Source organism: Protomyctophum parallelum (assembly GCF_964188405.1).
Source record: "Protomyctophum parallelum genome assembly, chromosome: 8".
In the NCBI taxonomy this organism is placed as follows: domain Eukaryota; kingdom Metazoa; phylum Chordata; class Actinopteri; order Myctophiformes; family Myctophidae; genus Protomyctophum; species Protomyctophum parallelum.
This window is the reverse complement of record NC_139703.1, coordinates 37,922,433-37,983,380: the sequence shown is the minus strand read 5'-3', so window position 1 is coordinate 37,983,380 and position 60,948 is coordinate 37,922,433. Positions and strand designations below refer to the sequence as shown.

Genomic DNA, 60,948 nt, shown 5'->3' with positions numbered 1-60,948 from the left:
CGAGAAATCATATATAGAAAGTAAAAAAGCAACAACATGTACAGTATGGGGGAAAAATGGGTGGCGGGGAGTCGATTTATTTCGTTATTGGCCAGGTCCGATAGCTTATTGTGGGTTGGTTATTGTAGGTTAAATAAATGACACTCGTGTGAAGTGAGCGGCGCCCACTGTATTTGTATTGGTCACATCATGACGTCTTACGTTGTTTTAGTGCCCTTCACAAACCGGCTTTGGCTGGCAAACGATTTACGTCATACGTGCTCTAAAACAAACTCTAAAGTCCATATAGACTTGGCTGGCTCTAAAGTGCTCTAAACATTGTAATATCCTCAAAGTCCATAGACTTAGTTGGCAAATGATTTACGTCATAAGTGCTCTGAACAAACCTCATATTTGGCTGCCGTATAATGTAACCTTTCAAAAGCCATGCATTGGAGGGGCTATAAGTGCCCCTCAAAAATCGGACAGATCTGTCTTGATCACAGAATTCAGGAGGATACCTACAGCGGCCCGAACTGTAGTCGTAAGTTGCGTGTATATATATATATATATAGGCTAGGTCTATGATTAAACGATTAAGTCCAAGGGGCTTGGATGGGGCTTAAACCCTGCTCATGTATACAGTCATACGCACTAGATATCGTCACTGTCGGGCGGAAACCTTGTATATCGTTCCATTGTTGAGGGGCGCTTTCCCCAGCTATGTCCAGCTTTGAGGGTTTGTATAAACACAAACATTGAATGCCATAGACAGTGAATGGCCAGTTTTGAGTGTTTGTGTAAACGCACAGATTGAAGACGAATGTGAGCACGCAAATTGTGATTAGCCGGAATGAGATGATGTATGATGATAAGAGCGCTCCTCACGTCACACGGGTGTGATATTTATTTTATAGTTGAACTTAAATATATTAAAGTGTATTATTTACCATCTACAAGCATCACAGCGCATTGTGAGCTTTTATATGTCTGGCATTTTCACAAATTCTGTGCAACACTCTTGTATGAAGTATTAATTGAATTAATTTATGAAAAACTAACGGTTTAAATATGGAGATACAATGTTTCTGCGATGACACAAATTATTTGATTTTTCAATATTTTTTCTTTCATTTTCTATTATCTCCATTACGCAGTTGAATAAAAGCAAAAGAGTATAGAAAGTTGTAACAAGTATATGAACCAATATTGGAATTGCCTCAAAATGTGTTATATGTTCCTCTTTGCTCATCATTACTCATTTCAAAACATAAGAGAGAGTAATGTAACAACAAAGCAAGCAATATACTTTAGGCTACTTTGGGTTAAAAAAAACCACATTCTAAGGAAAAAAAGAACATGCGACAAAAGTCATTGCTGAACAGCAAGGATTAGTGTATGTATGTGCAAAGCTTCATCTGAACACAAACCAGGCCTCTCTCTGTCAGTTAGAACTGTTACTGGGGCTAGATCGATGCGATAGGCCATCGACTAGTCATATAACCGGATGTATCATTGAACTTGACATTGAACCTGTGAATGGAATGTTTGGCACGGGCCACAATACAATACATACTGAACGCCCATACTGTGTCTGTCCTTATTCAAAGTCCATCAGAGTCCATCAAAGAGGACTCTGAACATTCTGTCGAGAAGTGGTCACGAGGCATGCAGTGACCCCAGGAAGCCAAAAGAGGACAGTCTAGTCCAGACAATCCGTCACGGAAAGGAAAAGACTTTTGACCGCCTCCATAAACCAGTCAATCAGTCGTCGGACCCGTTCCCCTCGGCGCTGCTGTCCTCTTGGGTTCCCACCAGTATCTGACTGTACAGCTTCTGCTGTTCCTCTTTAAACGTGTGCTTCACCTTCGCCCGCTTCAGACCGCCGTCCCACAGCAGATCCACCAGTCCTCCTTGCCTGGCGATGGCGGCCTTCACGCGGTTGGAGAACTGCACGGCGTCCTCCCCTTCCTCCTTGCGCATGGGCGGGAGGTACCACACGCTGCAGACGATGGCCCAGCTGCTCATCATGCGCAGCAGGTAGCTGACCATGCCGAACTTGCTGCTGTTCCAGAAGGCGTCTCCGAAGCGCGGGTCGTACTTGATGGCCACGGGGTAGACGGTGGCGCTGATCTCGAAGCTGCCCTTCTTGAACATCATGACGGACGTGTTGTTGATGCAGGTGCCTTCCGGGAAGATGAGGATGGGCAGCTTGGACTTGTCCTCCACGTGTTCGCTCAGCCTCTTGGCGACCAGGTGGCGGTCCTTGGCCTCCGAGCGCTCGAACCAGATGTGCGGCGAGGCCTTGACCATGGACCTCTGCATGACGCCCATCAGCCCGCCCTGGATCTGGCCCACCATGGCGTAGCAGCGGTCGCTAGCCAGGATGATGACGTCGATGGGCGACGTGTGGTTGGCCACGCAGATCCCGCCGTTCCGGGGCATGTTCTCCACGTCGTGGAAGGTGATGATGGCGGTGAGCGCCCGCACGCAGATCCGGCAGCAGCGCAGGTGGACCTGCTCGCTCAGCCAGCTCTTCCACGGGCCGCCGGGCAGCAGGCCCACGAGGAGCGTGAGCACCACGAGCAGGGCCACGCCGGCGAAGGCCAGCGTGACGCGGAGCCCCAGCAGGAGGACGTAGCGGATGAACACGCCGAGGCCCCAGAGCACGCGCAGCCTCAGCGGCACGTTGTGCACGTAGTGGTTGCTGCGCGTCAGCAGGTTCCAGGACTCCAGCTCCTCGGCGTAGAAGCACTTGGTCACCTCGTCGTCCACGATGCTCTCCATGCCTCGCCGGGCGAAGTAGAAGATGTCGGAGAGCTCGAAGTCGGAGGCCGAGTCCTGCAGGTCACGGTCGCCGCCGCCGTTGTTGCCGCCGCGGCGGATCTCCTTGATCTGCTCCTCCAGGGAGGAGGGCTCGCGGGCTATGAGGGCGTTGGCGTAGGGCTTGCACACGCTTCGGTTCTTCTCCTGGACCACCACGCCCTGCGCGTGCTTGGGCGTCGCCCACTCGAAGACCTTCAGCAGCGACTTCATGTAGAGGCGTCGGAAGCCGAAGGAGATCCCGCAGATGGCGGGGATGATGATGAAGAAGACGAGCATGGTGAACCAGGCTGTGAAGGAGACGCCCAGCATTAATGCCACCAACTCCATCTTGGAACGTATTCGTGACCGATGCCGCGAGCAATCACACACACTTACACAACCTACAAGCTGAACACAGCCGGCAAAATCACCATATTTCATACTTTCCTCCACCCAACTCTTTTTAAGACCATGTATGTTCTATGACACCAGTCGTATGAGGCCAGTCAGTGCCATATTTGGTAGTCATCTCCATATATGGCAAAGAAAATGAGTACTTGAGGCCGATCTATTGTATAGTATATCTACAGTTATTTGACCCCCTGCGGATTTTGTAAATTTGCCCTAATACAAAGAAATGAGCTGTCTATAATTTTTATGGTACTTTTATTGTAACAGATAGAGACAGAATATCAACAAAAAAGTCCAGAAAAAAACATTATATAAAGGTTATAAATTAAATTCCATTTTATCAGGTGAAATAAGTATTTGATCCCCAAGCACATCATGACTTAATACTTGGTGGAGAAACCCTTGTTGGCAAGCACAGAAGTCAGACGTTTCTTGTAGTTGGTCACCAGGTTTGCACACACCTCAGGAAGAATTTTGGTCCACTCCTTTTTCCAAATACTGAAGGTTTCGAGGCTGTCACTTGGCAACTCGAAGCTTCAATTCCCTCCACAGATTTTCTATGGAATTAAGGTCTGGAGACTGGCTAGGCCACTCCTTGACCTTAATGTGCTTCTTCTTGAGCCACTCCTTTGTTGCCTTGGCCGTATGTTTTGGGTCGTTGTCATGCTGGAAGACCCATCCATGACCCATCTTCAGTGCTCTGGTTGAGGGAAGGAGGTTCTTGTCCAAGATCTTACGGTACATGGCCCCGTCCATCAACCCCACAACGCGGTGAAGTTGTCCTGTACCCTTAGCAGAGAAACACCCCCAAAGCATAATATTCCCACCTATGCTTGACGGTGGGGATGGTGTTCTGGGGTTTGTATTCAGCATTCCTCTCCCTCCAAACATGACGAATCGAGTTGATGCCAAAGAGTTACATTTTGGTCTCATCTGACCACATCACCTTCTCCCAAGCCTTCTCAGAATCATTTAGGTGTTCATTGGCAAACTTCAGACGGGCCTGTACATGTGTCTTCTTGATCAGGGGGACCTTGTGGGCACTGCAGGACTACAATCCATTACGGGGTAATGTGTTTCCAATGGTTTTCATCCACACCGTCAAGCATGGAGGTGGTAATATTATGCTTTGGGGGTGTTTCTCTGCTAAGGGTACAGGACAACTTGACCGCGTTGTGGGGTTGATGGACGGGGCCATGTACCGTAAGATCTTGGACAAGAACCTCCTTCCCTCAACCAGAGCACTGAAGATGGGTCATGGATGGGTCTTCCAGCATGACAACGACCCAAAACATACGGCCAAGGCAACAAAGGAGTGGCTCAAGAAGAAGCACATTAAGGTCAAGGAGTGGCCTAGCCAGTCTCCAGACCTTAATCCCATAAAAATCTGTGGAGGGAGCTGAAGCTTCGAGTTGCCAAGCGACAGCCTCGAAACCTTCAGGATTTGGAGAGGATCTGTAAAAAGGAGTGGACCAAAATTCCTCCTGAGGTGTGTGCAAACCTGGTGACCAACTACAAGAAACGTCTGACTTCTGTGCTTGCCAACAAGGGTTTAAGTCAAGTATTAAGTCATGATGTGCTTGGGGATCAAATACTTATTTCACCTGATAAAATGGAATTTAATTTATAACCTTTATATAATGTTTTTTTTCTGGACTTTTTTGTTGATATTGTGTCTCTATCTGTTAAAATACAAGTACCATCAAAATTATAGACAGCTCATTTCTTTGTATTAGGGCAAATTTACAAAATCAGCAGGGGGTCAAATAATTTTTTTCTTCACTCTATAATATCTCCATGTTTGGGGGAAAAAACGCGTTGACCAAATTAGTCCATGAAATCAGACTGGTCGTCCGAGTACCCTGATCGGCATCGACTGGTAACCACGGCAACCCGATATCAACAAACCTGGGGGCCGTGCAATGCCTTTTTAGCAGTCTGCCCCCCAGATTTGGGAATCTGTGCAATATTACAAAGGCTACATTACAAAGTACTGTCCTATAGCGGAAGCAAGGATGACCTACCAAACAGATGGAGGCTGCGGCGGGGGGGATCTCAAAGGACTGCAGGGAACCGTCTGGGGGGAGTCCGAAAGGACGGTCCTCCAAATCCGGGCTCCATGGAGAAGTGTCGCCACTGGCCCACGTGCCACCGAGAATCATGGGCCTAAGTAGGTAAAGAAATATAGCACAAAGTAGTTGGAGGGCAGTCTAATTAGATAAGGTCCCTTGACGCCCCTCACTTCACACGGGTGTGATTTTTGAGGGGCGCACCAATCACATGAATTCAGTTGTTCATGAGATGATGTACAGTATGATGATGTATAATGATAAGAGCGCCCCTCACTTCACACAGGTGTGATTTTTATAATCACACCCGTGTACATCTTTAAGTATATATCAATAGTGCCATGCAGAAACACTGTCTGGTCTGGTAATCAAAATTCACTTGAGTGAAAGTACAAATGTGTTGACATCAAAATATACTATAAAGTGCCAAAGGTGAAAGTACAGTAACTCATAAACTCATTATGTTTCACAAGTTATGTCTAAAATGTATTAAAAGTAAATCTTTAGAAAAGAGCAGATACAAGTTGTGTGACGCACTGTGAGCTTTGTATTGTAGATTCAATATAGGGCTGAAGTGGTACAGAATCCAAATCTAGGAATAATTGTAGTGGAGTAAAAATAACAACAATTGAAATCTGGACGACATACTCCAGCAAACTGAAACCACTCCACGAATGTACTTGAGTAAATGTACTTTAGTTAGGCCTACCTTATAGGTATACCGCTGTGGTGTTGCAGCGGTTAGTCCTCGCAGAGTGCAGGGAAAAGAATGTGGGACTCAGGCGTGTATAGCTTTTCTGGAGTAGCTTAAACGTGTGTGTGTGTGTGTGTGTGTGTGTGTGTGTGTGTGTGTGTGTGTGTGTGTGTGTGTGTGTGTGTGTGTGTGTGTGTGTGTGTGTGTGTGTGTGTGTGTGTGTGTGTGTCACACATGCAGTGATGGTCCATTGTGTGTCACATGCTGTCACTTTATTATAGTCCATTATTGGGAGCTGTCTCGTGCCTCGTCCCATTGTGCCACATATTAGGCCTGCTATGTTATCCTGTCTAAAATGTATACAAAATAGCAGATCTACAAGCTCACGACGTGTGTGTGTGTGTGTCTGTCTGTCATGATGGGCAAAATGAGCACTTGTGCTCAGCTATAGGTTATACTGGGTAAATAACAAACAAAAACATATCTATATGTCACAAAAGCGGAGGAAATGGTGATGGTTGCTTATATGAAACATGTTATTAGTTATTCTGAAAATATTAAAGATGATAAACACATGAACAAATGTATATGTGTAGATCTGATCATAAAGCCTCATCAACCTCCAGAAAGTATTCAATATGCTGAATGTCCCTTTTCACAAGTTTTCAAAATGTCTAGATACAAATCTATAATTTTTTTTTTTTAGAAAATAGCAGATCTGCTATCACATATCTGAAGGGCTGAAATGGTTAATGTAAAATCAACTAGTAGCCTATAACTAATGTTTTCAAAAAATTGTTTGAAGTTGGCCATAATATTTGCCCCTGAGATGTAGTGGAGTATAAGTACCTTCTACAAGTTGTGCCGAGTCAAATGTAGGCCTACTTGTACTTTCCATCACTGCCAGAACTAGAGATCAGTTCAGTTCAGTGATAACTGCAACTAACATCTAGCCTGGCTAAAGCCACATCCACTGTGCTCTTCACTTCCCTCATATCTCCACTAGGGGGCCGCCAACGACCATTCAAAAACATTTTCCTATATTAAAACGCAACCTTCAATTAAATGCAATTGTTCTCGCCAGAGATGTTTCAACACATTTCAAAAGCAGCTATAAATATCATAGAGCACACAAACGGGAATTCACTATTGGATTTTGTTATTTTTTTTAAAAGGCTGTTTGGTCCACTTTTCCATGTTTTAATGCTCACTCAGCTCAGTCTGTTGCATAAAACAGTGGTTCTCATGAATTGGGGTCCGGGGACCCCCAGGGGTCCTTGAGGGAGTTCCAGGGGGTCCTCAGCTAAATTGATAGTTTAATTGGAACCAAATGGACCCCTATTGGTCTGTTTGAGAGTGTACAATAACGGGTCCATTTGGTTTCATTTGTACACACTCAGAGTTAAATTAACATTGATTTTACAATAAACCCAGAGATAGAAATGCCATTAAATGGCGTAAACTAATGCATGTCAAACTGGGGGTCCTTGAAATTAAACAGGTTGAGAATCACTTCTATATAGAGCTGTAAAAATCTTCTTTTATGGGGGGTCCTTGGCATACCTTTTCAAATACAATACAATACAAAAAAGTTTGGGAAAACCATGGTTTACATTTACAAGATGCGAGGGTAACGCTTTGCAAAGGAGGGATGCTGCAGCAAAAAGTGCATGACCATATAATGAGACGTTACAGATGATCCCACACACCACACACACACACACACACACACACACACACACGCACACACGCACACACGCACACACGCACACACGCACACACGCACACATGCAGGCGGGGGCAAAAAGAAACAGGACAACTTCTTTAAAGCCTTCTTGACTTCAACACTTTGAGTTCGAGGTAAACTCTTGAACAGAACAGATATAGTGTGTGAACATGCATGTCTAGTCTTATCAGCGGTCTGTCAGGAGGCATAGTATTATAGACTATGGTATATCCATACAGTTAAAGTGAAGGTCTACTAAGTGTGCAGCCTGTAGTCAGTGTATTTAGGCTACCTTGCTTATCCTTCACTTAAAAAAACAATCCTTTTGTCTGTCTGTCTGTCTGTCTGTCAGTCAGTCAGTCAGTGTTTCTTATTGCTGCAGGAGGAGGCGATCGCTTTAAAAAAAAAATCATTGAATCGGAATATATCATGTGCTTTTCCCTGGCGGCGTTGATGTTGGCAGCGGCGACCCTTGGCATGCTCGGCAGCCTGGGGGGTGGCGGTGGCACCGGCACGGTGGGCACGGGCATGGGCACCGCCTCGGCGTGCCAGCTGCCCCACGACTGGAGACCGCAGACGGAAGCGTGTCGCGCCGAGCTGGCCGAGATCATCGTGTTCGCGCGGGTGCTGGCGCTGCACCGGGACTCGTACAGCGTGTACAACTACCTGCCGTGGCAGTACCACGACGCCGACCCGGAGCTGTTCTTCTCCGCGGAGATCGAGCTGCTGTGCGACCAGGCGTGGGGCAGCATGCTGGAGGTGCCCGCCGGCTCCCGGTTCAACGTCACCGGCCTGGGATACTTCCCCTGCTTCTCATACAGCGCCCTGGAGAACAACTCCTATTACTTCTTTCTAAGGTAGCTTCTCAGCTCTTCTCAGCCCTTCTCTTCTCTTCTCTTCTCTTCTCAGCCCTTCTCTTCTCTTCTCTTCTCTTCTCTCTCTGTGTCTCTCAAAGTTTAGATATTTTCAGCCTACTGTAGCCTACCTGACCTGTCCTGTGTAAAAGTTGTAAGGTTAAAGGGACATTTAATCGCTGGGAGAAACTGTAAGTCACTATTTGTAGTAGATAACAGTAGCACAATTTGAAATTTGAATTATGCAAGGCCAGAAAAAATAATGAAGTCTGTGTGTTTGACTGGGGTCGACTGTGGCTCAGGAGGTAGAGCAGGTCGTCCAATGATCCATGGGTCGGCGGTTCGAATCCCGGCTCCTCCTGTCTACATGTCGAAGTGTCCTTGGGCAAGACACTGAACCCCAAAATTGCTCCCGATGTGCTGGTTGGTACCTTGCATGGCTTCCGCCGCAATCGGTGTATGAATGGGTGAATGTAATGCACAATCTATGTAAAAGCGCCTTGGATAAAGGCGCTATATAAATGCACCATTTACCATTTAGTTTGCTGAATTCCTACAATGCCCATAATGCTTTGGTGCACTTCCCCTCCTTGTAGAGATGGGGGGAGGTTGCGTGGAGGTGTGACTTTGTAAAGGGTAAATGGTGCATTTATCTAGCGCCTTTATCCAAGGCGCTTTACATAGAATTGTGCATTACATTCACCCATTCACACACACACACACACACACACACACACACACACACACACACACACACACACACACACACACACACACACACACACACACACACACACACACACACACACACATACACCGATGGCAGCAGAAACCATGCAAGGCACCAACCAGCACATCAGGAGCAATTAGGGGTTCAGAGTCTTGCTCAAGGACACTTCGACACTAACTCTGAGCCCACAGGGTTCGAACTGGGAACCTTGTGGTTACCATCCAGCCACTCTGAGTCTACCCCTGAGCCACCTAGGGTGACCAGATGTCCCTCTTTGGTGGGACAGTCCCTCATTTCCAAGACTTTTCAGGCGTCCCACAAATTGAGACCCTGTCTGTCCCACATTGTGACTGGCAGGCAATTGCATTAGTGTTCAAATGCCCTAATAGTTAGGACCCTAATAGTTGACCTTCTGTTGTAAAGCTCTCTCATTGTCTCTTCCTGCAAGATGTGTTTTTAAGCCTGTTAAAATAGCATACAAATAAAAATAAAGCATGCTTTTAAAACAAGAAGTGAGACACCAAAGGATAGCCAATAGGCCTATGGTCGAATATGACATCAAGGCATTTAATAGCAACTCAAGCAGTAAGTTGCTAACCCGGTATATATACTCCCACACAAGCGATATTTCCATCCCTCAAATGAACAGTTTGGATCTGGTCACCGTACTGAGCCACCGTCGCCCCTCTGGAGTCCAGGAAGGATTAAGTGAGAGCACATTTTCATGACAGGTCTTTGGTCGATGCTCCCTCCCTGTATGCAGTCTCTGTAGGCTATAAAGGCTGTACATCATATTAAGGTACATACTGTATAAGGTTGTACATCATAAGGTACATCACAAGGTACATCTATAAGGCTGTACATCAAGTGTATTTATCAGTCTCTATAGGCTATGGACCAGAGATACCTCCCTGCATGCAGTCTCTGTACATCAAGTGTATTTATCAGTCTCTATAGGCTATGGACCAGAGCTACCTCCCTGCATGCAGTCTCTGTACATCAAGTGTATTTATCAGGGGGTGAAAAGCATATCCATGATGGATGGTTTCAGGAAAGCATGCAGCCTGAAAATCTGGAAAACATGATTTGTTTTTCTTTTGGAGATGTCTGGAAGATTATTGGAGATTTAGGTGTGTGTGTGTGTGTGTGTGTGTGTGTGTGTGTGTGTGTGTGTGTGTGTGTGTGTGTGTGTGTGTGTGTGTGTGTGTGTGTGTAAGATAGAGAGACAGCCCACTAACTGTATATTCTGTTTATGGGACAGACTGATGAAGAGTGATGCTTACTGTATGTGTGCAACGATGAATTTGAAGTAAAAGTGGGAGGTCGAAATCAATTGTAGGGACCACTGCAGTGGTTCTCAAAGGGGGGTCCTTGAATGATTGACAGTTATAGGAACCAAATGGACCCATATGGGTCCGAGTGTATGTAAGTGTGCATTTGTACACTCTCAGAGTTAAATGAAATGACACTACAGTGTATAGTGTAGTGCCAGAGATAGATAAAAAATCACACCTGTGTGAAGTGAGGGGCGCTCCAATCACCGTATACATCATCGTATACAATCATCAAGAATGGTGGTCCCTTATTGGCCAAGGGATATGCCGATTTGCTCAGACACATATTATGACGTGAGTTCTCCGTTCATTGGCAGTGGCATTTTTAATGTTTGTTCAGACAACGCAAACAATAAAGCTGTATACAGGGGGGGGGGGCTAGCGCCTCATAAAAAAACAAATGGCCAATGGCAGAGCGCCCAAGTACTGTGGCCGGCTGTACGTATGTATGGTATGTATACATACCATACATAAGGGGGTAGGGTAAGTGCTATGGGCCATGATGGAGCCTGAAAAGGTGGGTTTTCAGACTACGGCGGAAGATTGGGAGTGAGGCTGCAGTTCTGACTGTGATGGAAAGTGCATTCCATAGTTTTGGAGCCAGAAGGGAGAAGAGTTTGGGACGTGTGGAGCGTTGTCCCGGCGTTTTTAGTGAGGGTACTTCCAGCTTCCCTGCGTTGGCTGATCTGAGTGCGCGGGAGGGTTTGTAGGGTACGATCATACTTGTGAGATATGGGGGAGCCATACCTTTGGTTGCTTTGAATGCCAGCATCAAAGTTTTGTATTCTGTGCGGGCAGCGACCGGGAGCCAGTGGAGGGAGCGGAGCAGGGGGGAGACATGTGAGAATTTTGGCTGGTTGAAGACCAAGCGAGCTGCGGAATTTTGGATCAGTTGGAGGGGCTTTAGTGCCCATGCCGGTAGGCCAGTAAGGAGGGAGTTACAATAGTCAAGTTTTGACAAGACTGTTGTCTGGATTAGGAGCTGGGCTGACTCCTGGGTGAGGAACGGTCTAATTCGTCGTATGTTATATAGTGTAAACCTACAGGATCGAGTGACAGCTGTGATGTGTGTTTTGCAGGGTGAACAAGTAGCTTGCTCACCCTCTTCCACCTACCCCGGCACCAACCACCACCACATCAACAGCTGTTACACAATGGAGATAAGGTCACAGTGCAAATACTTCTGTGTCATATTTATTTACAGTCAGGTTAGAAGCATAGACAAGTTGAGTCTAGATGTGAATATAAGGAGGTACCACTGACATAGAAACATGGGTTTTTCAGAAAACTGTCATGATTTAGAAGACTTTTTGTAGAATCGTTAAAGATAACGTTGGGTGGGTAGAAGGTACTGCAGGCGGTGCAGTGCAGTGCGATCGGCGACGATACTGCGGTCGGCTGGGTATGTAGGCGTGTCCTCATGGTGGTCCCTTATTGGTTGTTGATGTTGACGACGAATAGGTAACTAAGAATGGTCCCTCATTGGCTGTTGATGGTGACGTAACTTAAGGTACGTGTCAATGTTGGTATATTATGGTCAATAACAGGTTTTAAACTATTTAGAACAGCAGTTGTAATAGACATTTGTTAGTAGCAGTACTTGCGCGCTCTGCTTGCGCACAAGTAGGCCATGTACTGTATGGCCTACTACTTGTGTGCAAGGACATTTCTAGTTTCGGTATACTTTTGTCTTTTGTGTGACACTCTTTTTTTGTAATTTAAAATTTGTATTGATTTGTTGACAGCATACAGTACATTGTGCATAAATCAAGTGTCTTCTGTCCCAACATTGGGTCAGCCCATAGTATGCTAAAACACATATAGACAACATTTAAATCAGCGCCAGAAGAGTAACTAAAAACATAAAAAATAGACAGCTAAAGAAAAAACAGACAAAAACAAAAATGGAAAAAACTAACAGATTCCACAACCATCATTATACATATATAGACAGTTGACTAGGATTGTAACAAAAACAGCAAGCAAGAAAAAAAAAGTGTGACACACTCTTGAGTAAATTAGTAAGGCAATCCATTTAGGAAAAAACCCAAAAATAACAACACGAAAAAGTTGATGAACATAAAAAGGACAGCAACGATATAGCCAAGTGAGGCAGCAGCACTATACTGTAGCATGTCATAATCTCATTGTATTTCCTCCTCCCGAAAAACATGTTGATTCAATCACTTTTTGTTTAGTAGTAAGTGGACATGCGTCTGCAGCAGGTCAAGTCCTATTGTTTCATGTTCCTCCATTCAGCTGTCAAACTGACATTTCAAAGAATCTTTCAAAGGCATCCTCCATGGTCTTTGAAGTCTAAATGATGTGATGGTCCACATGGCTATATGTCTGCTTTGCTCTGCTCTGCTGCGCTCCAACGCCAAGGGTCTGGAATTACATCGCGTGTTCTGATCATCAGTCAGGGTTCCTCTGACATTTTCCCGTCAAGGAACTAATAATTGACAGTGCGTGGTGGAGAAATGCCAGCGTCGCTATTCGAAAGCCCTCTTTCGGTGGGTAGATCTTGTTGAGCTGGTCAATTTAAAAAGTAGTTCTCAAGGCCACAAAGTGTGGGCGCCCCTGCTTTACAGGTCCGGTCCGGGACTCCTGCGAGAGCAGATTTATCAACATCTGTCGAGATTTGTGTTTATGAAATAAGCTGCTCTGGGACAAGCTTTGAGTTTGCAGATCTGCTATTTTGGAATTGCCAAACTTTTAAATATAGTCCTCTTTGTTAGTTATTTTGCTGGGGACCCCCTGGAACCCCCTCACCTGGGGGCCCCTAGACGCCATTTTGAGAACCACTGGCTAGATAGTAGGTGAGAGATTGGTTGATCATTTTTTATAGGGTCAACATGCAAGCGTGCATGAACACGCAAGCACATTAAAACGCACACTCACACTCACACACACACTCCGGTTTCTGGAGCTATAACCTCGCAAATGTCTTGTGCACACATCTCTCTCTACGTCGTCCTCAGACGAGCCCTCCATCGGCGTCTCCAGTCATCTCGGTTCTCCGTACATCTGGTCAGCTACTTTGTGCTTTCTGCATCTTTCTTTAGTACGTCCACGTAGGTACGTTGTACGTAGGTGTGGGACGTCCTCTCCATCGATGCCCGTGTGTTGGTTCCCACAGTACAAGCTGAGTACACCGATGCACTACAAAGAATTGGAGTCACAAATCACAGATTTGTCATAGCTATGACTGACAATGGATTTAGGAGATTTTTATACTATAGGCTACCCGACTCCCAGATTCAAATGATTTGATTTTGCAGTTTTACACGTTATTTAACACACCTGACCTGAGGACGATTCTACAAATGCCTTAAATGAGAGGTTTTCTGACAAACTCATGTTTCTGTGCCAGCAGTGCTCAAACCCTTTCATGTCAAGGACCTCCAAAAATATATGTATTTGACCTCCGACCCCCATCTGAAAATATGTTGTTCCAGTGACCGCCCTGAAGCAAAGATTTGAGTTAAAGACGCTTGCTCTGAAATAATATATATTAGAAATTTGCACCACATTTTTAAAACAGCAGATCAACAAACTCGCTTTGTAGATCTGCTATTTTTCAATAGCTAAAGTAGAACATAATGCTTAAAACACCAAAATGGGTTAACTTATCTCCTCTCAAAGTTACATAAAAAAAGCCAGTGGCACAAAAATACTGTAACTGAAGACTGAGCCACACATTGAGATTGCTGAAGGTAAACTCAACGCCACTAAATCTGTAATCTCTCAGTCGTAAACTTGAACCCATTAAAACCGGGAAAGCATCTGTGTCGTTCAAAAATAGCAGATCTACACAAGCTTGCAGGCGCAGCCAAATACATGTCATTTTGGTGGTCTTTGGCACGAAAACGTTTGAGGACTACTGACTTGGAAGGCATTCGTATAGAATCTGCCCCAAGCCCTAACGAGTTAGCCCCATTAAGAACCACATTAACCATTATTTTAAAGCTTTAGCTATTGAAAAAATAGCAGATTTAAAAAGCTCATAGCGTGGCACATAGAGCTTGTAGATCTGCTATTTTGGGAAAATCGTGAATATGTTTGCACATCTTTGAATATAATTTATATTCTTTCACAGCGAACGATTTTAACTCAGGGGTCCCTGCAGGCTGGAGTAACATATTGTCAGATGGGGGGGTCTGGGCCAAATACAGATAATTATGAGAGTCCAACTCTTTCAGCGCCACCTGGTGGTCACCAGTTTAGGCTTTGAGTGCCAATTCTCCCATTATAAAGAAAGAAAGAATTTGTAATTCTATTATGCATGTAATGTGCATGTCATCACCTGTACACCAGATTAGAGGAATTTTCAAAATATGGATGAAAATAAAATAAAATAAAAATCCCAAGGGAGAGACGTCTTGACGCCCGTGGCATCCATTACTTAATAGGCAATTAGACGTCTTGACGTTTATGGCTACTAAACAGTTTGAATGAAAAGGTTTGAGCACCAACTCATACGTCTTTTCAGAAAACTGTCAGGATTTGGAAGGCATTTGTATAGAATCGGCCTGATGGTTTTCACTAGTTAAAACAGATGAGTTGGGGGGATGTCAGCGGCGTGCGTGTTGCCATGGCGTGTTCCTCGTTGGCGTCTCCGCCGAGCCAAAATACTGGTTCTCATCGCAGTCTCCAGTGGACTTCCATTTCCTGTAATAAAAGGCCCAATAACATTGTCTCAGACCCAAAATAGTCAATCATGAGAAGCATGAGTTCCCATGAAAGGACCAAGCGCAGCCGGGAGAAGAAAATAGAAAGAGAATGCAACATGGGATCTCCCTTATCCCAATCAGGGCGGGAACCCCTTTTGGTGTCAATATGTTATACTTTAACTATTGAAAAATCACACCTGTGTGAACTGAGCGGTGCAACTCCCCTCCCTTCTCTCTCTCTCTCTCTCTCTCTCTCTCTCTCTCTCTCTCTCTCTCTCTCTCTCATTAGCAGGCAACAGTGCAGCACTGTCTCTCTCTCTCTGTTTCTGGCACAACAGCACCCCCTACTGGTACTCATTATCATACCACTGGTGCTCATAGTCACATTAACGGCACCTAGGTGAACACGGACATTGATGTTCCTTGGAGTGGTTGCACCACTCAAAAATAGCAGATCTACAAGCGCTATGAGCTTGTAGATCTGCTATTTTTTGAAAAAATCCTGAAAATGTGGCACAAATCTATGAATATATTATTTCAGAGCGAACGTTTTTTAACTCAAATCTTTGTTTCCCGGGGGGGGGGGGGGGGGTCTCTGGAACAACATATTTTCAGATGGGGGGGGGGGGGGGGGGAGGGGTCGGCCGTCAATTTCTTATCTTTATGTGGGTCCAAATGTTTGAGAACCACTGACATAGAAGCATAGGGTTTTTCAGAAGACTGTCAGGATATAGAAGGCATTTGTAGAATTGTCCTCGGGTCTAAATGGGTTATGGACGGTCTAAATGAGACGTGTCTGGCTGTACCATACTGTACGTACAGTATGTCAGCCAATGAAACATTTGGACCCATACTGTAACTATTGCACCTCCCTCTGGTCATGGACATTGACATGGACAGACTGTATTATGCTGTACACTTGCTGCATTGTCACTGTTGGCGCCGAGCTTCTCATTAAGCAATATTTACACCAGAGGGTGTGCTTTTATTGTGATTATTGGCACGCCAGTGATGCATGCTGGGGTCAGGTCCGGAACGAGACGCAGCCAGTCGGGTTCCGCCAAGCGTCGCTGAAGTGCCAATAATAATCACACACCCCTCGAGTGTAACATCTCCATTATACAACAGAAACTCGGCCAACTCAATTTCATCGTAACTAAGAAAATCGATTAAAATAAATAATACATAATGATAATGCCAGATTTGCGGTTTCACAAGGTAGGCTATCATTATGTACTGTATAAAATGTACTAACATCTTTTGAAAATGGCAGATCTACAAGCTGTAGCCAAAGCCAAAGTTGAAATAGGGCTGAAGTGGTTAATGTAGGCCTATACGTTTTGTAGTCAAATCTACAAAGTAACTAGTAAATAGTAACAAGAAGTTCTAATGAAAATAGCAGATCTACAAGCCCACAAAGCATTGCGATGCGTCGCATTAACAGTTCTACTGCGTAATGTGTTTAATTTGCCGTTTTGTAATAATTAAAAAGAAAGAGCGGATTTGTCGCGGCCCCGGTGAAGAGGCCGTCGCGTTATGATGACGAAACCGGAAAATCTAGCCATGCTCTGGGCTGCTAGGGCTTCTGGGTAAATGAGTTAAATGCAAGTGAACGGGAAGGGGGTTTGTTTGGACTACAACATGCTGTGCAGGTTGTGTTCGTTTGGCATCATAATGGCGGCATGTTTTTCTCTTCAACACCAAACCATGGGACTATTTTCCGCCGGATTTTCGTGAATAAAAGCTGCAAATACTTCAGCGTTATGCTTCAAAGGTAATAGATCAATCCCGGCAGCCTAGGTGGTCTGATTATATTTGCGAACGCAATGAGCACTAACTATGAGACCCTGCAGATCATGTCTGTGTGTGTGTCTGTCTGTCTGTCTGTGTCTGTCCCGCTGTGACACCACCCGCCCGCCACCAGAGGGCGCAGCTGTATCACACAAAACACACACACGCACGCACACACACACACACACACACACACACACACACACACACACACACACACACACACACACACACACACACACACACACAACTTAATTTAAAAAAAACTTAACTTAAAATGAAAAAGAAAAAACTTAACTTAAAAAAAAACTTTAAAAACGCTTAACTTCAAAAAACTTAACTTAAAAATTAAATCTTAAAAACTTAAAAAACACAAAACAACGTAACTTAAAAAAACTTTAAAAACACTTAACTTCAAAAAACTTAACTTAAAAATAAAATCTTAAAAATACACAAAAAAAGAGAACTTTAAAAAGAAAACCTTAAAAAAAGTATGTAATTTATTCTAATTGTTGTTATTGCCATTTACGAGCTGCGTTCGCTTCCCGCGTTTGCGCGTCTTACTTGTAATCTAAAGGCCTTAAATTCATTAAAAAAACGGATGCCAACCAACCAACCAAACTCCGTCTGGACCCCGGGGGTCTTACTGACGACCCTGCAGTCTGACAGCTGACATCTTGTTGATACAAAACCTCAGTCACTTTGCTCTGAAAGAATAAAAAACATGGATGCGCGTGCACTCTCTCTCCCTACACACACACAAGCACGCATGCAACGCATGCACGCACGCAACGCACGCAACGCAACGCACAGTCGCACACACACTCCGTTTGTGATGGACAAGAACAATCAAGTGTTTGATGTCCCTCAAGGGACAGAAGATTGAATCCAGATGCAGGAGAGAAACATGCCGCTGCAAAAATGTCCACTTTCTCACACTTCTCACAGCATGCATTAAGTGTTAACCACACATGAACCATGCATACGGCGGGTGTGGTGTCACACCTTATGAACCATATATATACAGTGTGGTGTGACGGTGTCACACCCTATGAACCATATATGTATGGTGTGGCGTCACACCTTATGAACCATATCTGACCAGATTTGACTGAGAGACTGCCATCGCGCAAATTACAGCTTTTCACCAGAGGAGAAAAACCTTTTTTTTCCCGAAATGAGTTAATAGCACAGGCAGACTCTTCACATACTAGAGCATGTCTGAAATAAGTGTCAGAGCTGAAATCGACATGTAAATATTAAATAAATGCTTAAACATGTAGCTATAGGTGTAATGTTAGAGACCACAGAAGACATGTAAATATGAAATAAATGCTTAAACATGTAGCTATAGGTGTAATGTTAGAGACCACAGAAGTGAACCTTTCAAGCCTGTTTTCTCAACTCGCTGTTTTCAGCCAGACATTCTCTAAGCCAAAACTGGTGGGCCAAACTGAACAACCAATATGTCAATTTGAAGCTATGATTCCCTGCTTTCACATGACATGAAAAAAATAAAATTCAAAAGAATCCAATGGCAGTCCCTCAGTCAAATTTAGTCACATATATATAATTATATATATATATATAAGGCGTGGTGCCACACCTTGGTGTTCAGTTAGTCCATTTAGACCTGAGGACACATGTGTGTCGCTGCCTTTTTATAGCTTTTAACAGACCTGAGGACGATTCTACAAATGCCTTCTAAGTTTTCTGAAAACCCTCATGTTTCTGTATCAGTGGTGCTCAAACATTTTCATGTCAAGGACCCCCAAAAATGATCTGTAATAGGCCGCCGACCCCCATCTGAAAATATGTTGTTCCAGGGACCTCACCAGAAGCAAAGATTTGAGTTAAAAAAGCTCTGAAAGAAAATATATTCAAAGATGTGCGCCACATTTTCATGATTTTTCCAAAAATAGCAGACCTACAAAGCTCGTAGCACGGCACTCGGTGGCGCGCTACGAGCTTGTAGATCTGCTATTTTTCAATAGCTAAAGCATAACATAATGCTTAAAACACCAAAAGGGGTTCCCGCCGAGAATGGATTAACCATTATTCTAAACTTTAGCTGTTGAAAAAGATCCACATGCGTTGCGACGCATTGTGAGCTTGTAGATCGGCTATTTTCAAATGGACAAAACGTATCTAAGGTTGAAGTGGTTAATAATTAATGTACAGTATGTTTTTTTAATAATCTAAATCAACAAAGTAACTATACAGTAACTAAAGTTTTTAAATAAATGTAGTGGAGTAAAAGTGCAATATTTGTCTCTGAAATGTATAGTGGAGTAGAAGTAAAAGTACTGAAAATTAGCCGTATTCAAGTATGGTGCAAATACCTCAAAATTGCACTTAAGTCTAAGTAAATGTACTTAGTTACTTTCCACCACTGTATTTGACCCAGTTGGGGTGGCTACTGTCAACACACGCTATCAGTTCCAGGAGAACGCTAACCTAATCAAACGTCTAATCGATGCCATGTAATCTGCAACAATGTTTTTAAAACAACTTAATTCCTTCCAGTTTCTCATCTGCAAGTTTAACCCATTTTCGGCGGGAACCCCTTTTGGTGTTAGCATTAGGTTATGCTTCAGCTATTGAAAAAATAGCAGATCTTCAAGCTCATAGCGTGCCACCGAGTGGCGCGCTATGAGCTTGTAGGTCTGCTATTTTAGAAAAATCGAAGAACGACTGACATAGAAAACATAGCTTTTTCAGAAAACTGTAGAAGACAAAAGATGTAGAAGACATTTTTAGAATCTGATCTCAGGTCAGGATGGGTTAAACAGTGTTGTGATTCAGCCATGATTAAATTGTGTAAACCGCTATTTGTCTCCATTACTCTACCTCTCAGTCAGCGTGACTGATCCAGGATCAGTGATCCGTCTGCAAAGCACTTTCTGTGTGACCTTAAATCCCCTTTTTCAGAATATGTCCAGGTTGCACGCATGCACGCACGCACGCACGCACACACGCACGCACGCACGCACGCACGCACACACGCACGCACGCACGCACGCACGCACGCACCAGTGTTGTTTTTGGCAGCAAATTTCTATTTTAGTTTTAGTCTCTTGAATAGTTTTCATTTAGTTTAATAGTCACATTTTAGTCACCTGGAATGTTTTACTGTTAGTCTAGTTTTACTCGACTAAATGTCATAAGATTTTAGTCGACTAAATCTACGGTTGATTTAGTCGACTAAAATGCATTTTGTCGGGGCCTTGATGCCGTCCTAATGACTGTTTTTACACTTAAAAGAAATAGCAGATCTACAAGTTGTAAGATCTGATATTTTCAGCATGCAACTAATTGTAAAATGACTTATACTGGATCTGTTGTCCACTAGTCCCTTCTTAACATTTTAGTCTAGTTTTTATTTGTTTCTATGTCAGTTGTGCTCAACCTTTTTCATGTCAAGGACCCCCAGAATTATCTCTATTGGGCCACGGACCCCCATCTGAAAATATGATGTTGCTTCTGGGGACCCCCCCAGAAGCAACATCATTTAGTTAAAAATGTTCGCTCTGAAATATATCTTCAAAGATTTGCACCACATTTTCACGACTTTTCAAAAACAGCAGACCTACAAGCTTGTAGCGCGCGCCACTCGTTGGCGCGCTATGAGCTTGTAGATCTGCTATTTTTCAACAGCTAAAGTATAACTAATCATGCTTTAAAACCACAAAAAGAGGTTCCCGCCCCAAAATGGGGCTAAACCAGATTATCCAATAATAATCGCAATAGTTTTGGAATAACTACCGTATACGTACTGTAAGTCAACATGTCTACATTTAGAAGACATTGCATGATATAAATCAGTGTGATTTCCCCTTGGCTGCTATGTTTATGAGAGAGCCATACATACACAGCAGCATGTGGCCTACATCAACATGCATATTTTACGAGGGCCTAATACTAGCCAAGCCCTGAAGTATGTTTGCAGTGCTCAGATATGAAGGGGAGCCCCGGCTTACAGTGGCATGATGCAGATATCATTCTGTATACAGTATGTGACTACATTTGACTGAGAGACTGCCATTGGATTTTTTTAATTTTTTTGTTTTTTGTCATGTCATATGAAAGCAGGGAATCATAGCTTCAAATTGACATATTGGTTGTTCAGTTTGAACCACCAGTTTTGGAGATATGGCTTTTAGAGTAATGTCTTGCAGAGAAACAGCGAGTTGAGAGAAAACAGGCTTGAAAGGTTCACTTCTGTGGACATTATACGCCTACAGCTACATGTTTATGCATTTATTTCATATTTACATGCTCTGACACTTATTTCAGACATGCTCTAGTATGTGAAGAGTCTGCTCATTTTTGGTGAAAAGCTGATAAGAGTTTTAACTTGACTTCAGTTCTATAAGCTGTAGAACAACTGTATTCACTCTAATGCATGGGTTTTCAACAGGTGGTCCGTGGACCACTGGTGGTCCGTGGAGGAATTGCATGTGGTCCGTGACCATGCATTTAGTAATGTAGGTCGGATTTGTTGATTTGTTTTAAATGTTCTTTCCACTAGTTGAGAAACCGTGAATTGAATGACCATGGTGACCTACAGTATGATGAGTTCAAGAAATTCAACAGAAAAAGGGAGTTAGAATCTCAAGAAGGGGGAAGTGCACCGGATTGTCTGGTTGAGTTATTATTATTAGGACATTTTATTGTCAACGGTTGAGAAACAGTGGGATGTACACACATGGGATGCATTCATCATTGTAGTTCCAAACGTTGCAATTGTTGCCTCTTAATAAAGTAAGTCTCTGAGCTCCAGAAAGTCCTCTTTGATGCCTGACATCCTGCAGCACCTGGCCTAAATATAGGCTTTGAGATGTGGACACAATCCTCTCTGTGAACTATCCCTGCTCCCGTCCCAATCCCCCGGAATTAATACAAATCTTAATCCCATGCATCACCACGGGAATTGGGAATTCCCGAAAAAGAAATGTCAGCCTCTATAGTTGAGACTCCCATGTGGGGAATAAAACCAAGGATTTAGCGCTCATCTAAGAGGGGGAGATATTAGTCTATGAGCTCCACTCCTACGACTTGGAAACTCAATCCGGGTCATGGCACCAACGTTACACCCAGGGTTGGAAGCTGAGGTCCTCCATGCTTGGGCAGGGGGCGTTATCAGGGGAACCGAACCCCTCCCCAAACCCCATACCCCTCCTCCCATAGCCAGAGGACCAGGGACATGCAGAGAGCTGTGTTAGAGAGGCAGGGGCTGAAATCCCATAAGAGGGCACTTTTGGACCAACAATTGCAGATCTACAAGCTTGTAGATCAGCTATTTTCGGGGCGCAACCCAGCACTCTTTAGCTAGTGGAGATGCGGTGTGTGGATGGATGGATTTCATGGATTTCTAAACAAATTTGTTCAGCGCAAAATGCTGCGTTCACGTACAGGAAACTTCGGAAATGAACGCAATGCTCCTGAATGCTGCCTTCTAGCATGGCATGGAAAGGAGAGGAGGGCATTTGCATTTCTTTCACCACAGTAAATGCTGCATTAATATAACATATAACATAACCGCAAGGTTGCCAGTTTGAACCCTGTGGGCTCCCCCAGAGTTGGTGTCGAAGTGTCCTTGAGCAAGACACTGACTGAACCCCTTATTGCTCCCGATGTGCAGGTTGGTGCCTTGCCCTTGCATGGTTTCCACCGCCGCCATCAATGGATGAATGTGTGTGTGTGAATGGGTGAATGTAATGCACAATCGTAAAGCAACTTGGATAAAGGCGCTATATAAATGCACCATTTTACCATATTACCAAGTGTAACAGAGAAGATAGCAGATAGCGGAGGACGATGAGACTAGCTGGCCACTAGCTGCCACCGACACCAAGAACTCCCGGCCAAAAAGCTTGTACTGTGGGAACCAACACACGGGCATCGATGGAGAGGACGTCCCACACCTACGTACCTACGTGGACGTACTAAAGAAAGATGCTGGTGCAGAAAGCACAAAGGAGCTGACCAGATGTACGGAGAACCGAGATGACTGGAGACGCCGATGGAGGGCTGAGGACGACGTAGAGAGATTTACCATCTAAATGCACCATTATGTGTGCACGCCCCTGGGGGGAGATATCACCCCTCCTCCTCCTCCTTCCAAGGAGGAACCTTATGAGCTCATGGCCTGTATAAGCTCCATTACCTTGACATCCACCGACACTGACCGGCGGCCTTGGGCAGGGTTACTGCGTTATAGTCACATTATAAACATCATCTGCTCGCCATATGATTTAATATGTGCATATTTTGGCACTTTGACTCGCAGACATGGAGCCACGCATGATTCAATCATTACACCGTGTACAATCATTCCACCGTACCGTATACTGTACTGTACTGTACAGCGGCCGTATAGAAGAAATATATCTAGTATAGCACCTAATTAACCCATTATTAACCCATTTTGACCTGGGAACGATTCTGCAAATGTCTTCTAAATCCTGACTGTGTTCTTGAAAAAGCTATGTTTCTATGTCAGTCGTTCTAAAACACTTTCATGTCACTTTTCACGATTCTTCAAAAATAGCAGACCTACAAGCTCGAGTTAAAAGTGTTTGCATTAAAATAATATTCAAGGATTTGCACAAACTTTAAAGATTTTTCAAAAATAGCCATGCTACTGTATGAGCTTGTGTATTTGCTATTTCTTTAATAAACAAATGATGGTTAAAGTGCATGGTTAAAAATGTACAATGACACAGATCTTGCCTCTTTATCGGTGTGTATTCGGTTTAGTCTATGGACTTTTCGTGTGTGCCTTTGTGTGCATTCTCCCCCGTGATGTCATGTCATGTTTGTGCGCGCCCCTCACTTAATTTATTTAGCTTACACATACAGTAGTCCTGCCTTTTATCTAGAGCTGTCGATGACATCCAATCCATTAACCGGTCATCTTTCTCCCCAAACATGTACGCAGGATGGACGACAACTACAACATCATCCCTCACGGCGTGAACTTCCAGGACCCCATCTTCTCCGACACCCCTGAGAACCACCGCATGTTCGCCAGCCTCTTCCAGTTCTCCAACTGCACCCCGGGGACCACCGTGCACACCTACTCCCCGGAGTGGGAGGCCCAAGAGGACAGCAGGGTACGTACAGTAGACATCTAGTACAGTACAGTACGTACAGTAGACATGTCTGTTCTACTCCCCGGAGTGGGAGGCCCAGGAGGACAGCAGGGTACGCACAGTAGTAGACATGTCTGTTCTACTCCCCGGAGTGGGAGGCCCAGGAGGACAGTAGGGTACGTACATTAGTAGACATGTCTGTTCTACTCCCCGGAGTGGGAGGCCCAGGAGGACAGCAGGGTACGTAGACATGTCTGTTCTACTCCCCGGAGTGGGAGGCCCAGGAGGACAGCAGGGTACGTAGACATGTCTGTTCTACTCCCCGGAGTGGGAGGCCCAGGAGGACAGCAGGGTACGTAGACATGTCTGTTCTACTCCCCGGAGTGGGAGGCCCAAGAGGACAGCAGGGTACGTAGACATGTCTGTTCTACTCCCCGGAGTGGGAGGCCCAGGAGGACAGCAGGGTACGCACAGTAGACATCTAGTACAGTACAGTACGTACAGTAGACATGTCAGGAGGACAGCAGGGTACGTAGACATGTCTGTTCTACTCCCCGGAGTGGGAGGCCCAGGAGGACAGCAGGGTACGCACAGTAGACATCTAGTACAGTACAGTACGTACAGTAGACATGTCAGGAGGACAGCAGGGTACGTAGACATGTCTGTTCGCCCTCCAATAGTGCCGTGGTTCTCAAAGTGGGGTCTCCTTGAAGGTTATTCCAGGGGGCAAAATATGAGTAAATATTAGGGCGGCTGTGGCTCAGGAGGTAGAGCAGGTCGTCCAATGATCCCTGGGTCGGCGGTTCGAATCCTGGCTCCTCCTCCTGTCCACATGTGGAAGTGTCCTTTGGGCAAGACACTGAACCCTACATTGCCTCCAATGAGTCGGTCGGTGTGAGCTCGCCACCGTCGGTGTGTGAATGTGGGAAGTGAGGACGCTGGCGTCGACTGTTCGCAAGTTCACCTCGCAATGCATGAATGAATGAACCTTTGTAAAGCGCTTTGAGCACTTGGAAAAGCGCTATAAAAATGCAATTCATTATATTAGCGTCCGGGTAGCTTAGTCGATATAGAGCACTCACTCGCCTTTCGACCAAGGTCCATCCCAGGCATCACCTACAGTCCACTTCCCTTCCTTCCTTCCAGAGAGGTACCTATGGATGTCACTGGCTCAACTGGCCCGAGTGATTCCCAAGCTGTAAACCAGGGTCCACCGCTGGGTGTGTGTGCGCGTGTGCGCGCAACAAACACAGTTGTACAGTTCTGTTGATTTAAATCAACTCATGGATTATAGTCAACACTTTCATGACAACTTGTTGGTCAACTGTAGGAATTTCTTTAGTTGAGGACCAGCCACACCGAGACCATAAGAATCCTCAGTAAATCACACGAGGCCATGAAAACTAGGACTCCTTTTCAAAGACAGCTTCTGTAGCTCAGATGGACACGAGAGGTTGATAAATCCCTTCCACTTCATTCAGCAGCTGTACAGTACAGTACAGTACAGTACAGTACAGTACAGTACAGTACAGTACAGTACAGTACAGTACAGTACAGTACAGTACAGTACAGTACAGTACAGTACAGTACAGTACAGTACAATCAACTTTATTTGTTCAGACTCAAGGTCCAATAAACAACAGAGAAGAAACACCCCTAACCCATAAAAACATAATTTTTACAATAAACATTCATACCAGTGCTTCCAAAAAGCAGACCGGTACCTAGTGCTACTGAAGTGCTACAGTACAGTACAGTACAGTACAGTACAGTACAGTACAGTACAGTACAGTACAGTACAGTACAGTACAGTACAGTACAGTACAGTACAGTACAGTACAGTACAGTACAGTACAGTACAGTACAGTGTGTGCGCCTGCTCATGTCTGGATGTGGGGGAACAGATCAGATAATGGTCTGGGAGTTCAGCATGTTTATCTGTTGTAGTTGAACAGATCAGCTCCTTATATAATAACTAGCCCTTACCCGTTCTGAATATTATGAACACCAATTTATGTACAGTGTGGGTAATGTGATGTAATAGATCTTATGATACCATACACTTCTTTCTACACATCAATTTAGACATTGCTCTCAGGTTTACTTCAATATACCCACATCAGTTGGCAAAAAATCGTTTATGTTCAAAGCTCCTTGTGACTGGAACAAGGCTACCTGTCCATATTCGTTCAATAACATCTTTTCATTTGTTTAAAACTGTGCTGTCCTCTCATCTGGAGACTAATCATCACTGTAGCAGATCCATGATGCAATGATCCATGTGTTATGTCTACGTTATGTCCATGTTATGTGAAATGTTGTTTTGTTGCAGTTTTTGTTTTGTTGTTTTGTTGTTGTTTGTTTCTTGTTTATCTAGGAATTGTATTGTTTTGTCTTGTTTTGTTTTGTCTGGTTGAATTGTTTGTAAAAAGTGTCTTTATGTATGAAGTGTATTTAGTGAATTGCGGAGCCCCTTGAAAACGAGATGGTTCATCTCAAGGGATTGTTCCTAATAAAGAATGTCAGACAGATCACATACTGATGTGTTTTGTGTTGTAGTGCAGCAGCTGCAGGGTCCAGGCGTTGGTGGTGATGTGTAGCGGCCTGATGATGGAAACGCCATGGTTTAGCGTTGTTGTTTAGCGTGTGGCGTAAGATAGCCGAGGGATGTTTATTTTTGTGCTTTGGCATGGCTTTGTAGTTTTCGGTGGTGGTAGGAAGAAGTGACTCTCCGTCTCTGTGTTGTTGCGGGTGGGGATGGAATGTTTGTGTGTGTGTGTGTGTGTGTGTGTGTGTGTGTGTGTGTCTCCAGCCTCACAGCGTGAGGCTGGAGGTGCGGTCACAGTGGTGGGGACAGAAAAGGGGATGTTGCACGGAAAACTGTGTCCCAATATTAATCTGTGTCCGTCCCAAAAACTGTGTGCCAATATTAATCTGTTGCCGTCCCAACATGCATTTCAGTGGTGACACTGGTGATTTGCGTGGAGTTGTTTTTGTTTTTTTTACGCAAATGAATGTAATTAAGGTGATTGTTAGAATGTTTGGCGTGTGCAATGCAGGGCAGATTGAGGTCGGAGGACAGGGCTGTGTAATGCGGGGCAGATTGAGGTCGGAGGACAGGGCTGTTCAATGCGGGGCAGATTGAGGTTGGAGGACAGGGCTGTGCAATGCGGGGCAGATTGAGGTCGGAGGACAGGGCTGTGTAATGCGGGGCAGATTGAGGTTGGAGGACAGGGCTGTTCAATGCGGGGCAGATTGAGGTTGGAGGACAGGGCTGTTCAATGCGGGGCAGATTGTGGTTGGAGGACAGGGCTGTGTAATGCGGGGCAGATTGAGGTTGGAGGACAGGGCTGTGTAATGCGGGACAGATTGAGGTTGGAGGACAGGGCTGTGTAATGCGGGACAGATTGAGGTTGGAGGACAGGGCTGTGTAATGCGGGACAGATTGAGGTTGGAGGACAGGGCTGTGTAATGCGGGGCAGATTGAGGTTGGAGGACAGGGCTGTTCAATGCGGGGCAGATTGTGGTTGGAGGACAGGGCTGTGCAATGCGGGGCAGATTGTGGTTGGAGGACAGGGCTGTGTAATGCGGGGCAGATTGAGGTTGGAGGACAGGGCTGTGTAATGCGGGGCAGATTGAGGTTGGAGGACAGGGCTGTTCAATGCGGGGCAGATTGTGGTTGGAGGACAGGGCTGTGCAATGCGGGGCAGATTGAGGTTGGAGGACAGGGCTGTGTAATGCGGGGCAGATTGTGGTTGGAGGACAGGGCTGTGTAATGCGGGGCAGATTGAGGTTGGAGGACAGGGCTGTGTAATGCGGGGCAGATTGAGGTTGGAGGACAGGGCTGTGTAATGCGGGGCAGATTGAGGTTGGAGGACAGGGCTGTGTAATGCGGGGCAGATTGAGGTTGGAGGACAGGGCTGTGTAATGCGGGGCAGATTGAGGTTGGAGGACAGGGCTGTGTAATGCGGGGCAGATTGAGGATTGAGGACAGGGCTGCGCGGTGCTATAGGTTCCGTGAGGCTGTCAGTGCGTCGTGGCGTTGTGAGGAGGCGCTCTAGGCGAGCAGCTGTCTTGCTCTATGCTAGGGAAGGGACAGACTGACTGACAGACAGACAGACAGACAGCGGTTCTTGAATTTAACGCATTTTGACCTGAGATCAGATTCTAAAAATGTCTTCTAAATCCTGACAGTTTAAAAAAATAGCAGACCTACAAGCTCGTAGCGCGCCACTCGGTGGCGCGCTATGAGCTTGTAGATCTGCTATTTTTCAATAGCTAAAGCACGACATGATACTAACACCAAAATGGGTTCCCGCCCAAAATGGGTTAATAATGATAATACCTGATGATCACATGCACTCCATCTTTAAAGTTGGCATGCACATGACCAGAGCCTTTTGTGGCAGTTCTGGACAATTAACCGTGTATCGGAGCGTTTTGTTTTGGGAGGAGGTTCCTCAGATGATCATCTTAATGTGAAAACATTGTTTTCAGTAAACACATCAACATACAGTGTCAGTGTATACAGAGTATCTGCACATTTATAAAGTTAACATTTAACCCCTTTTAACACCTTTTTTTAATTATTTTTTAATATTTTTTTTATCCCACGATTTTGTAACCCATTTTTCACCCCTGTGTCAATCATCTAATGTGATCATGGGCTCTACACACCCTCCACCAACCTAGTCCCCATATATGGGGGACATGGGGAGAGCAACGGACTTGAACTCATGCTTCCTTCATGCCTGAGTTTTAACACCTTTTTAATACAGAAAAAAGATCATTACTGCAAGAAAAAGAAACGTCTGTTGTAGGGCATAGCAGTGAACCATTGTCCTCATTGGTCTGTTGTAGGGCATAGCAGTGAACCAGTGTCCTCATTGGTCTGTTGTAGGGCATAGCAGTGAACCAGTGTCCTCATTGGTCTGTTGTAGGGCATAGCAGTGAACCAGTGTCCTCATTGGTCCGTTGTAGGGCATAGCAGTGAACCAGTGTCCTCATTGGTCCGTTGTAGGGCATAGCAGTGAACCAGTGTCCTCATTGGTCTGTTGTAGGGCATAGCAGTGAACCAGTGTCCTCATTGGTCCGTTGTAGGGCATAGCAGTGAACCAGTGTCCTCATTGGTCCGTTGTAGGGCATAGCAGTGAACCAGTGTCCTCATTGGTCCGTTGTAGGGCATAGCAGTGAACCAGTGTCCTCATTGGTCCGTTGTAGGGCATACTGTAGCAGTGGCAGACATGTTGTGGTTCCACCCATCCAGAGCCCAGTCATTTTCTTCCTGTAGAGACTTCCAAACAAATATTGATATCAATTATTTTAAGCGTAGAATCCAGACGTCCTGGTGAATCATGACCATAAAACATTTGATTCTGAAAGAGAGGGGGAAAAAAGAGTAAGAAAACCGTCAAGGCATCTCTGAAGCTGACCGAGGCCATTACAGATGACCAATCACCGTCAGCTCACAGCTTCTTCTGTTCTTAGTGGCTTAATTGTTATGTTTTACTTTATTTTTATTTTATTTGATTTAATTTGATTTAATTCTTTATTTGATTTGATTTTTTGGGAGACTAGCCCTATACAGCCAATGGGACACTAAGCCCCACGGCCAATGGGACACTAGAGTTGTATTAATGTGTCATATTTGTATTCTTTTTTATTGTCCTTCCTTATCGTGGGCACACTTTTATGTTGTCTTTGGTTGTCATGGCTGCCAGTTCCCACCTGATGTTGTGCGGTAGATCTGATTGGTCCAGACCGTACTGAATAACTGCTAGCTTACATAAGGTCTTAAGACTAGGACTCAAGTCTAAGATGCACAGGTCATCAGAGGGTTTGTAGCATCCTTTGTATCCTCCGAAGAGGATGATACGATCTCCCACAATGCAACAGTACATCGCACATGGTCCTTTGACTCCTTTCCCCTTGGGCTCAACCTTCTTCCAGGAGAAGGTCTCTGGACTGAATTTCCACACATCAGTGATGATCTGGTTACCGTTCCAGCCACCAAATATGTACAGCTCTCCATTGTAGGTCAAGGCTGAATGAACCCTGGGCCTGAGTCCTTCTGGAAGGAACTGTGCAGAAGGTGTGTTGAGCCAGTGGTTGTTTTCTGTGTCAAACACTCTGATGATGTTGTGTTGGCCCCTCAGGTAATCCCAAATCCCATGGCTCCCAAATACAAACATCTTTGTCCCGATGATGGTGGCAGAGTGACCAGGTGAACCAGGTGGTGGTGTTCCTCTGGTGTTAATTAAAGACCAGACCATTGTGCTGGTGTCCAACTTGTACATGTCTTTACATGTCTTTACATATGCAGTCAGGATGGAGAATCCTCCATAGATAAAAATGACATTCTCCAACACACAGGCTGAGTGGTAGTTCCTCCCCTCTGGAATTGTCCCAGACACGCTGGGTTTGAACCATCTGTGGGCGTCGACATCAAATGCATAAAGCACATTGCAGTAAGTATTGCCTCCCCAGATGTAGACTGTATATGCTATCAACACAGCTGTGTAGCCGTGGCGCCTGGATGGAGCCTCTAGGTGGCGCCCTCCTCTTCCAGGGGTCACTGGAGTCAACTTCCTCCAGCATAAAGACACTGTGTTGAAGACGTGAACATCAATGTGATCGCTGTCTCCTCCGAAGCAGTACAGCTTGTCCTGCAGCACCACAGCTGCATGGATACTCTTTGCAGCTGCTCCTCCTTTCAGATGGACGGTCCAGCAGATCATTCTAACGTCACAGTGTTCTGGATTCGCTGTCCCACAATGCAGTTCTGTCTGTCTGTCCCACAATGCAGTTCTGTCTGTCTGACCCACAATGCAGTTCTGTCTCTGTCTGTCCCACAATGCAGTTCCGTCTCTCTCTGTCCCACAATGCAGTTCTGTCTCTGTCTGTCCCACAATGCAGTTCTGTCTCTGTCTGTCCCACAATGCAGTTCTGTCTCTGTCTGTCCCACAATGCAGTTCTGTCTCTGTCTGTCCCACAATGCAGTTCTGTCTCTCTCTGTCCCACAATGCAGTTCCGTCTCTCTCTGTCTCACAATGCAGTTCCGTCTCTCTCTGTCCCACAATGCAGTTCTGTCTCTCTCTGTCCCACAATGCAGTTCCGTCTCTCTCTGTCCCACAATGCAGTTCCGTCTCTCTCTGTCCCACAATGCAGTTCTGTCTCTCTCTGTCCCACAATGCAGTTCTGTCTCTCTCTGTCCCACAATGCAGTTCTGTCTCTGTCTGTCTCACAATGCAGTTCTGTCTCTGTCTGTCTCACAATGCAGTTCTGTCTCTCTCTGTCCCACAATGCAGTTCTGTCTCTGTCTGTCCCACAATGCAGTTCTGTCTCTCTCTGTCCCACAATGCAGTTCTGTCTCTGTCTGTCCCACAATGCAGTTCCGTCTCTCTCTGTCCCACGATGAAGTTCTGTCACCACACGCCACCCTCTAATAATCGCTACAGCAGAACAAACATCACATGAAGCCAATCTGTGGAGACAACGTGTTGCGTGTCAGCCAATGAGGGAAGCCGATGGATGAGCTGTTGATGTGATTGGTGTAAAAGCACTGGTTCTCAACATTATTCCAATCGACAATGAATGGAGAATTTATATGTCATATATGTGGACGAGCAAATCGACATGTTACGTCATGATGGAGTATACGATGATAAGAGCGCTGCTCACTTCACACGGGTGTGATATATTTCCTGTGTCTAATGTTGAAGGAGTTCATAGTGGTTCTCCTGAACTCCAGTTGGTTTTAGGACCTAAACGTTGATTCACAACAACTGGAACCTGAACTGGGACCACAAAGTGGGTGTGTGGCACTGTCCTACAGGTTGGAAGATGCAGGTGTGATATTCTGATATTTCGCTTTTTTCCCCACGACAACGCCTGCGCCACTCGCTTGCCCGTCTGAAACGACCGTCAGAAATTCAAGGTTTATTCCGTGCCTGGTTTCAGAGCATTTTTCACCTATACAGTACCATCCCACTCGTTTCCGCCTCAATCCGCCACCTACTGTCTGTTTATTATATTACACAGTGGGTGAAAAAAACACACCCCTTAAGACTAAACCACACCCATCAGAGGTGTGGCTTCCATAGGTACCTAAGAACCTTTAGAAACCTTTAGAAACCTCTAGGTGTCCGGCCGGTAGTAAGGAAGGGAACACACTGTATCCTTTCGAAAAAGCATAGAATATTCTGCGTTATTCTGCTCCATTCCGCGCACGTGATCGGAGAATAATCCTGATCTCTCCTACGCGACAATGGGTTTGAAAGCTACAGGCTCTGGTGTAGAGGATGCACTGCACACATGCAGTTGTCCAAACACACACTGGGCTTGCCCGTGTGGGCTAATTTTATGTGGGACCCAAGTGGGTCCTAACTGGGCTATAGCCCATGTGGGCTTCAAGTGGGTTCTACCGGCGCCCTATATATAGGTGGGCCCCACCTTGGCAATTTATGTGCAGGGGCTGACATGGGTTTCAAGGTGGGCTGAACTATATGGGCCTCAAGTGGGCTTGTCAGCGGGCACTAACTACAAGTGTTATACCACAGTATAACACTTTTTTCATAATAACATTAACTTCTGAACTGCCCACAGCCTCCATGGTGGAGTGGGGAACATAGAACCTTTTATAGAACCTTTTCTTTAGTTATGTGGGGAACATAGAACCTTTTATAGAACCTTTTCTTTAGTTATGTGGGGAACATAGAACCTTTTATAGAACCTTTTCTTTAGTTATGTGGGGAACAGAACCTTTTCTTTAGTTATGTGGGGAACATAGAACCTTTTATAGAACCTTTTCTTTAGTTATGTGGGGAACATAGAACCTTTTATAGAACCTTTTCTTTAGTTATGTGGGGAACATAGAACCTTTTATAGAACCTTTTCTTTAGTTATGTGGGGAACATAGAACCTTTTATAGAACCTTTTTTTGTTATGTGGGGAACATAGAACCTTTTATAGAACCTTTTCTTTAGTTATGTGGGGAACATAGAACCTTTTATAGAACCTTTTCTTTAGTTATGTGGGGAACATAGAACCTTTTATAGAACCTTTTTTTAGTTATGTGGGGAACATATAACCTTTTATAGAACCTTTTTTTAGTTATGTGGGGAACATAGAACCTTTTATAGAACCTTTTCTTTAGTTATGTGGGGAACATAGAACCTTTTATAGAACCTTTTCTTTAGTTATGTGGGGAACATAGAACCTTTTATAGAACCTTTTTTTAGTTATGTGGGGAATATAGAACCTTTTATAGAACCTTTTCTTTAGTTATGTGGGGAACATAGAACCTTTTATAGAACCTTTTCTTTAGTTATGTGGGGAACATAGAACCTTTTATAGAACCTTTTCTTTAGTTATGTGGGGAACATAGAACCTTTTATAGAACCTTTTCTTTAGTTATGTGGGGAACATATAACCTTTTATAGAACCTTTTCTTTAGTTATGTGGGGAACATAGAACCTTTTATAGAACCTTTTCTTTAGTTATGTGGGGAATATAGAACCTTTTATAGAACCTTTTTTGGGTGGAGAACATATAGAACCTCTTTTTGGTGGGCCGGGTGAGTGGGGAACATAGAACCTGGGGAACATAGAACCTGGGGAACATAGAACCTGGGGAACATAGAACCTGGGGAACATAGAACCAGGGGAACATAGAACCTGGGGAACATAGAACCTGGGGAACACAGAACCAGGGGAACATAGAACCTGGGGAACATAGAACCTGGGGAACATAGAACCTGGGGAACATAGAACCTGGGGAACATAGAACCAGGGGAACATAGAACCAGGGGAACATAGAACCTGGGGAACACAGAACCAGGGGAACATAGAACCTGGGGAACATAGAACCTGGGGAACATAGAACCTGGGGAACATAGGGATGACCCCAACTAACTCTGCAAGCTACATATCATTCACCAAACAGCCCCCCCCCCCCCACCATAACCCCCCCTCTCTTCCCTTTGACAGAATACAAAGAACATGATCCAAGTCTCTGCACTAATTCACCCCCCCCTCCCTCCCCCCCCCCCCCCCTCCCTCTCTCTCTGTTTCCAGTCATTTGCTGACTGTTCATAAAAAGCATGGATTTGTTATGGCAAAGGGAACCAAAGAGTGGTTCACGTTCTCATTAACCCTTTCAGACCTTCAGGACCTGATTCTGAAACATTCAACACTATTGAACGCTCCATATCCCGACCATGTTTCTATGTCAGTTCGGTTCTCCAACGTCTTCATGTCAAGAACCCCCAAAAGATATATGTATTTGGGACCCCCAACTGAAAGAAAATGATGTTGTTGCAGGGAGGGACCCTATAATCCCAGAAGCAAATATTTTAGTTAAAAACGTTCGCCGTATAGCAGCTTGGACTCCTCATGCATAGAAGGTGGCATGAGGTCAGTCCACTGCCCCCCCTCCCCCCCAGGTTGGCAGAGGAAGTGTTGCGCCCAGGATTACATTAGAAAATTGACACTGGGTGAAAGAATGGGTTACAAAATCGTGGGCTAATTTTTTTTAAAGTTTGCAGTGAAAGAAATGTATATATATTCAAAGATTTCACGATTGTTCCAAAAAATAGCAGATCTACAAGCTCGTAGCGCAGCACTTGGTGCCGCGCTATGAGCTTGTAGATCTGCTATTTTTCAATAGCTAAAGTATAACAAAATGCTTAAAACACCAAAAGGGGTTCCCGCCCAGAATGTCTTAATGAGCTGCTCTCATAGGTCAGCGCCGTAATCAGAGAGCTCTCGGCGTGCACGGTCCGTGCACTAATCCACCGTGCATGTGTGTACCCTACGTGCACGGTCCGTGCACTAATCCACCGTGCATGTGTGTACCCTACGTGCACGGTCCGTGCACTAATCCACCGTGCATGTGTGTACCCTACGTGCACGGTCCGTGCACTAATCCACCGTGCATGCCTGCTATACTTACATCATCCTGATGATTAGGGCTCTTTTTTGTCTTGACACAAAACACGTTTGTTTTCGTTGGCACCGCCGCCCGCTAGCCGCGCACCGCGCTCAACGGCCCCGCTGGCGGAGAAACTGATCTCGCCATATCCCCACATGGAGCGTTTTCTACGCACACACACACACACATACACACACACACACACACACACACACACACACACACACACACACACACCATGAAGCGTTTCCTACACACACCGGGGGGAGGAGGGAGAGCCCCCCCCGTCATGCCATCATCAGCATCACACACACCCAGAACATCCAGTTCTAATATATATAATATAAACCACGAATAAAAGATGGATTAGAAATAGTTTAGTTTTCCATTCTTTTATTTCTCTTTTCTGTCTCGTGGTGTAGCCAGTGTAAGGATTTAACTCATTCTGGGCGGGAACCCCCTTTGGTGGGGTTATTTTTATTGAAAAATAGCAGATCTATACAAGCTCGTAGAGCGGCACCGAGTGCCGCTCTACGAGCTTGTGTAGGTCTGCTATTTTTTGAAAAATCGTGAAAATGTTGGCGAAAATCTTTGAATATATATATTATTTCAGAGCGAACGTTTTTTTTTTTTACTCAAATCATTGCTTCTGAGGGGGTTCCTGGAACAACATATTTTCAGATTGTGGGTCGGCGGCCAATTGCATAAAATTTTTGGGGGTCCTTGACTATTGGGGTCCTTGAATATTGAGCACCACTGATACAGAACCAACCCAGTGTCCTTGTGGTTAGAGTGTCCGCCCTGAGACTGGGAGGTCGGGGGTTCGATCCCCAGCCGGGTCATACCAAAGACTGTAAAAATGGGACCCAGTGCCTTCCTGCTTGACACTCAGCATCAAGGGTTGGATTGGGGGGTAAGTCCCTGTGACATACTATAGCGTCATGTCCAGGGGGTGTACTTGTACATCATGTCCAGGGGGTGTACTTGTACATCAAGCTGCCTCACGCTACAGAAACAGGAGATAGGCTCCTGCCCTATGGGCCTACTTACTTTACTTACTGATACAGAAACAATAGGTCAGGCCTAAACGGGTTAACACTTCAAACTCGGTTTCCAGCGAACGTTTCCGTGAAACCAAATGAGTGACAGTGACCAGAGTGACCATGAGAGACAAAGCCCTGCAGCTCCCATGAACTCCTCCAAAGCCTACACAGACAGACAGACTGGTCATAATAAATAATAACGCTGTCATTTATAGGAAGACGGATTATAAATAGCCTGGCTGTCGTTTCTCGGCAGTCGGACGGACCTTGAAGGAGCCTCGCGGAGGGTAATTGTCGCTCCTCCATGGAGCATACTGTTGTGGTTATAGGGCTGTCAATTAACCCCAGTCAGACTTCATTTGTCCCTAATGCGCGAGGCTATATTCTGTGCCGAGACACCCCCATCTGTTTCCACTCAACAAGAAAGCTCCTTGAAGATAGGGAGGGAAATGCAGAGTCTTGCACAAAACCGGGGAGAGAGAGAGAGAGAGAGGGAGGGAGAGAGAGAGAGAGAGAGAGAGAGAGAGAGAGAGAGAGAGAGAGAGAGAGAGATGTAATGTCTGGATGTAATGTTTTGGTTGGGTTTCTATGGAGTTTGCATTTCGCCCGGCCCGGAGGCGTGATAGACTCACTCATTAGGAGTGATCAAAGTCGTTCATCACGTTTACGTACAGCTAGTATCTGGCTTTTAACCCCTTTTGGTGTTTTTAAGCTTTACGTTATACTTTAGCTATTGAAAAATAGCAGATCTACAAGCTCATAGCGCGCCACTCGGTGGCGCGCTATGAGCTTGTAGGTCTGCTATTTTTTGAAAGTCGTGAACATGTCGGTGCAAATCTTTGAATATTATATTCTTCCAGAGCGAACGTTTTTATAACTCAAATCTTTGCTTCTGGGGAGGGGTCCCTGGAACAACATGTTTTCAGATGGGGGGGGGGGGGGGGGGGGGGGTCGGCGGCCAATTACTATATATTTTTGGGGGTCCTTGACATGAAATATTGAGCACCACTGATACAGAAACGTGAGGTATTTCAGAAAACTGACAGGATTTAGAAGACGTTTTTTTAAGTTTTGGATAATGCCGTATGTTGCGTTGGGATCGTTTGTTGATTTGACAATTTGGAAGTAGAATAAGCTCTGGACTGGACTAGACTGGACTAGACCAGACTGGATCGACGTGGTTCCCAAACCTTTTTTTTCAGCCCGTGCAGAGAAATTAGAAATGAGATGTTTTGCCCGTGGGACCCAAACCAGTGAAAATAGCAGACCTACAATAGGCGCTATACCCCTAGCCTGGTTAATAAACCAGACTAATATCGCACGGACCGCGGGATATTAGTCTGGGGAGGCTCAGCTTGGATTTCATTTCCAGGGGGCGGGTTGAAACATTTTCTCCTTGACGCAATTGGTCAGAGCTACTGTCTGTCAAAGGTCTCAAGCGTTGAAAGTCACTGTACCAAAGCCCGCCCATATTGCATACCGTGTCCCGATTGGCAGCCCCATTTCTCTGGTGTAGGAAATGGGCGTACAATTGAGCCTCTCAAGACCGTAATCCGCCGGCAGGCAATTTATTTTTGCCAACGGCTGATTGGGTCTGGTTTATTAACCAGGCTACTATACCCCCTCCAATGCATGGCTTTCCCAAATGACTTCACGTGTCCCGCCAAGTCTATGGACTTGTAATGTGTGTTCATAGGTCAGTTTTGATGTAATTGTTTTGCCAGCGAAGTCTAGGGACTTTAATGTTTGTTTTGGGCTAGTAAATGACAATAAGACATCATCCCACTGGTATAAAATACATCTTGTAATACATTTATTCCATTTTTCATTTTTTACGGACATGCATCAACAATCAACATGCCCCCAAAAATCTGGGCGCCCCTCACTTTGTTTTGTATATTTGGACTGTTGTATACATTCAAATTTGGATCAAAGTCAGGACTCAGGGCTACACCCACATCCCATCCCTGTTATTTATTTCAGAATCTGTCAAAGGTCAAGGTCAAGGCCAGAGTTAAGCCCTGTATGGCTTATACATGCGGGTCATGTTCAGAATGACCTCATGACAGAGAGCAGAGCATGTGGCACGGTTTAGTCCTATAGTCTCTCTCCCCCCGGAGTGCTTCTCAATTCCCTGCCAGGCACGTGCACACATAGACATCAAAGTGGGGCTTCAGTCCCTGCCCTTTTAGTATCCGTCTGTAAAACAACTGCCCTCTCCAGACCACGAATGCAGCGTTTACTATGGTGAAAGAAATGCAAATGCCCTCCTCTCCTTTCCATGCCCCCCGGGAACTCTCCTGATCTTTGAACGCAGCATTTTGCGTTGAAAATAATTAACTTAACCGATTTTGGGCGGGAACCCCTTTTGGTGTTAGCATTATGCTATGCTTTAGCTATTGAAAAATAGCAGATCTACAAGCTCATACGAGCTTCTAGGTCTGCTATGTTTGAAAAATCGTGAAAATGTGCCTCAAATCTTTGAATATATATAGTTTCAGTTTTTAACTCAAATCTTTGCTTCTGGGGTTCCCTGGAACAACATATTTTCAGATGGAGGTCGGCGGCTAATTACATATAATTTTGGGGGTCCTTGACATGAAATATTGAGAACCACTGATATAGAAACATGAGGTTTTTCTTTAAAATTTCGACGTCAGGCCTAAATGGGTTAAGAAATCCATGTCATCGTTGCATCTCCAGTATAGCCAGCCGATCTACAAGCTCTCAATGCGTCGCAGCGCGACGCGTTGAGAGCTTGTAGATCGGCTATTTTCTTGCCCTTTGTAACAACACGTCCCTGGTTCACTTCACTCACTGTATTGAGACGTCCCGAACAGGCCGGTCTGCTGCAGCATGGGGCAGGTTTTGGGCTCCAGACCTCCAGAACAGGCCGGTCTGCTGCAGCATGGGGCAGGATTTGGGCTCCAGACCTCCAGAACAGGCCGGTCTGCTGCAGCATGGGGCAGGATTTGGGCTCCAGACCTCCAGAACAGGCCGGTCTGCTGCAGCATGGGGCAGGATTTGGGCTCCAGACCTCCAGAACAGGCCGGTCTGCTGCAGCATGGGGCAGGATTTGGGCTCCAGACCTCCAGAACAGGCCGGTCTGCTGCAGCATGGGGCAGGATTTGGGCTCCAGACCTCCAGAACAGGCCGGTCTGCTGCAGCATGGGGCAGGATTTGGGCTCCAGACCTCCCGAACAGGCCGGTCTGCTGCAGCATGGGGCAGGTTTTGGGCTCCAGACCTCCAGAACAGGCCGGTCTGCTGCAGCATGGGGCAGGATTTGGGCTCCAGACCTCCAGAACAGGCCGGTCTGCTGCAGCATGGGGCAGGATTTGGGCTCCAGACCTCCAGAACAGGCCGGTCTGCTGCAGCATGGGGCAGGTTTTGGGCTCCAGACCTCCAGAACAGGCCGGTCTGCTGCAGCATGGGGCAGGATTTGGGCTCCAGACCTCCCGAACAGGCCGGTCTGCTGCAGCATGGGGCAGGATTTGGGCTCCAGACCTCCAGAACAGGCCGGTCTGCTGCAGCATGGGGCAGGATTTGGGCTCCAGACCTCCAGAACAGGCCGGTCTGCTGCAGCATGGGGCAGGTTTTGGGCTCCAGACCCCCAGAACAGGCCGGTCTGCTGCAGCATGGGGCAGGATTTGGGCTCCAGACCTCCAGAACAGGCTGGTCTGCTGCAGCATGGGGCAGGATTTGGGCTCCAGACCTCCAGAACAGGCCGGTCTGCTGCAGCATGGGGCAGGATTTGGGCTCCAGACCTCCAGAACAGGCCGGTCTGCTGCAGCATGGGGCAGTATTTGGGCTCCAGACCTCCAGAACAGGCCGGTCTGCTGCAGCATGGGGCAGGTTTTGGGCTCCAGACCTCCAGAACAGGCCGGTCTGCTGCAGCATGGGGCAGGTTTTGGGCTCCAGACCTCCAGAACAGGCCGGTCTGCTGCAGCATGGGGCAGGTTTTGGGCTCCAGACCTCCAGAACAGGCCGGTCTGCTGCAGCATGGGGCAGGATTTGGGCTCCAGACCTCCCGAACAGGCCGGTCTGCTGCAGCATGGGGCAGGATTTGGGCTCCAGACCTCCAGAACAGGCCGGTCTGCTGCAGCATGGGGCAGGTTTTGGGCTCCAGACCTCCAGAACAGGCCGGTCTGCTGCAGCATGGGGCAGGTTTTGGGCTCCAGACCTCCAGAACAGGCCGGTCTGCTGCAGCATGGGGCAGGTTTTGGGCTCCAGACCTCCAGAACAGGCCGGTCTGCTGCAGCATGGGGCAGGTTTTGGGCTCCAGACCTCCAGAACAGGCCGGTCTGCTGCAGCATGGGGCAGGATTTGGGCTCCAGACCTCCAGAACAGGCCGGTCTGCTGCAGCATGGGGCAGGATTTGGGCTCCAGACCTCCAGAACAGGCCGGTCTGCTGCAGCATGGGGCAGGTTTTGGGCTCCAGACCTCCAGAACAGGCCGGTCTGCTGCAGCATGGGGCAGGTTTTGGGCTCCAGACCTCCAGAACAGGCCGGTCTGCTGCAGCATGGGGCAGGTTTTGGGCTCCAGACCTCCAGAACAGGCCGGTCTGCTGCAGCATGGGGCAGGTTTTGGGCTCCAGACCTCCAGACTTCTCTTCAAGGGTCATTAACCCAACTATTTGTCCACACAGAGGCTTAGTGTAACAGAGAGAGAGAGAGAGCCACGGCACATGCAGAGATAAGAACCAAATATGGTGCACAGTTTGTGTGAAATCTATACCTCTCTCTCTCTCTCTCTCTCTCTCTCTCACACACTCTCTACCTCTCTCTACCAAACTTTTTTTCCTTTCGCTAGTATAACTTGAGAATCCCTCTTATTCCGAGGGAATGGATGCTTTTTTTTAAGTTTGGGGGAGATATAATGCTGTATCATATAGCTGTAGCATTACACACACCAACCATCCAGAGAAAGAGAGAAAAAACAAGTCCCCAGGATATTATAAGTAAGAACACATGGGAAAATGTGTGGCTAATGTTACTGCAAAAGAAAGTAATGTACTAACCAGAGATGTGGGATAGAATCCAAGCAGCACTTTTTCTTCTTTTATATTTTTTTATACATTTCCTCCAAAGCCCTCTGGGCTGCATGCGGTTCTCGGGTTGGTAGGGAATTTATACATCGATGTTTCACTCTTAGGTCTAGCCCATTCTGACCTGAAATCAGATTCTAAAAGTCTTCTACATCCTGACAGCCTTCTGAAAAAGCTATGTTTCTTATGTCAGTCGTTCTTCGATTTTTTTCAAAAATAGCAGACCTACAAGCTCGTAGCGCGCCACTCGGTGGCGCGCTATGAGCTTGTAGATCTGCTATTTTTCAATAGCTACAGCATAACACAGATGCTAACACCAAAAAGGGTTCCCTCCCAAAATGGGCTAGATGTGGAAGCATTATGCCTGCTTTATGCTCTGTAACCGGAAATAGGCGATCTACAAGCTCTATAGAACACGCCGCGGTGCAGAGCATTGTGAGCCGTATATACGTGCAGATCGGGTATTCTTTGGCGCGTGACGCCCGCACACATAATGTAAGCAAAACTCTGGGCTTTAACCCATTCAGGCCTGACGTCGACATTTATCTCTTCTGAATCCTGACAGTTTTTCTGAAATACCTCATGTTTTTAACATGTCTTCTAAATCCTGACAGTTTTTCTGAAATACCTCATGTGGTGCATCAGTGGTGCTCAATATTTCATGTCAAGGACCCCAAAGATTATATGTAATTGGCCGCCGACTCCCATTAGAAAATATGTACCGTAGTTCCAGGGACACCCCCAGAAACAAAGATTTGAGTTTAAAACGTTCGCTCTGAAAGAATATACATTCAAAGATTTGCACCACATTTTGATGATTTTTCAAAAAAATAGCAGATCTACAAGCTCGTAGCGCGGCACCGAGTGCCGCGCTATGAGCTTGTAGATCTGCTATTTTTTCAATAGCTAAAGTATAACATAATGCATTAACCCATTTTTGGCAGGAACCCCTTTTGGTGTTTTAAACCTTATGTTATAATTCAGCTATTGAAAAATTGCAGATCTACAAGCTCGTAGCGCGCCACTGAGTGGCGCGCTATGAGCTTGTAGGTCTGCCATTTTTGAAAAATCGTAAAAAATGTGGCGCAAATCTTTGAACATATATTCTTTCAAAGTTAATGTTTTTAACTGGGGTCTAATAGGTTAAACCCCCAAAAGGGGGTTCCCGCCCAGAATGGGTTAGGAACCGCGGAGGAAATCCACACTCCGGCCGGGTGACAGGCGCGAGCATCTGGGGCAAATCTTTCACTTTGGGGAGAGTCAGATTGTTTAGATAAAGTCATGATGGGTTTCACAGTGCCGTGTTTTACCAACGCATGAAGGACGCTGAATACCTTTTCCTTTGTTGCTTTATACAGCCCAGGTTTTGTGTTAGCTCAATATTATCTCTTCTTTAATAAAGGACAACTTTTCAACCACGTACAGTTCATGTTTTAGGGTGTTATTAGAGAAAGTATAGCCTAAAAGATGAGTGGTAATCTTTTTTACTGTTTGTTTTAGCTCAATATCTCTACTTTAATAAAGGACAACCTTTACAGGGCGGGCGGGGGCATGGGGCTAAATTTATGTTTGTTTTTTTACACAATTTTATAGCGATTTATTTATTTATTTATTATTTACTATAGTCCTACTAGACCCCAGGAAATTACATCTCAAGGTTCAAGGTTCAAGTTAATGTAGTGTCCCCGAAGGGCAAATATGCTTGCAGCATAGGAAGTACATTAAACTGGCCACAAACGATCACAGGATCTACTGAATGTGAAGGTAGAGTACTAGGGGGATCAATACTGGATCAATACAGGATCAATACTGGATCAATACAGGATCAATACAGGATCAATACTGGATCAATACTGGATCAATACTGGATCAATACTGGATCAACATTAACCCAAAGCAGTGGTTTTTCAACCCCTTTCATATCAAGGCCCATTATTTATTCTGCATTTGAGCCACGGAAGCAGATGACATTTAACCTCTCAGACCCAAAACTAAAGAATATTGTAATGAATTGCATTTTTTATAGTGCTCAAAGCGCTTTACAATGCATGGTTCATTCATTCATACATTGGGAGGTGCAGCGGCGAACAGTCGACGCCAGCGTCCTCACTTCCCACATTCACACACCGACGGTGGCGAGCTCACACCGACCAACTCATTGGAGGCAATGTAGGGTTCAGTGTCTTTGCCCAAGGACACTTCGACATGTCGACAGGAGGAGGAGCCGGGATTCGAACCGCCAACCTATGGATCATTGGACGACCTGCTCTACCTCCTGAGCCCAAATGATGTCCACATGCTGTATTGATGTTGGTGCCATTAGGAGAGATAACAGGCAAACGATCAGAACAACAATTCCTCTATACATCCTAATTGTGTATACAGTAATTTAACTCTTGAGAGTGTAGAATGAAACCAAGTGGACATTTGGTTTATTTTTCCATGAGTTAAATATCTAATAAGGGTTAATTTGGTTTCCAACTACCTCTCCATCATTTAGCTCAAGGACCACTGGTGGTCCCCGGACCACCTGGAACCCCCTCAAGGACCACTGGTGGTCCCCGGACCACCTGGAACCCCCTCAGGGACCCCCTCAAGGACCACTGGTGGTCCCCGGACCACCTGGAACCCCCTCAGGGACCACTGGTGGTCCCCGGACCACCTGGAACCCCCTCAAGGACCACTGGTGGTCCCCGGACCACCTGGAACCCCCTCAAGGACCACTGGTGGTCCCCGGCCACTGACCTGTAAAAGCACAGGGATTATTTTGTCCATTTCACACTTGATTGTGCCTTAAATATTATTTTACAAGGCTGTTTAGCAAGACCGCGGAGAATGCAATACATCCCCATTCATGGCTACAGTACAGTACGCTGTGAATTAATTACACGTTTTATATATTTCCGCCTGGCCTTCTCGGCTTCCCTAACTCCTCGTACAGCTCTGTTGTGGCTAACTGGTTCTGAAACAATGGACCCTGCAGTGAGACGGGCTAGCTGAATGGACCACGCAGTGAGACGGGCTAGCTGAATGGACCACGCAGTGAGACGGGCCTTCTGAATGGACCACGCAGTGAGACGGGCTAGCTGAATGGACCACGCAGTGAGACGGGCCTTCTGAATGGACCACGCAGTGAGACGGGCCTGCTGAATGGACCATGCAGTGAGACGGGCCTTCTGAATGGACCACGCAGTGAGACGGGCTAGCTGAATGGACCACGCAGTGAGACGGGCCTTCTGAATGGACCACGCAGTGAGACGGGCCTGCTGAATGGACCATGCAGTGAGACGGGCCTTCTGAATGGACCATGCAGTGAGACGGGCCTTCTGAATGGACCACGCAGTGAGACGGGCTAGCTGAATGGACCACGCAGTGAGACGGGCCTTCTGAATGGACCACGCAGTGAGACGGGCTAGCTGAATGGACCATGCAGTGAGACGGGCCTTCTGAATGGACCATGCAGTGAGACGGGCCTGCTGAATGGACCATGCAGTGAGACGGGCTAGTTGAATGGACCACGCAGTGAGACGGGCTAGCTGAATGGACCACGCAGTGAGACGGGCCTTCTGAATGGACCACGCAGTGAGACGGGCCAGCTGAATGGACCACGCAGTGAGACGGGCCAGCTGAATGGACCACGCAGTGAGACGGGCCTTCTGAATGGACCACGCAGTGAGACGGGCCTGCTGAATGGACCCACGCAGTGAGACGGGCCAGCTGAATGGACCACGCAGTGAGACGGGCCTGCTGAATGGACCACGCAGTGAGACGGGCCTTCTGAATGGACCACGCAGTGAGACGGGCCTGCTGAATGGACCACGCAGTGAGACGGGCCTTCTGAATGGACCACGCAGTGAGACGGGCCTTCTGAATGGACCACGCAGTGAGACGGGCCTTCTGAATGGACCACGCAGTGAGACGGGCCTTCTGAATGGACCACGCAGTGAGACGGGCCTTCTGAATGGACCACGCAGTGAGACGGGCCTTCTGAATGGACCACGCAGTGAGACGGGCCTTCTGAATGGACCACGCAGTGAGACGGGCTAGCTGAATGGACCACGCAGTGAGACGGGCCTGCTGAATGGACCACGCAGTGAGACGGGCCAGCTGAATGGACCACGCTGTGAGACGGGCCTTCTGAATGGACCACGCAGTGAGACGGGCCAGCTGAATGGACCCTGCAGTGAGACGGGCCAGCTGAATGGACCCTGCAGTGAGACGGGCCAGCTGAATGGACCACGCAGTGAGACGGGCTAGCTGAATGGACCACGCAGTGAGATGGGCCAGCTGAATGGACCACGCAGTGAGACGGGCCAGCTGAATGGACCACGCAGTGAGACGGGCCAGCTGAATGGACCATGCAGTGAGACGGGCCTTCTGAATGGACCATGCAGTGAGACGGGCCAGCTGAATGGACCACGCAGTGAGACGGGCCTTCTGAATGGACCATGCAGTGAGACGGGCCAGCTGAATGGACCATGCAGTGAGACGGGCTAGCTGAATGGACCATGCAGTGAGACGGGCCTTCTGAATGGACCATGCAGTGAGACGGGCCAGCTGAATGGACCACGCAGTGAGACGGGCCTTCTGAATGGACCATGCAGTGAGACGGGCCAGCTGAATGGACCACGCAGTGAGACGGGCCTTCTGAATGGACCATGCAGTGAGACGGGCTAGCTGAATGGACCACGCAGTGAGACGGGCTAGTTGAATGGACCCTGCAGTGAGACGGGCCAGCTGAATGGACCCTGCAGTGAGACGGGCTAGCTGAATGGACCATGCAGTGAGACGGGCTAGCTGAATGGACCACGCAGTGAGACGGGCCTTCTGAATGGACCACGCAGTGAGACGGGCCTTCTGAATGGACCACGCAGTGAGACGGGCCTTCTGAATGGACCACGCAGTGAGACGGGCTAGCTGAATGGACCACGCAGTGAGACGGGCCCGCTGAATGGACCACGCAGTGAGACGGGCCTTCTGAATGGACCATGCAGTGAGACGGGCCTTCTGAATGGACCACGCAGTGAGACGGGCCAGCTGAATGGACCACGCAGTGAGACGGGCCTTCTGAATGGACCATGCAGTGAGACGGGCCTTCTGAATGGACCACGCAGTGAGACGGGCCAGCTGAATGGACCACGCAGTGAGACGGGCCTTCTGAATGGACCATGCAGTGAGACGGGCCTTCTGAATGGACCACGCAGTGAGACGGGCCTTCTGAATGGACCACGCAGTGAGACGGGCCTTCTGAATGGACCACGCAGTGAGACGGGCCAGCTGAATGGACCACGCAGTGAGACGGGCCAGCTGAATGGACCATGCAGTGAGACGGGCCTTCTGAATGGACCATGTAGTGAGACGGGCCAGCTGAATGGACCATGCAGTGAGACGGGCCAGCTGAATGGACCATGCAGTGAGACGGGCCTTCTGAATGGACCACGCAGTGAGACGGGCCAGCTGAATGGACCACGCAGTGAGACGGGCCAGCTGAATGGACCACGCAGTGAGACGGGCCAGCTGAATGGACCACGCAGTGAGACGGGCCAGCTGAATGGACCATGCAGTGAGACGGGCCTTCTGAATGGACCACGCAGTGAGACGGGCCAGCTGAATGGACCATGCAGTGAGACGGGCCTTCTGAATGGACCACGCAGTGAGACGGGCCAGCTGAATGGACCACGCAGTGAGACGGGCCAGCTGAATGGACCATGCAGTGAGACGGGCTAGCTGAATGGACCACGCAGTGAGACGGGCCTTCTGAATGGACCATGCAGTGAGACGGGCCAGCTGAATGGACCACGCAGTGAGACGGGCTAGCTGAATGGACCACACAGTGAGACGGGCCTTCTGAATGGACCACGCAGTGAGACGGGCCTTCTGAATGGACCACGCAGTGAGACGGGCCCGCTGAATGGACCACGCAGTGAGACGGGCCAGCTGAATGGACCATGCAGTGAGACATGCCGGTGTTGGCACTGCTCGGCCCGACCGAATAGAATTCCAGCGGCGTTCTCTCTCCGTTCTCCCAGTTTTTGCATTTTTTTTAGTTGTAGGAAAGTCATGTTCCACGTGAAAATGTGCCTCAAATCTTTGAATAATATATATTATTACAGAGTGAACATTTTAACTCAAATCTTTGCTTCTGGGGAGGGGGGTCCCTGGAACAACATATTTTCAGATGGGGAGGCATATTACATATAATTTTTGGGGTTCTTGACATGAAATATTGAGAACCACTGATATAGAAACATGAGGTTTTTCAGATTGTTTTCTTCTTCATTTGGGGCAGGCTGAGTGCACTGCCGTGTCTTTTCCTGCCTGCGAATGACAGACTCAATCGAGGATGTGTTGTTTTCAAATCCCCACAAAGACATCCGGTTTCTCTGGAAAAATTACGTTTCTCCTCCTAGACGCTGCGGAAATTATACCCTGCATGCCTTTACGCCGCTATGCAGCGAAATCCTCCTAAAGGAAACGAAAAGGGACCGTTTGATTGAACCCACCTGCGACACACACTCGCTAACAATTGTGTCGAAGCTATAGTATATAATCCGGTCCATGTCTTGCCACTGCCCACTGCTGAGCGGATGTACTCTGCCTTTTCTCTCCCGGTCCGGAAAATACCAGTAGTCCACAAAACACCGGTGGTTGTAAATTGACTATTAACCCATTTTGGCCTGACGTCTTTTTCTGAAAAACCTCATGTTTCTGTATCAGTGGTGCTCAATATTTCATGTCAAGGACCCACAAACATGATATGTATTTGGCCGCCGACCCCCATCTGAAAATATGTTGTTCCAGGAACCCCTCCAGAAGCAAAGATTTGAGTTAATAACGTTCACTCTGAACGAATATACATTCAAAGATTTGAGCCACATTTTCATGATCTTTCAAAAATAGCAGACCTACAAGCTCATAGCGCGCAAGCTTGTAGATCTGCTATTTTTCAATAGCTAAAGCATAACACAATGCTAACACCAAAAGGGGTTCCCGCCCCAAAATGGGTTAAGTACATGTATGGAAAAACTGGCGCCCGCGTTCCGGGTTTTTTCTCACTTGTTCTGGTTTCTCACTTGTGGTTTCTCACTCGTACAGAGTACAGTTACAGTACATCCGAACGTGGTGTAACTAATAAGAGAAGTTGTTGAAGAAAGTATATGTTTCACGTTCGTAGACTCCGGTTCCGACAGGCTTCCTCAGGGGACTTTGATTTAGCATTAAGGAACCCGTTGTGACCTTGCATGCCCCCTTGCTGACATCGACCCCATAGGCCAGGGTTCGAACCCACAACCTTCCCCTGATGTCGACCCCATAGGGGCAGGGTTCGAACCCACAACCATCCCCTGATGTCGACCCCATAGGGGCAGGGTTCGAACCCACAACCTTCCCCTGATGTCGACCCCATAGGGGCAGGGTTCGAACCCACAACCTTCCCCTGATGTCGACCCCATAGGGCAGGGTTCGAACCCACAACCATCCCCTGATGTCGACCCCATAGGGGCAGGGTTCGAACCCACAACCTTCCCCTGATGTCGACCCCATAGGGGCAGGGTTCGAACCCACAACCTTCCCCTGATGTCGACCCCATAGGGCAGGGTTCGAACCCACAACCATCCCCTGATGTCGACCCCATAGGGGCAGGGTTCGAACCCACAACCTTCCCCTGATGTCGACCCCATAGGGGCAGGGTTCGAACCCACAACCTTCCCCTGATGTCGACCCCATAGGGGCAGGGTTCGAACCCACAACCTTCCCCTGATATCGACCCCATAGGGGCAGGGTTCGAACCCACAACCTTCCCCTGATGTCGACCCCATAGGGCAGGGTTCAAACCCACAACCTTCCCCTGATGTCGACCCCATAGGGCAGGGTTCAAACCCACAACCTTCCCCTGATGTCGACCCCATAGGGGCAGGGTTCGAACCCACAACCTTCCCCTGATGTCGACCCCATAGGGCAGGGTTCAAACCCACAACCTTCCCCTGATGTCGACCCCATAGGGCAGGGTTCAAACCCACAACCATCCCCTGATGTCGACCCCATAGGGGCAGGGTTCAAACCCACAACCTTCCCCTGATGTCGACCCCATAGGGCAGGGTTCAAACCCACAACCATCCCCTGATGTCGACCCCAGGGCAGGGTTCGAACCCACAACCTTCCTCATGAAAGGCATCTATGCTTTAACCCGCTTCACTAGGGCAGCTTGAACCCCAGCTAAATATATTCAAGCCGATCTACAAGCTCACTCAGTGGTTCAATTACCAGGCATGATGTGGTGTCAGTGGCCTCGGGATCCCCCAGAATGAAGTTACTAATGTTGCTCTGACGAGGGAAGTCTGGAGCTCTTATGGTCGAACTGTTGCCCCCCGCGACCCGACTACGGATAAGCGGTTATGGATGGAATGTGGTGTCAGTGGTGATTCTGGTTTGTGTTGGCATCATTTTTCTGTGATTGGTCTACTTTTGAGGAGACCGGCAGACATACGTAAAACCCTGCTGTAGATGGCTTGGCCTTCTTCCGATGTGTAAAAAAACAACAACATTTAATTCTTGGGGAAATGGTTGGCAGTAATGCCAGGTATTATGGTAAGTTGTTGTTAGTGGACTAAATATGCCAGACCACCGGGTCTGGTCCTTTTTATTTGAATGAAAATATATAAAAATCTTTTTTACAAGAGGGAACTGGCCAAGAGGGCCAAACACACACACAGCCTACAATACAAGATAAACAGAACGGTTAATGTTTCCAACTTGAGTTCTAGACACACAGGTGCCGGCCCGGTTCCGGCATGCCGCCCCGCGTCCGAAACGGTTGAGAAATGACCGTGTGCCGGTCCCTCTACTGTACCCTCTAATGTACTCTACTGTACTGCACTGTACTGGCACATCCGAAAGCATCATATATACAGTTAATGTGTGTTAGGTTGCGCACAGGTGGTGAAAATCAACCATGTATGTATCACCCAGCCAGCCGCCCATCCACCCACCCACACACACTCACACACATAGCTCCGTAAGGGAGTGGTTGCACCACAAATAAACATACATTTTGTTACCGAAATCATCAACGATTTAGTTATGAGCCGTGAATAAAGCCTGTTTTGATCAAAAACGCAATCTGAAAACAGAATCCGAGATAAATGGATTTTAAGAACAATCTGATCTGCTGGAGTTCAGACGGCAAATGTCTGAAATTTCTTTATTAGGAACAATCCCTTGAGATGAACCATCTCGTTTTCAAGGGGCTCCACAATTCACTAAATACACTTCATACATAAAGACACTTTTTGCAAACAATTCAACCAGACAAAACAAAACAAGACAAAACAATACAATTCCTAGATAAACAAGAAACAAACAACAACAAAACAAACACTGCAACAAAACAACATTTCACATAAATGGACATAACGTAGACATAACACATGGATCATTGCATCATGGATCTGCTACAGTGATGATTAGTCTCCAGATGAGAGGACAGCACAGTTTTAAACAAATGAAAAGATGTTATTAAACGAATATGGACAGGTAGATTGTTCCAGTCACAAGGAGCTTTGAACATAAATGATTTTTTGCCAACTGATGTGGGTATATTGAAGTAAACCTGTGAGCAATGTCTAAGTTGATGTGTAGAAGTGTATATGGTATCATAAGCTGTTTCAATGAATACATTTAAAGATGAACTGCAGCCAGTGCTGCTGTCTTCTTGAGGTGGGAGATGGTAATTAAGTTGAGATTGTCGTACAAGGTACAGTGGTGGGTCAAATATGGGCAGTCAAGGACAAATCTGCATAAACGGTTGTATACTGAATTCAATAGATGTTAAAGATATTTTTTGGCAAGTGAATGAGTTTAACGTCAGTCCTGTGTCCTTCCAGCTGCTGTAAATGAGTTTAACGTCAGTCCTGTGTCTCTCCAGCTGCTGTGCTCCAGTTTAACGTCAGTCCTGTGTCTCTCCAGCTGCTGTGAATGAGTTTAACGTCAGTCCTGTGTCTCTCCAGCTGCTGTGAATGAGTTTAACGTCAGTCCTGTGTCTCTCCAGCTGCTGTGCTCCAGCATTCAGAAGGCTCTTTTCGAGGAGGAGGAGAAGGTGAAGACGCTGTCGGAGAAGGTGCGTTCTCTGGAGAAGTCCAACGGCCACCTCCGCGACCGCGTCAAGACCATGAAGCGCCTGCTGCGCCAGGCCAAGCGGGACGACACCAGAACCAGCACCAATAAGGACCAGAACACACTGAGCCTCAAACAGCTGTACGAGGCCCCCCACCACCCCCCCCACCCGGACCAGGACACCGCCTTGAACCGGAAGAGCCCCCCCTCTCTTAAAAGCGGCCTCGGCAAAAAAGCTTAACCCATTTAGTAAAAAAAGAAAAAAAACGTTTGCTCTGAAAGAATATATATTCAAAGATTTGTGCCGCATTTTTTTACGATTTAAAGAAAATAGCAGATCTACAAGCTCGCAGCACGCCACTCGGTGGCGCGCTATGAGCTTGTAGATCTTCTATTTTTCAATAGCTAAAGCATGACATAATGCTTAGTTAAAACACCAAAAGGGTTTCCCATCCAGAGACTAAAGAAAACTCCATTTTTCAACCAATCCATTTCCCCCTCGTCACGTCACGTGAGTCGGCCGTGTTTTATACGAATGTCTTTTAAATCCCAACAGTTTCCTGGAAAACATATATATATATATATATATATATATATATATATATATATATATATATATATATAATGCTATGCTGTATCAGTAGTTCTCAAACTATTTTTCATGTCAAGGACCCCCAAAAGTATACTGTCTGTATGTATGTAATTGGCCGCCGACACCCATCTCAAAATATTTTGTTCCTGCAGGGACCAATATTTGAGTTAAAGCAAATATTTGAGTTAAAAATGTTTGCTTTATATGCAGCAAAATTTGATTTTGAAAATTGCAGATGCGTTCATGAGCTTGTAGATCTGTTACACATCTCCTCATAAGAGTCACAAAATATCTTCAAATGGTGGTCCACGTGTGGCCAATCACATATCAAACTGAGGTTCATTGAACATGTTTGAGAACCACTTCCCAAAGTGGGGTCCGGGGACCCCTATGGGTCCTTGAGGGAGTTCCAGGGGGTCCCCAGCTAAATGATAGTTTGGAACCAAATGGACCCTTATGGGTCTGTAACTCTGAGAGTGTACAAATGGAACCAAATGGACCCTTATGGGTCTGTAACTCTGTGTACAAATGGAACGGATAACGGAGAGCCATTAGAGGAAGTGGTTCCCAAACCACTCATTTTGGTTTTGGGAACCACCTCCGTTCATTTTGGTTCCTCTCAGGGTTAAATTAACATTGATTTTACAATATAAAGTGGGGGTCCCAGAGATAGAAATGCCGTTAAATGGAGGTCCGTCGTAGCCTAATGCATGTCAAACTGGGGGTCCTTGGAATGAAAAAGGTTTGAAAATCACTGCTAGAGCCGTAAACAGCTTCTCTTATGGGGGTTAAGAAAGAAAGAAAGTTACCATGTTTACCCAGGGTAACTGGACTAAGCTCAAGAACTTGTTTACAAGGGCCTTGTCCAAGGGCACTTCAGCGGTAGTAATTTTAACGTGCCGGTCCGGGGATACGAACTAGCGACCTTCCGATATCAAGACCGCTCCGCAAACCGTTCGGCCACCGCTGCCCAAGGGTCACTGGCATATATTTTCAATGGGGGCGGGGGGGGGGGGGGGGGGGGGTCCACGGGCTAATGAAGGTCATTTTGGGGGTCTTTGACATGAATGAGTATGGGAACCATTCCGTTATCCTCCGCTCAGCCTCGGAGGCTCCGCGTCGTCTGGCCAGAACAACGCCGTGGGGATATTCCAGGATAATATTCAACCAGTGGGATTTGTAATCAGACATTTATTCATATCCTATTATTTCCCAATGCCTTTATTCTGAATGTTGGGAACGACATACGATATACACCATTACATAATGTGTTGCCAGTTGAACTGAACTGTCAGTAAAAGAAAAAAAATGAAATCCTCCATTTGTAAATTCAGCAATGTACAAACGTAACAAAGTGGATATTACAGGTTCATTTTGGTTTACATTTGTACGCTCATGTGTACATGCGTATATGAACCTTGGAATCTTTAGGTGTCCCACGATTCGATTCCGATTCTTGGGGTGACGATTCGATTCAAAAACGATCTTTTCGATTTTTCCGATTCTCGATTCAAAAAGTTTTTTTCCCGATTCTAAAGCAGTTTTTTTATTTTTATTAAAAACAATTAAATTGAATTTTAGCATGATCTACTCCAGTCTTCTGGCATGAAAGCAGAGTACATTTAGTAAAAAGCTTGTATAATTGTAAAGGTTTTATCAACTGAATGATTTAAACACACAAAGGTAATTAAATCCAAAAGTAAGAACATTTATTTAGCTTGCACAAATTTGAACCAGTACAAAAGTTACAAAATCTCTTCTCACTCAATACCAGAACAATACATTAGTATTAAAACAGGTGTAAAATAAATACAATTGGCAGGCTTAGCTTAGCTGGTAGTAAATGCACTGCAGAAACCCAGGCCATAATGCATTGCATGCACAGGTACATTTGTGCAGGAAAAAAAAAAAAAGTAAAGAGAGAGTGTGTGTGGATATGATAATATCTTCATCACAGTGAGGTAAAGAGAGAGTGTGTGGGGATATGATAATATCTTCATCACAGTGAGGTAAAGAGAGAGTGTGTGGGGATATGATAATATCTTCATCACAGTGAGGTAAAGAGAGAGTGTGTGGGGATATGATAATATCTTCATCACAGTGAGGTAAAGAGAGAGTGTGTGGATATGATAATATCTTCATCACAGTGAGGTAAAGAGAGAGTGTGTGGATATGATAATATCTTCATCACAGTGAGGTAAAGAGAGAGTGTGTGGGGATATGATAATATCTTCATCACAGTGAGGTAAAGAGAGAGTGTGTGGGGATATGATAATATCTTCATCACAGTGAGGTAAAGAGAGAGTGTGTGGGGATATGATAATATCTTCATCACAGTGAGGTAAAGAGAGAGTGTGGGGATATGATAATATCTTCATCACAGTGAGGTAAAGAGAGAGTGTGTGGATATGATAATATCTTCATCACAGTGAGGTAAAGAGAGAGTGTGTGGATATGATAATATCTTCATCACAGTGAGGTAAAGAGAGAGTGTGTGGATATGATAATATCTTCATCACAGTGAGGTAAAGAGAGAGTGTGTGGGGATATGATAATATCTTCATCACAGTGAGGTAAAGAGAGAGTGTGGGGATATGATAATATCTTCATCACAGTGAGGTAAAGAGAGAGTGTGTGGGGATATGATAATATCTTCATCACAGTGAGGTAAAGAGAGAGTGTGTGGGGATATGATAATATCTTCATCACAGTGAGGTAAAGAGAGAGTGTGTGGGGATATGATAATATCTTCATCACAGTGAGGTAAAGAGAGAGTGTGTGGGGATATGATAATATCTTCATCACAGTGAGGTAAAGAGAGAGTGTGTGGGGATATGATAATATCTTCATCACAGTGAGGTAAAGAGAGAGTGTGGGGATATGATAATATCTTCATCACAGTGAGGTAAAGAGAGAGTGTGTGGGGATATGATAATATCTTCATCACAGTGAGGTAAAGAGAGAGTGTGTGGGGATATGATAATATCTTCATCACAGTGAGGTAAAGAGAGAGTGTGTGTATATGATAATATCTTCATCACAGTGAGGTAAAGAGAGTGTGGGGATATGATAATATCTTCATCACAGTGAGGTAAAGAGAGAGTGTGTGGGATATGATAATATCTTCATCACAGTGAGGTAAAGAGAGAGTGTGTGGGGATATGATAATATCTTCATCACAGTGAGGTAAAGAGAGAGTGTGTGGGATATGATAATATCTTCATCACAGTGAGTGTGTGGCGACAATTCATCATTTTTCTTATTTCTACAGCGACGGTGGCTCCCTAAAACAACGTCCTAGAAGTTAAGCCATTTTGACCTGAGATCAGATTCTAAAAATGTCTTCTGCATCCTGAAGACTTTTCAAAAATAGCAGATCTACAAGCTCGTAGCGCGCCACCCGATTCCGTACCGGTCTCATGGTCGCAGCCTACGTATTTCCTGTAGGCGGACTCGACATAGCTGCGGGGGTAAAACCCTCACCAGGCGCACCTCTTCCACTACAGTGAACGGCAGAGTGACTGATGTTAGTTTGCCTCAAACTTTACTCCTTTACCTGCTTTTTTACTAACACTAACATTACAAAGATGCCCAGAACATCGAGATGAACCTGTGTAGTTTATGGCTGCTCCAACAGTAGTGGCAACATAAAAATAAAATAAAAACGGAATGTCTAATATCCACCGCGGAGACGGAGACCAGAGCCATTGAGCAATGGTGAAAGATGGTGAAAGATACATAACGCCAGTCTTACCCAATACCAAATATTTCTGTTTTATTAACACAAGGCTGCTGTACTTTATACCTCATACTTTAAATGCTTAGTATGAGGTATAAAATACAGCAGCCTTGTGTTCATAAAACAGTAAGATTGGGTATTGGGTAAGACTGAAATTATGTATCTTGCAGGATTCTTCACTGCTTTGTCTCAACCATTACTCAATGGCTCTGGTCTCAGCCATCGCGGTGGATATTAGACATTCCGTTTTTATTTTATTTTTATGTTAAACTACACAGGTTCATCTCGATGTTCTGGGCATCTTTGTAATGTTAGTGTTAGTAAAAAAGCAGGTAAAGGAGTAAAGTTTGAGGCAAACTAACATCAGTCACTCTGCCGTTCACTGTAGTGGAAGAGGTGCGCCTGGTGAGGGTTTTACCCCCGCAGCTACGTCGAGTCCGCCTACAGGAAATACGTAGGCTGCGACCATGAAACTGGTACGGAATCGGTCTATAGATCTGCTATTTTTCAATAGCTAAAGCATAACATAATAACACCAAAAGGCCGGGGTTCCCACCAAACATGGGTTCAGCAAACACTATACCAGCACAGTTAGACTGGGATCATATTGACCGTTTGCAGACCACGGCCATGTTTCCATCAGAGTTTGGAAGCACTCGTTTTCAGTAAAGCAACGTCCTGCTGCCTCCTGCATTATGTGCTAATTCAAAACAGGTGGTAAACACACAGGGCTGTTGAGTGATATCTAACGAGCACTCCCACACTCCAGGTTCAGCACTTGCAAGGACACAATGTAGCTCATAACATGTATACAGTGGATTTTTATGAAACAAACACTTTGAGGATAGAAAGAGAATAATTCCAAGCTTTCCGTACAGCTGCAATGTTGGTGAGTTTGACGACGTTTAATACAATCAGATTTCTGATGAGACTTTTCTGTTTGGATGAATGGGCTGCCATTGGATGTTGCACCTATAGGTAACACTTATACACACTTCTATGGTAAGATGACCACGGTCTGCATATGGAGAATTCACCTCGAAGGTCTCGAGCAGATACGGAAACCGTCTTTGTTTGAGTGCCACTGATATTAGAAACATAATTGTTTGTTTGTTTTTTTTAGGAACAGTTAACACATCTGAATTCTGAATGAATGTAACATGACTATGAGGTCTACGAACTACGGGACTTCCGTTGTCTCTCTCTCTCTCTCTCTCTCTCTCTCTCTCTCTCTCTCTCTCTCTCTCTCTCTCTCTCTCTCTCTCTCTCTCTCCCCCCATTGCTCTGCTCTGTATGAAGTCATGTTGGCTTTATTTCAAGCACACTTCCACGTTCCACCCTAAAGGCGTTATTCATAGTCTGGGTTTTCGGTGGTGAGGTGACCACCGAACTACAACATGACGTCACTGAGCCGCGGTGAAGAGCAAACCACCGCCACCGCCCCAGCCCTTCTCTCTGTTTTTACTCACCACCGCTCAGCGTTATTTCAGCTCCGGTGGTCACCTCACCACCGGAGAGGTGGTCACCTCAACACCGAAGCGGTGGTCACCTCACCACCGGAGCAGTGGTCACCTCACCACCGGAGCAGTGGTCACCTCAACACCGAAAATCCAGACTATGAATGAGCCTTGAACCCTGGAACCTCCTCTCTTGGTCTTATAGCCGTTTGTCTTACTCTGTTAGGTCGTAGCATCCCTACCTTCTGCTACTCTCAGCTCACACATTTATCACATGTTAGACATTGTGGCTATCGATGAGGGGGAAACAGAGGAAAAGCATAACTTTTAAGCAAATAATGTACATTGTTGTCTTTGTTCTGTGCTGGGCACATTATGCATAAGTATGAGAATGTAGTTACGTTTTGTATTTGAGAGATATCATGTATTCATTGACATACTGTATATAACTCATGTTTTCATATAGCTATTCTATATTGTTTCTCACACACACACACACATGACACACACACACACACATACACACACACACACACACACACACACACACGTGACACACGCACGCACCCATGCACGCACGCACACACACACACACACACACACACACACACACACACACACACACACACACACACATACTCACTCACGCACACACATGTGACACACACGCACGCAAGCAGGCATACACACACACACACACACACACACACACACATTTTCTCTCTCTCTCCACCGTTCACCGTACCAATGTAATGTGTATTAATAATGTGTAAGATAGAACTTGCTGTTATCTGATAGGTTGATAATTCTCTCTCACTCATTGCTGTTCATTGTTCACGTCAACATGCAGAAGCAGGCATCCGGTATTGTTGAATTGTAATGTTATACCACTGTTATTGTTAAACCATAAAACACAATTAAACCGTTTTGGAACAGGAACACAAATCTGCAAATTATCTTCACTTGAATGCAATAAAACACATCATCACTGTAAGTCCAGAACAGTTATACTTTTCAGGAAATGGAAACAAATATAGTTATTATTTAGTCTCAAGCGCTGATGACTTTTGAGCAAGGGGTCCCGGGCACTTCTTCTTGCTTTGAGAATGAGGTCTAGCCAACACCAACTCGGGATTCCTGGATCGCTGCCCTCCACAAATTCCTATCCAACATCAGGTTCTGCAGTGTTGTCAGCCAAGCTGTCGCACCGCAGCATGTCTACATTAGGTGGTACTCTTCTTTCCCCTCCTGGCTTTGCCCTGGGTTGGCTCCCATAGGGTCAATTTACTTGCCTCTAGTTCTGGGTGCCTGACGCAGTGCCCTGCCAGCCTCATCCTTCTCTCTCTGACTTTGTCCGTGACGCGTGGTAGGTCCCCATAGAGGTCCACATTTCTGATGCGGTCCGTCCATGTGACACCTAGTGCCATTCCTGGGCACAAAATACTCTCAGATGAGAGTCTGCAGGAACAAGCATTATAAATGTAGGGTGTCCTTGATGTGAAAATGTTTGAGAACCTCTGGTTTCCACAACGGACAACAACAATCCCAAACAAGCACTTTAGAAGAAAAAAAAGAAGGAAAAATAAATAAATCAGCAACCCATAAATACCAACATTTACAAGAAATACAAGCCCAAAGTCGTTTATATTAAGCAGACCTGGCAACACTGTTGGTGAGCTCTCTTTAACACTCATACTGTTTTTATAGGGCATATAAGTGTCACTCTAAACACAAGTAAAACTAATAAAGATTGCATAACTTTGCTACTCACCGAAAGAAAGGTTGTTTTATGATGTTTTGAGCCGTATAGCGGCTATAGGCTCACACATGCCATTGATAGGCCTAGCCTAGCCTATCAATGTGGAACTATTGACCAGACCAGGTACAGTAGGTGTCACACTTGAAATAAAATAAACTCCGTCTGGTCGATATATTACATTTTCTGGCCACAAAAGTGGATTTTACACAAAGGGTTCTGAGACGCTTCCCACAGCGGAGAATAGGCTTTCAACATAAAAGAGCCTTATAGGGATTTAGAGTGCCGAAGTCCTGACGTCACTCGCTCATCCCCTCCATTCCCCTGGTTCTAAAGTCCTGACGTCACTCGCTCATCCCCTCCATTCCCCTGGTTCTAAAGTCCTGACGTCACTCGCTCATCCCCTCCATTCCCCTGGTTCTAAAGTCCTGACGTCACTCGCTCATCCCCTCCATTCTGGTTCTAAAGTCCTGATGTCACTCGCTCATCCTCTCCATTCCCCTGGTTATAAAGTCCTGACGTCACTCGCTCATCCCCTCCATTCCCCTGGTTATAAAGTCCTGACGTCACTCGCTCATCCCCTCCATTTCCCTGGTTATAAAGTCCTGACGTCACTCGCTCATCCCCTCCATTCCCCTGGTTCTAAAGTCCTGACGTCACTCGCTTATCCCCTCCATTCCCCTGGTTCTAAAGTCCTGACGTCACTCGCTCATCCCCTCCATTCCCCTGGTTCTAAAGTCCTGACGTAACTCGCTCATCCCCTCCATTCCCCTGGTTCTAAAGTCCTGACGTAACTCGCTCATCCCCTCCATTCCCCTGGTTCACGGAAGTAATTTCTCTATGGAGAATAAATAACATGGGGTGATCTTAATATCGTCTCGTCTACTATAAGCATTGTGGTCCAAAAATAAACAAGCTGTCTCAGCGTTATTGTTAGGGAGGTGTCTCTGTATCGTTTGCGACAGTCAGTAACTCGTATAATACAGTCTGCTTCTAGCAAAAATTTAACTAATTCAGTAGCAGTAACATTAGCGTTTTCTCTCAGTCAGTTGATTCTTTATATCCATTTGAGTGAAGCGGCCGCGATGACATGTTTATTTTTCAAACACAGTTCTTATATGAGGCGATCTAAAATCCCTCCTATGGGGATTATAATGCAAATAAAAAGTGCATGAATCCGTGGATTTGCGCCCTCTACCGATATTGACGTCAGACTTCGGTGCTCTATTGTATTATTTATTTTTAGACTTTACAGTCTAATGGGAATACACAGTTCCTGACAGAGCTGTAGAGAGAACTCACTAACGCTCTGGACTTAGCTTGTCTCCTACCATTCCTGGTCATTTCATAGAAGCAAGTGCCATTGTTAAGATAATTATATTGTACCCATGTGTTGTAATAAAGCACACTCCCATGATGGCTTTCAAACCAGAGCATTTGTTTTATATATATATATATATAGGCTAGTCAACAGTATTAATATGTCTAGGGAGACATGTTAAGTAGCCACTTATCCAATTAAATACAATTATGTGAAATGATAGTAATGTAGCACTTTAACTCATTCTAAATGACACGTTATGCTGTACTTATTGCCAGAGCTCAAATGGAACTGGGAAATCCTTCAGAACATAAAATAGAGATGATGTGTGATTATGTGGTATTATAATATAGTGCAGAATACACTTGTTCTTATTGTTGCTGTCAGGCAGAAAACCTCATATCGACTTTTTATGTTTGTTTCTTTTAGTTTTTTGCTCATTTGATGCCCTGTCATTACTATAGTACAATATCACACGAAACTATAGCAAAAATATCATAATGTTTTACATGAAAGTTAAGTGGTTCTCTTTCTGTTAGTTTTATGAATGTTTTTTTGAGCTGCTTTTACTTAGTTTTTCGCAATATTTTTACTATACTGACTCACCTGGCAGTGAGGAGCCTCCACCGGGAGGACATACTGTTGTATCCTATACTGACTCACCTGGCAGTGAGGAGCCTCCACCGGGAGGACATACTGTTGTATCCTATACTGACTCACCTGGCAGTGAGGAGCCTCCACCGGGAGGACATACTGTTGTATCCTATACTGACTCACCTGGCAGTGAGGAGCC

The 60,948-nt window shown here is 45.9% G+C and overlaps 2 protein-coding genes across 2 annotated transcripts; one reads left to right on the top strand and one right to left on the bottom strand.

Annotated features, from left to right (window-relative positions):
• Positions 1–1,743: 1,743 nt before the first annotated feature.
• On the bottom strand, positions 1,744–3,132 carry LOC310863016 (glycerol-3-phosphate acyltransferase 4-like; the record flags this gene model as incomplete). Its single annotated transcript, XM_083771138.1, has 1 exon — positions 1,744–3,132. One exon carries the CDS (start codon positions 3,130–3,132, stop codon positions 1,744–1,746), a length of 1,389 nt encoding a protein of 462 aa, XP_083627264.1.
• A 4,819-nt stretch (positions 3,133–7,951) lies between these two features.
• Positions 7,952–51,600, top strand: ccdc3b (coiled-coil domain containing 3b). The gene is made up of 3 exons (XM_083772342.1): positions 7,952–8,541; positions 24,010–24,184; positions 51,226–51,600. The coding sequence occupies exons 1-3, from the start codon at positions 8,114–8,116 to the stop codon at positions 51,529–51,531; spliced, it is 909 nt and encodes a 302-aa protein (XP_083628468.1). The 5' UTR covers positions 7,952–8,113; the 3' UTR covers positions 51,532–51,600.
• Positions 51,601–60,948: the final 9,348 nt, after the last annotated feature.

Excerpts from the sequence above, each read along its gene's own strand:
- ccdc3b (XM_083772342.1), top strand. The coding sequence starts at position 8,114 with ATGTGCTTTTCCCTGGCGGCGTTGATGTTGGCAGCGGCGACCCTTGGC. Across the intron at positions 8,542-24,009 it reads TCCTATTACTTCTTTCTAAG|GATGGACGACAACTACAACA; the intron begins GTAGCTTCTCAG and ends ACATGTACGCAG. Across the intron at positions 24,185-51,225 it reads AGGCCCAAGAGGACAGCAGG|CTGCTGTGCTCCAGCATTCA; the intron begins GTACGTACAGTA and ends GTGTCTCTCCAG.